At 41.1% G+C, this 71,280-nt stretch overlaps 3 protein-coding genes across 4 annotated transcripts; 2 read left to right on the plus strand and 1 right to left on the minus strand.

Moving 5' to 3' along the window:
- Window positions 1–583: 583 nt before the first annotated feature.
- On the plus strand, window positions 584–9,540 carry LOC136368602 (serine/threonine-protein kinase SBK2-like). The gene is made up of 4 exons (XM_066330967.1): window positions 584–622; window positions 7,537–7,732; window positions 8,458–8,660; window positions 8,915–9,540. Exons 2-4 carry the CDS (start codon window positions 7,546–7,548, stop codon window positions 9,467–9,469), a joined length of 945 nt encoding a protein of 314 aa, XP_066187064.1. The 5' UTR covers window positions 584–622; window positions 7,537–7,545; the 3' UTR covers window positions 9,470–9,540.
- Window positions 9,541–25,763: 16,223 nt separating this feature from the next.
- On the minus strand, window positions 25,764–33,849 carry CCT5 (chaperonin containing TCP1 subunit 5). The gene is made up of 11 exons (XM_066326513.1): window positions 33,695–33,849; window positions 32,711–32,771; window positions 32,453–32,617; window positions 31,731–31,929; window positions 30,778–30,970; window positions 29,746–29,895; window positions 29,296–29,415; window positions 28,697–28,882; window positions 27,519–27,656; window positions 26,969–27,149; window positions 25,764–26,048 (listed from the first exon to the last, which is right to left on the minus strand). Exons 1-11 carry the CDS (start codon window positions 33,797–33,799, stop codon window positions 25,921–25,923), a joined length of 1,626 nt encoding a protein of 541 aa, XP_066182610.1. The 5' UTR covers window positions 33,800–33,849; the 3' UTR covers window positions 25,764–25,920.
- A 675-nt stretch (window positions 33,850–34,524) lies between these two features.
- ATPSCKMT (ATP synthase c subunit lysine N-methyltransferase) lies at window positions 34,525–42,400 on the plus strand. Of its 2 annotated transcripts, XM_066326584.1 has the most exons (4): window positions 34,525–34,831; window positions 36,715–36,852; window positions 37,605–37,655; window positions 42,119–42,400. In XM_066326584.1, the coding sequence occupies exons 1-4, from the start codon at window positions 34,565–34,567 to the stop codon at window positions 42,314–42,316; spliced, it is 654 nt and encodes a 217-aa protein (XP_066182681.1). In that variant the 5' UTR covers window positions 34,525–34,564; the 3' UTR covers window positions 42,317–42,400. The 2 variants fall into 2 exon arrangements, with proteins under 2 accessions (XP_066182681.1, XP_066182688.1); XM_066326591.1 differs by lacking the exon at window positions 37,605–37,655.
- Window positions 42,401–71,280: the final 28,880 nt, after the last annotated feature.

The following is a 71,280-nucleotide window of genomic DNA, read 5'->3' on the forward strand; positions in this document are numbered from 1 at the left end:
TTTCAGCTTCACCACAATGCTCTGCAGTACCAGTGTGTGTGAGGACTCTGACCCACTGGGGGTCAAGAAGGGTCCTTGAGCCAGCCATGGTTTGTGCCGGGTGTCTGCTGCTCACTGGCACGGGCACCCTTGGTAGCCAAGGACAAGCACTGGGCAGCCCATGGTCGTTCTGATCCCCTGCCATCAGGAACGGACTCCTACTTGGCACAGCCCTGGAGCGAGGACCTCGTTCCAGCCCGGGGAGCTGCCTTGCTCCTTCAGCTGTAATGACAACCCAAGCTGCAGCAAAGAGCTGAACAAGGTGGGTCTGCCAGTGGGTCCCCGGGGGTTTATAATGCTAGAGCAGAAACAATCTCACCCCGACTCCTGAAACGCATCCCCCTCCTATAAGAGGGGAGGCGGATAGTCCTTTCCTCCCCCCTTTCCCCCTCTTTTCCCCCCTCCCGGAGGTCACCTTCAGCGGGAGGCAGCGTGCCCCCAGGCCCAGAGCCATGGGGACGGGGCGGAGCGTCACGCTCACCGCGGAGCGCTGGCAGCCCCCTGCGCCTGCTGGCGCAGCCTGAGCCCGGCGGCTGCGGCGAGGGGAGCGCGGCGGGCTGGCTGTCCTGCGCTGCTGGAGAAGGTGAGAGGCTTAGTGCCGGCCGAGAGTGGGAACTTACAGCGGTGGCAGGATGAAAGACACTGGACGGGCATGTAGGAAGGTTCCCACCCTTCTCAAACTGGTTTTGGAGACTCGAGCGTGGTGTGCCGGCACAATGCGGAGTGCACCCACTTCCCCCAGCGGGTTGATGGCGAGCTCGTTGGTGGCTTTGCCCAGGAAGGTCGCTTGTGTCCACTTGTGTTGGGTGGGTTGGCTGGGAGAAAGGTGTGATGTGGCTTGGTCCCAGTGAGATTGCGGCCAGTTTCTGTCCGAGGAGGCTGCTGTGCTGCACTCTCGCAGAGGTTACGGGGCTCTCCGGGAGGCTGCTGGGTGCCTCTGCCCAGAACAGCAGAACGCACTTCTGCTGCCGGCACAGTCGTGCCACTCTGCAGCGAGATTAAGCACTAGCCCGCAGACCTGTTCTAGAAAGAAGCTCATAAATCTACCAGGAATAAGGCCACAAGCAAACATTGCGACAATCTGTTCTTATCCCTCGCTGTATTAAACGTGGTTTGCACCAGAGTGGACCTTTTCAGGGAAAAAAAAAAAGATGCTATTCTTGAACCAAAAATTACGAAGATGGAAGGATATTCTTCCATAATGTTTGGTGAGATTTTTGGGGGTAAAGATCTGTCATCACAGAATCTGGACCACAACAGAGGTCTGAAATGGCCTCACTTCAGTTTCATCTATTGGTTTTATCATAATGTTTTTTACCTGTGAGAGTCCTCTTTAGTGAAATTCCAGTACTCAGAAAGGTTTATGCAGATGATCAAGTAACTATCAAGTAGCTATTCTCCACTACTGTTTGATAAGCTATAAAGACAGCTTCACTGGAAGTTTCCCCTGTAATTTTCAGCCCTCTTGCCATTGTCATGACTTTCTCTTGTCCTTTTTCTGTCAAACTGGGGACACCAGCGGCAGCTTCCTAAACTGTGGGCTCACCAATATCTTTAAAAAGATAGGAGACATCCTGAAACTGGTTCTGTTGATCTATCAGCCTCCAGAAGTGTTCAGGAAATTTACCCAGGCTTTCTTTGTATCAAGATAGTTTTAACATTTCAAGAAACATTGTAAAAAGGTAGATAAAGAAGAATACAAAGCAGAGCAAACAGAAAAATAAATTTATCATAAAAGTACAAATTCCACTAGTGTGTGATACTCTCATTTGTAGTGCAGAAGCTGTTAACAGGTGGCCAGCTCTTCAGAAATACAGCTTCCCTAACTCAGCTGATTTTCGGAGATTAAATTTCAGACTATCTCATGGCATCTGTATGTAGGAACTTCTGCAGAAACTGGAGTTCACTGTAAGAGGCACATCGCCTCAGAACAGATCTCTTCTTTTGTTACAATCATCTCAGCCTACGTGAAGCTGAACAGCTGTCTATTTTTGTTGTTGTTGGTTTTTTTACAGTGAAGCTTACTTTCTTAATTTAGCATCTGGAAAATGTTAGTTTGCCTTTCATTGCTGATGTTTCCTGCATCTGATTCTTTCTGGGCATTCTCTTTAGCAGACTAAATGCAAAAGTGGAATCTGTAACATCAGTAACACTTGCTCTGTTACGCTCTTAGACTTGTATCTGCAACATTAAGATGTGCATCTATATCACTGTAGATTATTTCTACTGCAATTCTGTATCATCCAATGTCTTAAGGTCTGCAAAGTGAGGCTATACCAAACCTAAATTTCTGGATTTACATAGTGCCCATGAAGCAGCATGAAGAACCTAGATAACCCTTTTTGTACCATTTGCAAACATTTTCTGCATGATTTCAGTGTTTTCTTCTAGATCATTGACAAAGGTAAAAGTATTATAACAGAGTTGGGATTGAAAAAAAATTTGTAGGGTGAGAACAACAATAAAATATGGCATTTTCCACTATATACTGGGCTTTAAAAAAATTATTAAAAATGTGTGGCTACTTGATTAAGACCAATGCCAGGATGAATTTGTACAGATAACTTTTAGGAAACAACCAGTGAATGGGACATTTGTAGCAGGTGTTATATGAACCAATACCAGGATGAGAACTGCTTCAAACCAACAATTTAGAGATTGGTGGGAATTGCCTGCAGGTGGGGTCCTTACAGAGCCCCTAGGCAGAAGTGTGATAACAGCTGAGTGAAGTGATCTGAATTACTTGGTACACTAAATCCATTTGAGCAAAATATGCTTTACTAAACAGGGTGCAAAAATATTCAAGTAGAAACCAGGTAGGCAGCACCCATAAAGGAACATGAAGAAGCAGTTAATTTTTTCCCCAACATTCCCCAGTAATTTGGAAAACCTTTGGACTCATAATGAATGTATGAGGTAGTACAGCCCTATGTGTCATTCCTGCAAAAAGAGATCTTGAGGCCACAGCATGAGGCAGGGGGAATTCTAGCTAAATGTGTGACAGGAGGCATTCCCCTCAAGACAGTCAGGGTTTTAATGTGGGGGATGGGAGGAGAAAAATAATGAGGCTTTAGAAAAGAGAGCTGGACAAGTGGGCTGGACTATCTGAGAGCTTGGTTTGACAATCAGAAAGTTATTTGAAGGCATTGAACCAATAAGAAGACTGAGAGGTGTCTTGATCAGAGAACATAGAGATGCTTATTCTCAACTCAAAATGTGACCACATTTTGTGGCAGCATCACATCTGTTTTTCAACTAAGTGATGCAGCACAGTGTGACAGATGCTTTGTGAAGCCTAAGTAAAGTGTCAGTTAAATGCATAGCCTGAGCTTCAGCCTGACAGTTTTACACAACATAATTAATTGAAAATATGTTCTCATAGCCTTGGGTCATACCACTGACCACAGTGCATATAAACCCGGCAAGATTCTGGAGAAATTTAACAGGTATTAGAAAACTCTTTTCTCTATCTGAGAAACTTCAGCAGCAGGATAGCTAAGTTCAGATTAGGTTATCATATGAATATCTAAAAGCAAGAATGTTCACATTTATAATTGACCGATTGTCTTTGGATCAAGCCTGAATGACTTTTTGAAAGAGATGCCCCACATGCTGTTTGTTATTTGGTTTGTGTTAAGGCCCTGTAGAAGGTCAGACAAGAAAATGGACCCCACATGCCATATGCTCAAGGCCATTTTTAATAGAGTATCTTTGATATGAGAAGAGGCTGAAACAGCTGAAACTCTTCAGCTTGGAAAAGAGAAGGCTCAGAGGGGATCTTATTGGTGTATATAAATATCTCATGAGAGGGAATGAAGAAGAGGGAGCCAGACTCTTCCGAGCAATGACCATTGATGGGAGTCTCCATCTATGGAGATATTGAAGACCTGGCTGCACACCTTCCTAGACAACCTGCTTCAGTTGCTGCAGCTCGAGCAGGGGAATTGGATTAGATGATCCTTTCCAACCTAAACACCTCTGTGATTCTATCACCATAGCACTGTCTCTGGTACACAGAGATCACACTGTCTTTGGTTTTTGACATGTATGAAGTACTTTTCTGCACTAAATATATTAATCATTTTGGTTGAAGAACCAGGCTAACATTACCTGGACTAAGACGTGGTATTTCCATAGGCTAGAGACCCCTCAGCTTCTCAGGTGGTTCAGGAGTATCTTGTGGTGATGCAAAGGATGTGCGCTTTTTGCTGCTATAGTTAGAGATTATTTTGAGGAATTACAGTTTCTCACAGTCAGCAGCCTGGAAACAAGACCTCTAGCAGGGATGAAGAATGGAAAGGATAGAGGAGGAAAAGAACAGTTTTGAATAGGACTCTGCCTGCTGCCTTCAATACAGCACAGCCAAATGATGAATGCATCCTGGACAGGGCCCTGGTGACCTCCTCTTCAGTGCTTGTCAATCCGCAAAGGGGAAATGACACTTTAGAAGGTATCAGAAGTAGGTGCAGAGCACCCAGGCAAACTCTATTCAGCAGTGACCCAAATTTGATCCTCACTTACCTTCCTAGCTAATAGCAGTGGCATCTCAAAGAAAGACCTGACAACGTCAGCTATTTTCTCAAGTATGGACTTTGTCTTGTAATTAATGACTTCAAGGGCAGCAAGGGCCAAAGTCTGCAAACTGCTCTGGAGTGGCTGCAGCTGGGGCTCTCTTCACAAGGAGCCAACATCACAGGCCCTCAAGAAATTCTACCCATATCCTCTCCATGATCTGTTCTTCCAAGCTGGCTCATTCACTTTAATGTTCTACTCTGAACCTGGACCATTTGCCCTCCCATGCTATGGAGACCATGGATGGAAGTATGGATCTGTTCCACCTCTGTTGCAGTTGGCTTGAATTGTGAAGTGGAAGGATACAAGAATTTTTGGGGTTAGGGTTGTTCTATTTTGGTTTTGTTTTCTTGGTTTTTCTTTAAATTGCCAAAGCTTATGGACTGAATTATTTTGACTCCCTAAGGTGAACTGAGAACCAAGAATACGCAGAAAAGCACATCCTCCCACTCACAAAAGCAAGTTTTAGCATAGTAAATAGGGGAGAAGTAAAGAATCATATAAAATAGATTAATCATGTTCTAAGTAATTAAATGCAAATAAAAGATATTAATCAATAGATATTTTAAAAGTATCTAACTATTGAATAATACTTAAAGTTGATTTAAATTTTAAAGCAAGAAGATTTTAACCTTTGGGCTAAATATCAGTCACAAGTTGTCAGCTTACAAGGGAAGAAATTTTACCTAACTCAGGTTTGAGAATTTCAGTTATCTAAGAAGATGGTGAACAATTTTCTGTCAAGAACTTGTATCTGACCATAAATTTGATATAGGACAAACACTCTCTTGCAGAAAAGTTTTTTTGATTTTTTTTTCACAAAGACTGATACATTTTCTTCAAGCGTTCTTCAAATGACAAGCAGACATCTCTCCTGTTGTTCCACTCCACTCTTTAATGTGGCTTCAGCTTATCTAATATCAAATGGAGGTCTATGCCTTTCCCAGGTCTATTACAATTTAGGTTTTTTGTCTATATTCCACTTACATTTTTCTCTCTATAACACCTAAATGAGGAAGGTACCAGTTTGGAAATATTATTGGCGGGATGGATCCAGTTGTGGGTTCTGAGATGCCCTTGCTGTCTGGAATTTCACAAGCCTCGTTGGCTGAGCAGCAAACAGGAGGACTTCAAAGCAAAATCTTGAAAATACTTGTTCTTTCCAGCCTTCTATTTATCCCCTCCCATGCAACCACTTGTTCGTTGTTGTACTCTCTATGGGCTGTACTAAATTTGACTGCTGTTGACTCTCACACCAAATCAAAGCCTTTGCAGAAAACTAGGGCAAATTATTTGGCACTTCTGAATTGGATAAGATATAGAAATGCAGTCTAGGAGAGAGAGAAGAGAAGAGAAGAGAAGAGAAGAGAAGAGAAGAGAAGAGAAGAGAAGAGAAGAGAAGAGAAGAGAAGAGAAGAGAAGAGAAGAGAAGAGAAGAGAAGAGAAGAGAAGAGAAGAGAAGAGAAGAGAAAGAGAAGAGAGAAGAGAAGAGAAGAGAAGAGAAGAGAAGAGAAGAGAAGAGAAGAGAAGAGAAGAGAAGAGAAGAGAAGAGAAGAGAAGAGAAGAGAAGAGAAGAGAAGAGAAGAGAAGAGAAGAGAAGAGAAGAGAAGAGAAGAGGAACTTTCCCACCAACAGTCCTAGGCTCCTGTAGAAATCCAAGCTTGCTGTAGACTTCCCAGGTTCAAATAACTATTTTTTTCCAAATTTCTTTATTTTGAAAAATGACTGGATTTAGGAGCAGTGAGTTTCCTTTGCAGAAGAGAGATGTGGACATACTAGAACAAATCCAGGAAGTGGAAACAGTTAAGATATGGGAGTATTTCTCATTGGAGGGGAGGCTCACAGAGCTGAGACTTCATGAGCCTCAAGAAGAAAAGGCTTGAGGGGATCATATGAATACCTGCAAAAACAGACAACCAGGTGCATCACAGTATCAGATGATACTGAGTGACAGAACAAGAGGCAGTGGGCCTGAAACAGAATTTCTACTTAAGCATAAGTTAGAATCTTTTTTACCATAAAGGTGATTGAGCAGTGGAACAGGTAACCCACAGCAGCTGTAGAGTCTCTGTCCTTGTAGATATTTAAAACTGGGCTGGGCACAACTTTCTCTAGTTTACCCTCCTCTGTGCAGGACATTTCAATAAGTGGTCTCCAGAAGTACCTTCTGGCATTGACCATCCTGGTTCTGTGACCTTGCTCCTAGGCCAGGAGGAACACCTGGGCCCAAAGTGCCTTGTACAGAGCACAGGGAGGTAGACAGGGAGAGAGCGCTGCCACAGAGGCCTTAAAATGCTGCCTTGTGGCTGGCTGGGAAAAGTGAAAATCACTTCTCTGAAATGGGTCTGAAGCAGCTGGCTATAGCTCAAAATGCCATTGATGTCCTCGGTTACTTCCTGTGTAAGTTACTTGGCTCCACAGATGCATGACTTTTGGTCAGAAATGTCATCAGGCATGTGAGGTACTGAGCTCCCTTTGGCATCCTCAGGGCACTCTGCCTTTTGTCACGTGCTAGCTGTGCCTCTGCCTATGGGAGGGGCACAGCTACCTCAAGGACTTTCTCCAGTAAGCAGTAGAGGTGGAATTCTGAGTAGAGAAACGATGTCTCGCTGCAGTAAGCTAAGGAGAACAAGTGGAGGTGACTGAGTTACACTTGAAAATCTGGGGCTCTGCTAATATTTTGCCTGTTGTCTAATATTAGGCAAAAGGATTAGTGGGGTGGAGGAGGTTCCATGCACCTTGTCTGTGATGAGGGGCTTTGCCGAGATGAGCTGTATAAAAGTGCAAACTCGACTTTAACACAGCAGCAAGAATGTTCAGGCTGCAAGTGGCAGGAATATGCCCTGCCATGGCATTGTTTGTGATGGATGTCTGATCTGGCTTTCTCTGTGTGCTGTGATGTTCCTGACTCTGGTGTTTCTGCAGCACTCAGCGATGGCCGAGAGCTCAGCTGTGACTGCAGCAGCGTCAGAGAGAGCAGCACCAACCAAGCTGGAGGAGCTCCTGGAGATCACCGCTCAGAGCCTGGTGCGCGCCGAGGTGGCGGAGCACTATGAGGTTATCCGGGAGCTGGGCAGGGGCAAGTATGGCCATGTGATGCTAGTGACCCACAGGCAGAGAGGTAAGGAACTGGCTGTGCCCTGTGAGCTACTGTGCCTTGTCTCCTCTCCACTCAGCAGGGCTCGGGGCATGGGGTGGGCTGGTGGCACCTCAGGGCCAGGCATGAGGCATGGCAGGGAGGATTCCCAGAGTGACCAGCAGATGAGGACCTCCCCAGCCAGGAACAATCCCATTACATCCAGCCAGGGATGAAGTGATGCCAGGGGGCAGCCCAGAACATCTGGGAAGAATATAGTGGCAAAAAAGGTCCAAGGTCAAGCCAGGAAGTTAATCCACAAGTGAGGATCAGGAGAGTTCACAGATACGCACCAGCTGGCATGATATAGATGGAAACAGCAGTCCCACCACAGGGCTCATTCAAGGAGCGCCAAGCCTGAGCTGAAGTGTTGCCCTGAGGCCCATGGACAGAGGGTGTGAACAAAGGCTTGGCCATATGAGTGCCCTGACACTGCTTGTCCCCAGTAGTCCCAGCTCAGACTGATGGGCCCATGTATCCTGAATATCCCTACTCTGCCCAGGGCTCCTGTCCATGCCCAGGCCTCAAAACTCACACCAGCGGCAGTGCCTGTTCCCAGAGCTGGTGTCCACAGGGTATACCCAGACAAACTTTGGACTAGAGACCTACCTGCTGCTGTGACTGCCTAGATCTGTAGCTGCTCTGTCTTGCCTTGGTGTGCCTTGTTTAATTCCTTCCAGAGGAGTAAAACCCACTCTTCCCATCCCCAGGGACTCCTATGGCTCTCAAGCTGCTGCCCAAAGCCAGTACCAAGCTGCACACCTTCTTGTATGAGTATTGTGTAGCACTGTCCCTCGCCACCCACCCTGCCATCATCGGCATGTTTGGAATTGCCATTGAGTCCAGCCAGTACTATGGTTTCCTCTATGAAGCGGCGCTGCACAAAGACCTCATCTCTATCATCAAACCCCGCGTGAGTGTTGCTACAAGGCGATGGGGACTGGGCTGTGGCACCTGGCCCCTCTGAAGGCTGGCTGGGTCAGAGGGAGGGAGATGAAGGCAGTGGGCCGTGGGCTCCTCTGGGGTCTGCGGCGCTGGAGCAGCCTTGGGCTGGCAAAGGTGAGGAATGCGAAGGTGTTTCCCAGCGCAGGGCGCTCTGGTGAGAGCCCATCTGGCAGGGCTGCCGAGGCGCCCCGTGTGTGCCATCCCGCCGTCTCTCCCGCGCAGGACGGGATCCCCGAGGCGGCCGCCAAGCAGTGTGCCAGGCAGCTGGTGAGCGCTCTGGAGTTCATCCACAGCCGGGGGCTGGTGTACCGCGACATCAAGCCCGAGAACGTGCTGCTCTTCGATCCCGACTGCCGGCTCGTCAAACTCACGGACTTCGGGCTCACGCGGCCCAAGGGCACCAAGCTGAAGCTGGTGGCCGGGGTGATCCCCTACACCGCCCCCGAGCTGAGCAGCACTGCTGATGCCCAGGGGGTGCCCATCGACAGCAGCATGGACGCCTGGGCCTTCGGGGTGCTGCTTTTCTGCCTGCTGACCGGCTACTTCCCCTGGGAGCAGAGCCTGCCAGAGGACCCTTTCTTCGAGGACTTCGTGCAGTGGCAGGAGACGGGCCTAGAGAAGGACGTGCCCCGGCACTGGAGGCGGCTGACGGCCGAGGCCGCCGGCATGCTGCGGAGCCTGCTGGCTCTGGACCCCGCCCGGCGCGGCCCCGTCAGCGCCGTGCTGCGCTACGTCCACTGCCCTTGGCGGCTGCAGGAGGCTGCCCTCAAGTCCTAGAGCCCGCTCCCCACGGCAGGAGGGAAGGCGGGTCTCAGCCTGCAGGGGGCTTCAGGGTTTGGGCACCTGGGCGTGAGGGCCACTGCGCCTCAGAGAGCAGCTTCCCTGCAGCACTGTCCCTGCGGCCGCAGAGCCAAGCTCCTTCCCCAGGCGGCCGATGGCCCTCGCCCCGGGGCTCCGTGCTGCCCAGGGCCGCCTCCGTGTGGCGTGAAAACATCTTTCTCCTGGAAGTGACTGAGTGTGAAGCGTCCACTTGTTTCCTAGCCACAGGAACTCCAGGGAGCTATTTAGGCTGCAGCATCTGCCATGTCTCAACGTAGAGCAAAATGTGTACTTTTATGTTTCTGTATGTGGCTCGTTTTCCCTCTTAATAAATGCCTGTTGGGATGCACTTGCTGTTGGAAAGCAGGGCACTTGTCAGAACTCGCAGCTATCTCAGGACAAGGCAAGGGCCATCTCTGAATGCTGCCTGTGCTCGCTCCAGGACACCTGGACGGTGGCTTCAGCCTGGTGGGATGGAGGGGCTGGGGAGACCCAGCAGTGGCCATGGATGATGGCTGGGGAATGGTTATGGTGTTGAGGTTACCTCATGCCAGCCTAAACACATCTCTTCCCTTGTACTGCCTTCAGGTCCTAAGACAATGTCCTTCACCCTCTTTTAGATGCCTGGTTACTCCTCTAGAACACCTTCCTTTCCCCCTTTCCTGTCACTTCTTTAACCCTTCCCTAGACACGCACCTCTTTTAATTATATCCTCCTAGGTGCACATTTTGATCCTGAAAAGGAGTAGTGAAGAGGGAATTAGGGGTTAGTAACCCTTTTTACTTTTCTACTTGTTTTCAATCCCTAGGATTTTGCTGTTGATAATAATCCCTTCCTGCGCTTAACCTGGTCTTTTGCTGGAAACACTCATAGGTCGTTTTCAGGTCGTTTTTCACTCTCAGGGGCTTCATAACTTCTAAAAATGCAGTGTCCCAGGACTATACTTTCTATTGTCCCAGCTTTTTTTTTTTTTTTTTAATGTCAGACCCTTTCCTGCACTCACTCTTTCTTCTATGCTTCCCCAAACTCCAGTTCTTTTTTTCCAGCTTCTTCTCACCCACTGGCATTTTAGCATTACTTAACTTCTCTATTAATGCTACCCATTGTAGCATGCTGTATTGCTCACTCCTCTCTCAGCAACATTACCTCTGTACTCCTATTTTGTGCTGTTCTTGCTCCCTACATCACAGAGGCCTCGAGTCTTCCAACTCCCCAAACTACCTTACCAAACAGCATTATGCTCACATTGTCCAAGATACAGTTTTCTTCTGCTTACTTCCATCTCTTAGAATCTTTCATTACTTGAAATCAAAATAAATGCTGCTCAACTGCAGCCTGCTGAGATTTGGCTTTAATTACTCTTTAATTACTGTAGGAACAGCAGAGGAGTGTTAAGCTGCTAACGCAGTTCCTGTATTTAAGTGGAGAACCCTTAAGACCAATGAATCTAAAGGCCAGGTAGCTAGCAACTATCCAGTGAAGAACAATGGAAAATTTGTTACAGATGCTTGCTAATGGAGAATTACAGAACAGGAATGTGGCTTTTTGGAATGAGACATCCAATTTTATAATTAAATCTTGTTTTATACAGTAAATTCATAGTATTATGATACAGAATTTTTGTAAGGCATGACCTATTGATAAAAAGAGAATTATGGCATGTTGTATTGGTTCAGAAAATGCACTATGCAAATTCCATAAAGTATAGATTAAGTGGATTGAGAACTCTCAATAGGCAGAAGAAATACTTGTCTACTTGGAATGCTCTATTCTGTTTGGTTTCTGCAGGGATCAGTTAAATGAAAACTGGTTAACACTTCCAACTATTATTTTAAGGAAAACGCAAAACAGGTAAAACAGGTGACACAAGCATGAATATGGTGGTAGCAAGAGGAACAGGCTAATCAAAGAGATCTGGGTAACTTGATTAGTATCTTTAAAAAAATACATTTTCTTACAAGTAGGAGAAGCATAATTAGGTCGGAACACATAGGAATAAAAACCATCCTTACAAAAGGATCCCTAAAAACTTGCCAAGTCACAGAGGATACATAAGATTACATGCATTCTTATTGTGTTGTCCTGTTAAAAAAGGCAAACTGGCTCTTTGCATGGCTAAAGAGGTGCAGAGAGTAGGGATGGTCAAATCTTCAGCAAAAACAGCTAACAAGATTCCTGCTGGCCTAAAGACGAGTGTGGGAAGTAGGAGTGAGTGATCAGTATTTGATACCTCCTGGGTATGGTGCCACAATTACAGGCAAGCTGGGAAACTGGAGACAGCTCAGAAAATACTATGGTGGGACTGTGGTTTAAAGCTGTAAGAAAGCCTTAAAGAAACAAACAAGCTAAACCATCTAAAATAGGAAGACTGTATGGTGAATTGATTATGAGATAGAATACTGAGGAGAAAATACCACCTACTAATGACCTATTTTAATTTGAGAACGATCCAAGAGCAACCGTGAGAGGCTGAAGCCAAGCACTCCAGAAGTGAGGTTCTTGCCTACTGAAAGAAATCATCGTATGAGCAGAGGCTGAAAGAGTGGAGAATGTTCGGTGTAGAGAGAAGAGTCAGGGTGGATCTTATACCTCTTTATACTTCCAGGCACAAGTATAAATTGTGAGAGAGGAGGCGTTTAAACAAAAGAAAAATGGCTTTATGGTGATGGTGGCCAAACTTGGTAGCACTGGTTGTGTGTCTATGGCTTTGGAGACATTCAAAAGGTGATAGGAAAAGGCTCTGGTAAATTTTCATTAGCTATCTTTCTTTTGAGAAGGAAATTGGTGTGGGCAATCTTCATACATCCTGTCTGGTATCAACCATGCTGTGATTCCACAACATTTTTTATTTTGAAGACACTCTGTATTGTAGCTAAGGATGTTTGGGGCTCCCAAGTGTCTCTCCTTTGGAATTGCTCAGCATGGTCTCAGCAAAACTGAGTGACAAATGCAAAACCGGCTTGACAAGAAAGGATAAGCAAGATTTTAGGATTTATTCCAAATTAAAGTAAACCTGAACGGATGAAAGACTGATATCTTTGGGGACACAGATCAAGCTGCACTGTGCCATTAGGAACCCAGGCTGCTTTTTTGCAGGAGCCAATTATGCCAATGAGGATCAGGGATTCAGTGCTGCCTGACAAAGGCAATGTGACTGGCTAATGGCAGTGAGAAGTGGCAATTACCAGGATAGTTTCTCTGTCTCCTTTCTCTCTGTGGCTCTCACAGAGCCTAGAGACTTTGGTAGGAGGAGTTTCTGCTCCCAGAAAGTTGTGTGATGTATAGTGAAGTGGTGAAGTCAGCACTGTGACTGCATCATGCATGTGATGGTGGTGGGGACAGGGCTGCGATGAAGCAAACACAGATTTAAGCACAGTGGCAAAAAAGACATGCCCTGAGCCAAGTCCCCAACTCAGGCTTCTTTTCTCAGTAGCTTGTTCATAATTGCAGCTGGATTTCTTAAATCAATGAATAAACAGACCTGGCAAAGACCCAGGGGGTCTGGAAAAGGATCTGGTTGCTCCCATCACCCTCAGAGCAGCTGTTGGGAGAGGCTGAATGGAAGGGAGCTGTGTGCAAACACGCCAGCCCTTTGCACGCCCAGCCTCTGGCTGCAGGAGGGCTGGCCAAGTGCCCAGCACTGGAAAGGGCAACATCTCAGCTAATGTAGGCACGAGGGATGGGGTGGATCTGGTGTCATCCCCAAAGGGGCATCAGGTGACTCTGAAGAGGAGGGAAAAATGTGGTAATTTGCTCCTCTCTGGGGTGGAATGAAAGGATAAATCAGGCGATTGCCAAGCTCACCACACTATGTGAGTTCTGGCTGTAGGTCCAAGAAGTGTGAATCCAGGCCCTGGTGCCCTGCAACACAGTGCATGCATGGGCCAGGAGTATGGATCCCATGGCTTTTGTTGGGAGGTACTGTCTATATTTCTGGATCCCCTTGTGTACCTCACTATGGATTCTGTTTCCACTTCTGCAGTGTACTGTCCATATGGCTCCTGAGTATTTACACTCAGCAGGAATGTGATGCATATCAGAGACTGCAGGGTGTAGGGAAAGTATGGGCCAGCACTGCTGGAAGAAAGATAATGAGTTGAACCTGGATCTGTTAACTGAACAGATAGTTTGATTGCAACTCTTCTCCCTGTTAGGAAGTGGTGTTAGGAAGAAGTGAGAGTGAAAGCTGTTTGCCAGACAGACGTGAAAATTCTGGCTGATTTGAAAGTGATGACCCAAGTCGTGATAATGGATAAGCAATGCCTCAGATGAGTCATTTCAGACTTAAAATACTGAATGCTGAAGAGAGACTGTAGGCAAATTATTTGGGCTGACACAGGTCAGCAGCATCCCCAACATAGAGACTGTGTTGCGATGCTGGCTGGACTCAGGACAAAAGGCAGGGTAGGACCAAATTGCATAGTGGAGTCAATGTCATCTCCTCTTTCTACAGGAAGTAAAACGGAAGTCAGTCTATTGGAAGCTGGAGCAGTGACTAAAGGCTGGGCAGAGACCCAGCCTTCAGGAATTTGGCAATTCTGGAATAATTTCGAGAAGCTTGCACATAACTTTCCTTCTGCTTTGCCAGCTCTAACACTATGTTACTCCCATCCCTTCCCACTTAAATTCCCTTAAGTATCATTACTATGACTGAATCAGTTTCTTAAGAAGGGTGGTATCCTCCAGCATTCCCTGAACAAGACCACATGCTGACCACTCTGTGTGACCCTTCCCACTCTGCACACAGGTGTCAGGTCTTGAGACTGCAAAAGGACTGAGCACCAGGTACAAAAAATGAGTGGGGGAAAGCATCTCAGGCCAGGGAATATGATAGGGCAGATGCAGGACTGCATGAGGTGTGAGCCTAACTCCTCCCACACTGCTTATTCTTGAAATTTGACTTTCACTTCAAAGACAAAGCAGGCCAGAGCTTTGTTAAAAACCATAAAATATGCCCCTGTTCTGAATAAGTCTCCTGAGCACAGGGATAGGAAGAGAAAGTAGCTAGAGAATAAAAATGGTGAAATCTGTTATCTTTAATTCTTTCTCATGTAGGCGCATGTTGGTAACAACTGCAACCCAGCTGATGTCTTCTAGAGCTGCCTGTAGCTGAGAGGCCATGAGAAATCATAAAATGCCATTGTCATGCCAAAGATTTGCAGGATTGAAAGTGACCAGAGTGTAAGATACCTGGTCTCTGCCATGGAATTTCAGCTTTTAGCCTTTTTTTACCTCTATCCTGCATCCGTGAGTGGAGATACAGAAACCAGAGAGAAATACCTTAGACAGGAAGATCAAAGGAACTGCCTTGGTGCTTTTCACATCCCATAGCTTGCACAGTACCTTGCTACCCATGCTGTAATTTTAGTTCCCCTTGTGCTATGCTCTGGGATCTGTGTTGCTGCTGACCACAAGAAGAGAAGTGACCACTAGTAAATCCCCTAATGGCTGGTATCAGCCAGCATCCTAGACTTCCCTAGTTAGGATGCACTGAGGTCTGACAGCCAGGCACAGCAGCCAATAATCTGGGCTTGCCCATATACAGGTCTGCCTGTTGCTGTGGTGCATTTGTTTTCTTTCCCCTGGGCTGACAGGCAGCTGGGCATGTTTGTAACCCCTGTGCCTTGGCTCAGCTTTGTGCAAGAGAGGGAGGAAAGGGGATTTGGCCTGGCCCAGGGTGGTGACAGAAGGCGGTCACGGCTGTCACACAGACTAATTGCACTTGTAACCCTCTTCGCTGTTTACAAGCTGCCCCCCACCAAGGACTCGTGTCTCTGGCTGGCACCATGGCTCAGGGTAGACTCACACTAGGCTCCAGCTTCCCTGGTAGCCACCTTCTGTGTGCTAACTCAGAGTGCAACTTCCACCTTTACTTTGCTGACATATTTCTTAGTGGATAGCCGGAAAAATGATTCATGACTGAACAGATTTATTTAAGTGAGGTGCTCAGGAGAAAACATATCTTCAGTGGTAAAACACTAGGTTTTAAGTGTGTACTTGACATCTAGATATACAGAGCTGGCTTCAAGCAAAGCAGTCATGTTACCATGATTAGAGGTGGTGCAGATGTCTTCAAACTGCTGCTTGAACAGTCCTGTGTCCTTGACCCCGGTGTTGCCCAGTGCCTGGCACAACTGGTTGTCTTGCCTTCTGCTGGTGGAGTTGGTGATGGAAGCAGAGCAAGGACAGAAATGTCCAGGCATTGATTGACATCTGCTGAATCTGCTCTTTCCAAATTCAGGTAGAGAAAAAGTGGCAGCTTTCACATCCCCTTGTTCTGTCACTAACAGTTGTTGCAGCTGACATTTGCCTTGAGATATTGTTTTATCTTTCTCTTCAGGACAGTAAATCTCACAGAGATTGCCAAATGCAGAGCTAACTCATGATTGTCTTCCCTAGGGGCATCCTGGACAGGCTTAACTCCTGACAATTCCTTCAGCAGAGCCTCTCTCTGACTTACCCTGCACCACTTTCTGCAGTTGCTTTATGACTTTTGGCTGCTGAGCCTTCTTGGAAGGAACCAAAACACATTTAATTGTTCCTACCTTTATGATTGATAAGCCCTTTGTTGCCTACAGGTCAGTTCCCTGAGGTGTGAATTTGTTTACCTGCCCAAAGCCGTGGAAGTGAGCAAGATGAGCAAATGGTAGACTTACATGCCTTTGAACTGGACAATACAGATTAAGTGCAGGAATTTTACAATACACCAGATTTATATGATAGATCAAACTACAGACAGATATATGCCTGTCCTAGTCCAGGACTCAGCATTGATACAGCCACACCTATTGTGGAGGCATGATAGGAATAGCTGTGCTATCCTCAGAGGTACAGATCATCCCAGGGGAGTGGTGAGAACTGCTCCATGGATATGAGGCTTTAGTAAAATTACAGTGCTCACACGGCTGGACTAACATCTCTTACACTGAAAGAAAGGAAGGGACCCTTTTCCTCCTCCAGTTTTGAGAAACTTCAGGGATTCTCCATCTGTGGTACAGTTTATTTTCTCTCCCTTTCTTGCGTTTTTTTTTCAATCTTTCTCACTCTTTCAGCCCTGTTTCTGGATCACTTGCTCATCCACTTTTTCCCCTTGCTGGGGCAATCTGGTGCAAAAGAAGTATCCCTTTATACCAAACCCTGGGAGACTTTATATTCTTGAGAAGCATCACAGGGCACTGTCTGTACATCTCAGTGGCTCTTTTTACTGATTTGGGAGAGGTGCCACTCATTTGGATCAGTTCACATCCTTGCACCACTGATCTGGGGACTGTAGCAAGAAGCAGCATGCACTCGTGTGCTCAGGTTCCCCTCTCTCACATCCATACTGCTCAGGGCATTTCAGAGAAGGCTGCAGTGCCCTTATCCCATCAGGACTGTTTATCCCTCAGCTGGAAATGTAAGAGGACACTTGCACAAAGAGCAACTGCTGTTTGGGTACTGCTGGTAGAGGGGTAGGAGGGGACTTCAGCAGGCAAGTTGGGTGGCTTCTATTCCCAGCACTGGAGGAGTGGGAATGAGGAGTGCAGAGGGAAGCTGGACCTCTTGGTGATCCTCTGCATGTCTTTGAAGGTATCCATTGCCAATCTCTGAGTTTACTGCTGCTGGGCTGCCCCAGGAACTGCTGAACTGATTGTGGTCTCTTCTGTACTGCTCCGTAATGGAAATCTGGGCATGAAGTGGGAGCCATGACAGGCAGTCATTCTGCCCCACCCCTGAGCAGCCTGCCACCCTCCCACTGGTTCCTGGCTACACTAGGGCATGTCAGGAATTGGATAGGGCTGCCAGAGACCTGGTGTAACAGGATGCCCCTGTCCTTTCCTTTCTTTCCGTGACAGGAGAGAGATGAGTTTATGGCATGTGGTGTGTGGGGGCTGCCAAGTGGCACTGGCAGAAGGAATGGTGGCACCTCTAGGGGGTAGCTTGCCACCACCACCATAAATCTGCTTCAATGAGTAGAAACCTTGCTGATAAGCAGTTTGTATACAAAGGAAAGTCTTGAGCTGCAACTTGGGTCACCCACCAGGCTGGAAACAATATTTTAGGAATCCTGACTTCAGGTCTCAATAATCATTAGACATGATCACTGTGGTCTGGAGTTAGGCAGAGAATTGCAAGTCCTGACCTTGACTGCTCATTTTCCTTTCCCCTTATTCCCTTCTTACCTCATGTAGGGGAAAATAAGGGCAATAATGTCTGTATGGACCCGGGTCTTGTTTCCTGTGTTTCCAGTTTTTGGCATGGCTACTCATTTTGCCAAGCTCTGATACAGATTTTATTGTTGCTGTTTAGTGGCTCTTGCTAGCAAGTAGAGGATGGCTGGGTACCATCCTTGTGTTAGAATTATGCAGGGGAGACTAACAAGTCAGGACCAATGCTCAGGTTGGATTAGGCTGGATTTTGCAACCCTGCTTCAGAATTTTCAGCTTCTTCTTAAGGTTTGAGAAAAATGGCATAGGGAAACTGCTATTTTTCCATAGAAAATAGAAAGAGAAATTAGAAACTCTTTGGTAGAGGAGAGGAACCTTTCCTTACCAAGAGCAAAACCAGAGCATTTGCAAAGCTGACTCACATTAAGTTGGATGCTGTTGGATACTGTTCCGCTCTTTTTTCCGCTCTTTTTTTCCAGCTCTTTATTCTGGAGTCTCATGGGATACTGGAAGAAATTTCCATGCTGTTCAGAAAGCTGTTGCTTTTCAAATCTCCCTCATGACTTCAGAGACAAATCTGGTCACCATTTTATTGACATAATTTTCTTGCAATTAGGAGGCAAGGGCTACTACCTGGCAGGCTGCAGGCAAGGGAAGAGCTTATGTAGACACATATTGCTTAGATTAGAGGAGTAAATCTCACCCTTCTATATAGCTTGTCAGGCAAGCACCAGCACATCTGTCATATCAGGGCAGTTACTAAAGCAGACAGTTTCTTACCTGTGTCATGGGGCTGGAAAGAAGCATTTAAAAGCAGAAAATCAGGCAATAAATATCTTGAGACAGATTTCACAGCCTCAGACAAGAAGAATTTATTGGATTTTCTTCACACTCACACATTTTCTTCCCTTATAGTGCTGTCACTAGAGTAGTGATATGGAAATAATTGAGAATAGTTGCTGAGAAAGGAGTTTATAGCCTTCTCAAACCTTCTCAATTTTCAGGCCTACAGTTTTCCCTCAAGATTTAGTTATGTTAGTATGCAGAGAGGATAAATGTACATGTTTACTGTAGGTGAGTAAATTGAACACTAGATAAATCCAGCATTAGATTAGGAGCTGGTAAACTGTGGTAGTATATAAACTGGGGAATGTGTAAATGATTTCCTTTCCTGCACGCCCTTTCTGTATTCCTCTTCCCTGATGGAGCACAGCCTGGATGTGCACTGTTGCTGGTCACTCCAGTCCTGACTTCCTCAGAAGTCCTGGCAAACAGAGCAGAAGCCAACAGGACCAAGTCTCTGATGTGGAAAGTCAGGACATCAGATCCACTAAATTCCCCTCTGTGTGCTCAACAGGGCTCCTGCTATATCATCTGTGACATTACTTAAACCCTCATAGGAGCTGGCCCAACTTGCTTTAATGACCTGGAGCAGAGTTTGCAGTTCAGATCTGGAAGAAAGGATTATATTCCCACTAACTACTGATAGTGTGTGGTCCTGTCCCCATTCTGCTTTATCTGCAGAGTAATTTCTCAGAGCAAGGTATGATGTGTTTTTGCATTACCTTAAAGGGACTGTTTCACTACAAGAATTCTCACTGCTACATCTCAGTGCCTTGGATGCTCACACTGCTGCATTGCAGTAGCTGAAGCTTCCAGTGCTGGGAGCATGCCAAGGATTCAAACACCCATGCCCACTATAACTCCTGCCTCAGGAATCCAGATTTGCCTGGGCCTTAGTAACATGACCTGTTTTCCACCAGCTCTAAAGTGCTCCCTCCAGAACTGAGTTTCGTCTTCTCTCATACTTAGCTTCAGCCAAGGAATGGAATCACTGCAACAGCCTCTGAACTTCTGCACTTCTACTCAAAAGCATTAATGCTCACTGCTCAGTTTGGAATAGGTACATCCTCTGTTCTCTGCTCTTCCTAAACAACCAGGAGCTAGATGTTACACACTTTCTGTATTAGCAAAAGAGAAGCAATTGCTGCAAACTTTCTTTGTCAAGAAAAAGCAGGCAAGGCTGTGATGACCTGTCCATCTCCTGGGACTTGTATGATCCCTCCATGAAATAGTGAGAGAGAGAGCTTGACCCAGATCCTGGGGAGTCAGAAATAGAACTCCCATGGGATTTGTAGCAGTAGCTTTTCTTAGGAGCAAATCAATGTAGCTAAAAAGCAAGGCAGCATAGCGAGCATTAGGAGGATGTACCATTGGAACCTTGTGCTGAAGTTACTCAGCTAAGGATGTTTCCTAAGTGGATTTTCAGTCATTTCAGTCCTTTCTTCTTCCCCACTGCTCACTGTACATCACCTTCTGCCCCCCTATGCTCACTCCCAATCACTAGCACCTGCACTCACTTAACCTTAACTATTAGTGCTGCCCTTAAATCAAAGGCAGCACTGGAAACTTGCCTTTCCCAGCCTTTGGCCTTCCTCCAATTACAGCAGATGCGTTAATGAGAAGACCTCATATCTAACTGTCTAGTCAAGGGACTTGCAAAATGCCAGCCAGCACAGTAGCTGGATGAGGAAAACAGAAACCAGCTAACGTCAGCTCAGAGCAAGACTCAAATTTAAAGAGCAGCAGAGAGCAGGGAGAATCCATGACCACTGAGGATGAGCACAACAAGATATGATTCAAGGGTCCTTGGAGAAGCATTGTTTTCATTGGAAAAGCTGAAGGTGGGGACCATCAGCTCCTGCCAGTGGGTTTTGGGTACATACACCTGGCAGCAGGCAGCTGGGGAGTGAGTGGTGCACACGTGGAGGAATGGTCAGGAGATTGCAGAGCACTTCTCACTTATGAGCTGGGTGATGAGAACAGTCAGTGAGTGATGAGTGCCAGCAGCTGGTAGAGAATTGCACCACGAGACAGTTCAGTTTAGAGAGTGAGAACTCAGCAATTTTAATGTTGGGCAGTTTTTTTTTTTTTTATGATACTTTGAGAAGTAGGTGCCACAAGGCACATAAATCAAATCTTGAAACTGAGACAGTGTGAGACCCTGATGTCCTGAGTTCAGAGCAGCAGAGGTGACACTAGATAGTTCCCTGTGTACATGGGCTATGTTTGTGCCAGCAGGGAAACCACCTCCTCATGATCTGGAGTGAAAAGATAAATTACTTTTTTTTTAGGAATCAGCCTACTTATGTATGTTTTAGAGAAACAGATGATTTTCTTCACATGGTATAAAAAGGAACCATACTGCATCAGAAATCACAAAATCTCTAAATTCAAACCAGATTTTAAAATATTTAAATTATACTTATTTTTCTTTTAAAACCAAATAATTTCAAATCAAGTGTGAATTCAAGGAAATCTTTTCAAGACCATTCATTATTTATTCAGCTAATCAAAACATTTAAAGAGGGAAAACAATGCTGCTTCAGTGGCATTTCTGTAAATTATAATGGGTTAAACTTTTTGTTGTTGAACTTGTACAAGATTGATCCAAATATAAAATTATTCTTTTTTTTTCTCACAGAAATTAGACTATGGCAGGATGTACTCTTTCCGTAACTTTGGACTGTGTTCCAGGAAAAGAGGTACATCTAAAAGTCTTAGGTGTACATCTTTAAAAGTCTTAGCTTCATAGTTTTGACAATTGCCTTGTGAGAATCAGAAACAATCTGCCAGTTCACCAGTCTTAGCCAGTTACTCCTTGTTCTTTACATCAGCTAGTTTTATGTATACCACAAAGTTTGAAGAGCTTGTCTCAACACAGTTATAATTCCACATTAGACCAACAGTTTAGCATAATCCAATATGCTGTCTCAAAAAATAATTATAAGAACAGGGCAAGCATATAGTCACAATTCCTCAAACACACTTTCCAGCTTTCAGCAGACTTTGATTTAGGAGGAGTCTGCAGATAGATGGAGACTTTAGTTGTAGCAGTTCTTAATAGATTTTTTTTCTCCCCCATGGATTTGAGAATGACACTACATATTGGGTCCAGAGAATGGAATAAGTTATTTTTGGCAGCACAGCTGGTTCATGCAGAGGATGAAGTTCCTCATTGCTGCTCCCTCTTTAGCCACTGCATTGGAATACTTTGAAGATGATACTGAAGAAGTCATTATCTTTTCTTGTCAAAAACCACTGCATCCCATTATGGGCCCTACTTCAAACAGAAAAACACACACCAAGTGTTTAAAATCCTGTGATACTCCACTGCTTGACTTTTCTGGGAGGGAGAGAGTGCTTCTGCTAATACCCCATCCTTCAGAGCTGATGTCTTTGGCAGTCCATGATAGCATTACTCATACTGACATATATTTTCGTAATTCTAATATATTTTTTTACATCCTTACTAAAGTTCCAAGTGCCCATTATTCCCTGTTGATGAAGTTATTTGATTGTGCTGATTTCCTTGAGGTTTCCATCTTTCTTTTGCTCACTCTACTTTTGCTTGAACAGACCTCTTTGCTTGTACACTGCAGGAGAGCCACCCATGCCAAAGAGTAATGGCTCCTTGAATGGCTGTCTGAATTTTTTTTCCAGACTTCTGGCCACTCTTCCAGAGCTCTTTGACTTCAATGTACCCAAAGAAAAAGCAGAGCAGGTTCAGTCACAGTGACCAGGGTCAGTGAAAAGTCGAGATCACCTGGCAAGTCCAGCTTGATAAGGCAAGACTGAGGACAAGCCAGAAAGTCAAACCAGCATCAGTATCGAGGCACAGGCATAGCTGAGATGTAGTTCAGGTTCAGCCCCCAGCATTTTCCCATGTTCAGTGAGCACTCAGGCACAGAGAGCTGGCAGAGACCTGTTTCTCTCAGTGTCTGTACTGCTGTGAGCCTGGAGCCTCACCACAACACAACTACTGGTCCCAAATAGCTCAGGGAGGAATTTCACAAGGAACAAAATTCTAGTGCATGTACACCAGACAGGTACAACAGAGCCCATGTCTTACAGAGAATGTACTACAGCTTTACTCCATTGTCATTTGAGTTCAGCAAAGTGTCTCTCCTGTGTCACAGAGATGAGTTGCTTATAAAGCAAACGCTGTCAGTCCATTTAATTAGCTATTTAACATGGTGAGAAATGTTCCCTGGCAGTGAGTTCCTGGGAAACCCTCCAAGACGTGACATGGAGAGGTACTTGTGTGCAGGGAGGACAAACAAGGCCAGACCCAAACCTCACAACTGAATGATTGCTTCTCAGATGATGATGAGTCCAGAGGGTGTAATAACCATCCCCGTGGCCTAGGTAAGAGCAGTTTCTAATACTGCAAGGCACAGTCCTGCCACAGAGGAGAGCAGCTACTGTGGTGCCCCCTTTCCTGTGCAGACTCTGCAGAAGGACCTCCAGCCTAGGTAGGTTCTGGAGCCACTCAGATTAGATTAGCTAAGTAGGTATCCCAATATCCAAATGCCTGGATATTATAGGGAGAACTAACAGACCTGCAGATAAGCAAGACCTGCTTGACTTGCTCCACTTAAGATCCTATCTGTAAACTGGTCACATTGGATCACTGGGATGGGAACTGTTCACATTATAAGGCATCTTTCCCCATGCAGTATGCAGAAATGGTAAAAAAGCAAGTTTTTTTCCTCAACAGAGGAAGAATGCATTTGTATTAAAAAGTGTCTGTAGAGAAACAAGAAAGTTGCTTCACTGCTCTGCTTAACCCTGTTCCTGAAAAAGAATCCACTCAGACTGTGGTGCATCTGAAGTTAGAAGCTCAGCCCTGAATGCATGGTCCCCCCAGCTGCTGCAGTCTGAGTGTGACCACAATGGAGCAAGAGAAGCCTGTGTGCTGTGCGGCGCTCTGGCACCCTTTCCTTGTGCCCCTGCAAAGACAAGTGTCAGCACAGAGGTGTGAGGTCAGGGGAAAGCAGCCCAGGCTTGGGAATGCAGCAGGAGAAACCCACAGACAAGGGTGGGAAAAGGCAGCTGGTTACAGGGGAACTAAAAGCAGCAGGACATACAGGCAGGGCCAGGTTAAGGGTCCTATGAGGATGTGAAAACTTGGATCTAAGAAGACACATGGAACTTAGTAATGAAATTATCTCAAGTAACTGAGCCCTTGAGGGGGAAGATGTAAAGATTCACGTCTTGCTGATGACATCTGTGTGCCATGTCAATGATGCAGGGAGACCTGCTGGCTGCCTCAGCTCACTTTAAAAAATCCAGATGCAGTCTGCTATGGCAGTGATGGGTGGATGTTGCCCTCCCGTGGTGAACCCTGCATTTCCCCAGGAGTCATGGAGCACTACATGAACAGTAGGGCTCATGGACCTCATTTCCAAACACAGCACCAGGCCAGGCTTTTAGTTCCCACTGGTTACAAATGCACCATGATTAATTTCAACATCAGTGTTTGCCTCCCTCAATCTTGTCGTTATTCATATGTTTCCTGTTTTGTTTGACCAGAGCCAGACAGCACACAAATTACCAATATGGATATTCCTACTGTTCTGTCAAAGCACAAATTTAATTACTCCCACTGTGAAAGTGTACCAGTTTGAGCTGCAGTTGTTTCCTTAATTTAATAGTTCCAGTTGCATGTTGCATGCTGTGATGAAAGCCATTTGTCCTCCAGCTGCCTCTATGCAGCATTGACAGTGCTAATGCCACACATTTGTTATGTTGAAGTATAACCCCCTGAAAAAATTAACAACTTCCATTTCTTACAATTTTATCAAAGTTCCATTACCAAGCTTCCGACTTCCATACTAAGATCTAGTTGAACATTAACGAATATTTATATAGAGAGAGCATAAAATGTTTATTTCCTCAAGCTGGATCAGCAATGCCATAATTTCAATTTTCAAAGTAATTTGTCCCGTGTTCCTAGGGGCTTCTGCATTAAGCAGTTTACAGTCAAAACCTGTATGTAACTACATGGGGCTTAGATGGCAAAGGGGGTTCAACCATGCCAGGGAATGGAAGATGAAAACCCAGTGAAATTGGAAGAGCTGTTTTCTCACTTCCTCTCACATGCACAACTTGACTATGAAAGGGGTACATTAGTACAAGTACACTGCTCCCTTTTAAATTCTAGCTACAGCTGTTTTCCTTTTGTATTAGCAAAGTAAGAGGTGGCTCTACATGAGCCCAGATATTTATGGGATTTTAGTTACACTCACACCCCTGAACAGATTGAAAATGCCAGAGCCTGGCAGCAGTAAAACTGATGAACTGTTGTTGTCCATTGAAGTGCATCTAAATGAAGCTAATCTGGGAAAAGGCAAAAGAGTAATGATGAAACACCCACTACTAATTTTTTATCAATGACAATAAAGATTTGCACTTATCTTTAAACAGTTCTAGAAATAAAACCAGTCCTGTAATTAGTCAACTTGTTGCTTTCCTACCCTTCTTCCTCGACCAACATTCACTGAAGGGTTTTGTTTGACTCAAGGTAGCCACAGGAAAAACCAGTCAGAACTTGACCTGCTAGCAAACAGTGGCAAGCAAAGAGCTTCCTCTGCCCTGTGTAACACAAGTAATGCCAAGTTGGTATTTGTAACACTTTCCTCACTTTTGAATTTTTTCAAAGAAATTGCATATTAGGTCTACCACTTGTTTCTTGCTGATAGTTTCACAGGCATGGCACCTTACTAATCAATTTTACTCCACCACTCTAAGATCATACTGGGGACCTTTTGAGTAAGTGCACTCAACTGTGGTACTATAGACAAAGTTCTGAAAAAAAACCCTCACTTGGCTGAATGTGTATACCCCTGGGAAAAAACCCTCCTTAAATCTTATAAATCAGGAAGAGGGCAACAAAAAAATAAAAAAATTGAAACAACTGGAAGCATAGAATACAGTTCCTTTAAATCTTCAGATGGAAGCTTCATGCTTAATATATTTAATATATGAGAATTACTGGAGGCTAAAATAATTAGTTAATATTTAATTAGTTAAATTTAGTGAAAATAACTAATTAAAATTATTTCTGCCTAGCTTCATCAAAGAGTGACAGACCTCTTTAAATGAGAATCTGTGGGTTTTCCCCATAAGGAACAATGGAAAATGACTTATTAAATTTTACTGCTGCATTATTTATGGTTTTTTCCCTATTCATTCAGGAAGTAAATTCTATGAATAGTAACACCTGTCTAAGAAAAGATCCAACAATACTTTTGAAACAAGTCTTGAAATCACCAGTGCTAAATTGTTTTATTTCCAACAACTAGCCATTACAGTATGTGAAACAAGAAGTGTCCAGAATAAATAGCTGAAGATGAAGCATCAGAATACTACCATCTTCACTACTGCTGTGGCCCCTTAATGTTTCCTGCTTTTTGACCTTCACTCTTCAGATTCTCCAGGCCTACGGATGTCATCTATCTTCAGGATCATCCTAACAACCTGAGTCGCCAGAGAAATCTGCTGTTTCTTACCAATCAAGGTTTCTATAACATGTTGCTGCTTCATATCTGCCAAAAGGAAGGAGAAGAATTAGACACCCTCATGAAATTTAGATGTTACACTTAACCTGTAAGTGCTAGTAAGTAGTAATAGTGAATTCCACATAATTTCAAAGAACATTTTGAAATTACTACTCTTGACCATTGTGGTTACAAACACAATTTGTACAAACTAGAGTTCTACACCTGGGTTCTTACCAAGAGACATTAAGATATAACTCTTTCCCCAATAATGTTGTGTTTTCAAAAAGCAATGCAGAATGATGAAAAGCAAAATTTCCACACAGATATATTAAAAGCACCTTAAAGGCTGAGCAAATGCTAAAGAAGTGAAAGGTCAAATACCATCAAACAAGAACACCTAAAGAAGGGTTATGAATGTACATATTACAGTTTACCATGCTCTTTTCTGAAAAAACCAACAGAGTAAGTAAAAAGGTGAAAAGTGTAGATCAAGTTGAAAATAAGGTTTTATAAACTGGGTTCTTAGTCTTTGCATATTTGCTCCAGGTTTATATATGCAGACATATTGGTGTGAACATCACTGCCTACAAATATTTCCAGCCTTTTGTTTACTTCTTCACAAGTAAAACAACCGTTCTTAGGACTGCAGTGTAACCTGAATCACTTAAACTGCAGTATTTAAAGGACAGCCTACTTGCCTCAATCCAAGAGCAGCCTTCTTTCCTGTACTACAACATCAGTCAACATCCTCAACTAATCTTACCACCAAACAGAGTTTTTCAGACAATTACACATTTTCCCCCTGGTAGATATATTCTCCAAGCACATTCCTGTTTATTATGGCAAAGCACAAGAGTTGGAGTAAGTCAAGTGATGCACAGATTTAAAACAAACACAGTGAGCATTTTGAGCTTTTGAGAAAGAAACGCTTTAATGCTCCTCCTTCTCCACATTGCAGTTCTTACCGTTTGTTCCTTTCTGCAAACAGTCAATGCCCAGGGCAGGATTATTTTCTTTCACCTGCCTTGCTCGCACTTCAGTCATTGTCTGTATTGGATTCATACCACTGTTCTCTGAGAGGGCCATGGGAATTACCTCCAGGGCATCTGCAAAAGCTCTCACAGCATACTGTTCTAAAGATGGGCACTAGAAGAAAATAAATTCAAATTCATAAGCCATTAAGCTCCAATGTTAGTAAAAGCAGATTTTCATACTAAATATAAAATACATACACACAATAAGCAGATTTTATTTGGAATATAGTAACTAAACAAATACCCCTGAATGATAACAACTTGAAAATTTAAAAAAAATTAAACTCCTCCTAGCACAGAAGGAAAAAAGTACTGGTAATGACTTTTTACAGAGAAGGATAACACTGTACTGGTTATCAGGGAATTTCAGAAAGAGCATATTACAGAACTTTCTGGAAAATCTTTGAAGTCCTTCTGGAATCTCTTAAGGCAAGCTCAATCCTTCACACAATGAAGAAAATTTTAACAGTTCCTTTCTTACCTTATCTGCTGCCTCACTGACTGCCAAGGCACAAGATATTTCAGCTGCGCCACCACCGTACACAATGCGATTGTCCCGAACGAGATTCCGGATTACACACAAGGCGTCGTGGAGAGAGCGCTTTGCCTCTTCAATGATCTGGAATTACACAACAGCCCGGGTTTGACAGTACACACATCTCAAGGCTGTGAAGATGTAGTTCCTAATACAGATGTAGATACTGCAAATAAACTCCAAGATTTCTCATGGCTCCAATGCAGCTCTTACTATTGCTGTGTTACGCAACTTAAAAATAGTAAATGTTAGACATCCAATGGCAAAGAATAAAAATATGCACAAAAATATACTGTTAAAATATACTAATATATTTGTTAAACTTGTAATTTGAAATAACAAAAACTTACATGAAAATAACAAAAACCTACACGAAAAAGGTTCTCAATCTTGCATATTTACAAGACACAAAACATTGAACTTTAAATGCCAACATTATTGTCAGACTGCAGTTTCTGTCCACTTCTCACTTGAACAGAAGTAGAAGGTTTAACAAAAATGCCAATCTTTAAAGCAGTATTTCTGGTTTTTTAAAAGAACACTTCGGACTAGAGTATGCTCTTTTTTCCCCAAGGTTTTTCATTTAAAGTAGGACTTGGCCTATAATAAATATAATTTAGCACTAATAGTGCAACCAAAACCCAGTTTAAGTACGTAAGTATTTAAAGTGGTCTCAGTTCAGGGGAAGTGGGGGATATAGGGTGTGGGGATATACAGTTTGCAGTAGTTTGGGGGTTTTATTTGAAATTATTTTAACTGGACTAAATCAGAAGTGATACAACTAGGTCTACAATAAAAACTAATCTTTCAAAGATGCTAATATGTCTTTACCCATAAAACTGACCCTCTCATAAGAAAAAAAAATTAGGAGCCTCCACAGGTAAAATTGTTTCTAAATTTATGAACTATATGGTTTAACAGAGAGAAATATGAAGTCTTCATTTAAAAACATAGGATGTAAATCTAACAAGTTATTTCTGACATACAGTCCTGACTGCCTAAAAGCCCCTTACTATTTGCCCACACCCCCAAGGAAGATGTAGACAAAGTGGAGAAGAGCGCACTAATAAGCTTTACAAAGAAGGTAGACATTCTGCAACTATGCATCAAAGCAAGCCTCTCACCATTTTATTTCCTCCCCTGATGAAAATGGTCACAGCTCTGGAGTTCTGACACTGCTCGATGAGCAGCATCCTGTCCTTGGTGGTTCCGAAGGAGATCTCTCGGACGACGCCGGCAAAGCCGAGTTTCTCTGCCGTGAGCTCGCAGAAGCGCGGCACGATGCGCCCGCCCGTCGCGATGGCGATTAACTGCAGTGAAACAGCCACCAGTTATTGTAACAGGAGCTTCCCATGGTGGTTTTCACAACAAGAAACTAGCGGAAAATAATCTGCCAAATGCCTACTCCAAAATGTTATCTTCCCATTACTTTGAAGTACTTCAGCCAATGTTTTGTTTCTGCAAACAGCAGGACTAAAGCAGAAACTTTCCTAGACACCTAAAACTTTCATTAAGTAATATAATTACTGGAAAAATATGTGCCAATTGTATATCATAATCCTCTTCATGGTAAGTTTTTCTCAGAACCTCCCAGTGATTTTTCTCCAATACCCATCCCCATACACAATTTACAGTGATACCCAGGAAGCCTGAACTTCGAGCTGGTACATCCAATTACTTCATAAATGTTTTAACAACTGGTACAAAGCCCAGTTTTACTTACTTCTATTTCAGGTCCACCAACCCAACGAACAGCAGGCAGCTCATTCTGGAGCAGCAAGTGATTTGCCTCATCATCAAAACCCCACTGGCAAATGGCAAGGTTTGCACCAGTGTCTTTTATCTGAAAGCAACACAAATCATCAACCTTCTGACTGGAATTAACAAAGGAATGAAAAACACTCTTCATGGTTTTAATTCTCCCAATTTTCTCAAAAGACAATTCCCAAGAATAACTAACTCTCTGGCATACGTAGAGATCAGAATATATTTTAAACCAAGTTGTTATCTCTTTCTTACATTAACTTTGATTCAGAGCATTACAACTGCTTGTATGTTGCTTCCCACCAGAATTAACAGCTCATTTACAGGAAAAAAAAAAATCAATGCACTATGCTGGTTTTTTCTAAAGGCTATGAAAGACAAAGCAAACAGAAATAATCCTAAAGGCTACCTGCTTCACCATCTCTTCAAACTTCTCTTTTTCATATTTCTGCAGTGCCTTGTAATCATCCACAGATGTGACATCAAGCTTATGTTTGGTTTTAGGCTTAGGTGGCTCAAATGGACATGTAAGGATTGCAATTTTAGCATCTTTTAGCTCCTAGGCAATTAAAAAAAAAGAAAAAAAAAAAAGATTTGTGACCTTTTAACATCTTTTTCTTGTATTTGCAAAACATACAGACAAATTTTTATAAACACAAACTTAGGAGGAAATGCGAAGATCATTTGACTTATTCTAAAGTTAACTAAGTAATTCTGTCGATAGTCTCAATAAACCACTTAGAACAAATTCCACAGCTCTAAGACACTGTTTAGGCCCTTAACAATCTTTACTAGTCATGCCTTTTTATGGTTTAATGTTTAAAAAAACAAAAGAAAAATTCAATTAAACCATCCCTATCCACTGTGACCACTGAGAATACTACTCATCTTTCTAACAACTTTTCAACTATTACATGGCTGATATTTTCCACCAGTCTTCCTTTTTAGAGGATAAACACTACAATAAAAAAAATATGTTAGAACAGAAGATTTTTTCAAGTCCACTGCCCAAAGACTTGGAGATCTTACCTACACCAAACGTAAAACAAGGGCAGATTCTGGAGTGTTCCAAACACATGACTGGACAACATGGCAATTCATAAAGGTTAGGAATCTTGACACTGCATTGCACTAAGCATATCAAACATATCACACACCAGGAATAATTATTTCTACATAACATAGAACTCTGCACCTGTCCTCACTTAGCAGTACAGTAATTCCTCCCTTCCACCACAATTTCTCAATATTCTTGTAAATTCTAACTTAATCTGTTCCAGTATGAAAGATTTCATGCTCCTTGACCCTTCCTCTGTTGATATAAGGGTGAAAAGCCAAGCCAAACCACAAGACTGTGTAAATACTTAATAAATGCTAGGGCAACATTTCAGGTAGGCTAAAAATTCTTATTCAAGCCATCATACACAAGGACATCACTTACTTTAGGCATCTGTGGATGACTGAAATCTTTATCCACAATCACTCCTTTAACCAACTGTGTATCTTCCAGTCTACCACCCACTTTGCCTTGCACTTTGATCAGCTCAAAATCAACATCTTTACGTTCCATGTCTGCTACTGTCAGTACAGCATTCACAGCAATCTCTGCCATTTGCCTGTGACAGCGGTTCACTCTAGGTTTGAAAAAAATAAAATCAAGTTGTACTCCATTTCCACAATTTGGAATAAAAAGGTCTATCAATCAATTTTAAACAGCAAGAAGTACTGGTATAGCAATCAACTTCTGCACACTGTATGAAAAGAGTGGGTCCTGATTGTTTGTTCACAGAAATAAAGGTGCTGCCTATGGCAGAAAACAGAATGCACAATATGTTTTGTGCAGGGAACCTCTGTCAATGGAGTCTCAACACAGATTTGGAACAAGTCGGGAGAACTAAACTACTTAAGAGCATTCAAGAAACAGAAACCACTCGTAAGACAACTCTGCAAAGGAAGCCTTTCCAGTGTCTGAATTTCTGTACTACACACAGAACCCATAAAGGGAAATGAACTTATGGAACCATCCTAGGTTAAAAGTTTTTTAGTGGGAAAAAAGCCTTAAAGATGACATATTATTATTTTTAACAGATTTACATTACTTTTGGAACCAAGGATGCAGAAACCTGTAACTAAAAAGTTAGAATGAAATCCATACTGCAGCTGTTTAACTTCATTGAATTGACCCTTTGGAGACAAAGGATTCACAAATTCTTGTTCTGAAGCAGGAGTCCATTGAGGAATTAGCCAAAACAAGATACTGAAGAGTCTTCAGCAGCCCTCCAGTAACACAAACAATTCAATAATCCATCAAAACACCATAATTTCTCCTTTCCACACAGAGGGTTTTCAATGGAAGGGTAAATATTCATTCAATATTCAGTTTTTGTGACTTACACTTTAGATCCTAGAGTTGTCTTTGCTGTCTGGATCAGAGGCTCAATGTTTTGTGGATCAACTGGGAAGCTGTCACTGATTTTGTCCAGATGCTCAATAGCAATGCGTGCTGCCTGCTCATAACCATCTGCTATTCTGATGGGGTGAATGCCTCGGTCCAGCAACTGCTCTGCCTGTTCCAGTAATGCCCCAGCCAGAACTATTTAGAAGAAAAAAAAAAGGGAAGTTTTACTTTTGATTGAATCATAATTTAAAGTTCATTATCAACAGATTTAAAAGCACACTTTCTGATTTTTCTGCAACATTTTAAGAGTTCAAGGTTTCCTAAATAACAAAAAAACAAAACAAAACAAAACACAAAAAACCCCCCAAAAAACCCAAAAAAAACATAACAAAAAAAACCACATCATGTTAACAACAAAATGAATTACAGGCATCGAGACAGGACAAGGAGATTACAGAAGAAAGCTATGCAGAAAAAATTTGAAAGTATCAAGGGAAGTCTCAGCACTACCTTAAAATGTAACCAAACTTTGAAAAGACACAAAAGACTTCTTCATAATTAGAAAACTTCTAAAACAAGAACTGACAGGAATATTGCAACAATAAATACTTCAAAGAAGTGCTACAGAAAAGCTACTATTATTTCTCACATTTTTAATAGCTGAAGCAGCTCAATTTTAAATATCAAAAAGAAAGCTAAATTTAAAATACTTTCTTACCAACGACTCCAGTAGTTCCATCACCAATCTCATCATCTTGAGATTTAGCCAGCTCCACCATAAGTTTGGCTATCTGGTGATCCACATCCATCATATTCAAGATGGTAGCACCATCATTTGTCACAGTCACCTCACCATCCTTGTCCACCATCATTTTATCCAAGCCTAAAAAACATATGTTCAAAGGATGAAGAAAAAATCTGAAAATGCCCCCCCAAAATTACTAAGAGAGAACCACTAAAAGTTCATCATTGTTACCGTTGGGTCCAAGGGATGTTCTCAGAGTACTTGCTACAGCCTTTGCTGCCATTATGTGAGACTGTAAAACAAACGATAATAAAGACAGAAGTTAAACTGTTATCATGCATTCTAAAATCACAAAATTAAGCTAAGGAAAACACAGCAAATAGCGCAAATGCCGTGATTTAACTACCAACAATTATGATTGAAAAAGAATCAGTATGTATGTATCGGTTTTATGACAGAAACATCTCCTATGCCTTTTCTTGTGTAGCTCGTACTAGCTCTGCTAAAGCGTGTAAAAGCAGAGCAGACAAATGACAGCCCTAACGCTCAAAGCAGGGAGAGCAATGCTAAAAGAGAAGTCAGTGCAATCATTACAAGATAGTCTGGCTTGGAAGCGACTTCAAGATCATCCAGGTCCCATCCCCTGTCAGGGGCAGAACACCTTCCACAAGAACAGGTTGCTCAGTGCCCCATTCAACCTCCCCCTGAGCACTGCCAGGAATGCGGCATCCACAACCTCTCTGTTGCAGCGTCTGCTCCCTTCTCCCGTCGGGATCTGTACCACCCGCCCTCAGCCGCGGCCCTCCTTCGGCGGCCGAGCTCCAGGCGGCGGTCTAAGGGAGGGGGCAGCGGGGGCCTGGGCAGGACCCACGGCGAGGGGCGCGCTGCAGCCACGGGGCTGATGGCCCCAAAGCCCCGCAGCTCCGGGGCGGGTCCACGGCACGGAGACTCCATGGACGCCGTGCCGCGGATTCCCAGCCCCGGGGCGATGTCTTCTTTCTTTCTCCATCTTTGCCTCGCTTACGGGCCTAGCCCAGGCTCCATCCGCCCTGCGCCTCGGGCGGGGCTGGCGCTGAGCGCGGCAGCGCCTCGCCCCAGAGGCTCCATGCTCCCGGCCCTCGCGGCGGCACGGCACGGCACGGCACCAGCATGGCGCGGCGCGGCCCAGCCAGAGCGGGCCCGCGGGTGGCGCCGGCAGCCGCCTCACTCGCTCACCTTGAGCGCCTCCAGCCCCATGAGGCGCGTCTTGCGCTCCTGGTCCTTAAGGATGAGGAAGGGCCGCCCATACTCGTCAAACGCCAGAGTCCCCATGGCCGACATGGCTGCACCGCCTGCTCCGACCGCCGCTGCCCGCCCGCACCACCCGGAAGTCGCCGCGCCCGCCGCGCCGCCGCGCGCCGCCCCGCGCCTGCGCAGCCGCCACACCCGCGCCTTATTTCGCGGGCGGGACCTTTGTGGCGCCCGGAGCGGAGCCTTCTGGAAGGCGCTGGGAGGGAGGATGTACTGAACGGGGCGGAATACGGGTGCCGGGAGAGGCGGCAGCGGGCTGCGCCGGGTGACGTGAGGGCGGAGGAGGGAAGACAGACACACGGTGGAAAAAGCGTGCGCGGCGCTTCTCTCCAGAGAGGTTTCGGTCCCCCACCCCTTCATGGTGAAGTGGTACTGCCCTTCCCTATAAACGTTGCAGGCCGAGCACAACCCGGGGTTGTGCGCTGCCGAGTTGAGGTGTGTGGTGGGGGATGTCCCTGTGTCTCAGGGCAAAGTCCCTCCGGCAAGGAGCAGCAGTACTCCTGGACGTGTCCCCGTGGCGGCTCCCGGCGGTCGGTGGCGGGGTCCCCGCCTGCGCCGCCCTTGAGCTGTGTCGGGGCGCGCTGCTGCCCGCCCGCCTGTGGAGGGCCGGGGGTTTCAGTGCAAACCGCATTCCTGCCCCTCGTGCCTCAGCTTTTCAGCAGCTGTAGCATTTCCCTGGGACCGGCTGAAGGGTTACATGGTGTTTTTTCCCCTCTCTAACATCCTAGCTCTCTACTGCAAGATACTGGTTTGTCTCAAGTGAGCGAGAACTCTCCCAGTCCGTCCCCGGGCGCGATGTCCCAGGCGCTGGCGAAGGAGATCCCGCAGGAGCAGAGCGAGGGCGGCTCCCGGAGGAGCGGCTGGGGGCTGCTGGTCACGGCCGGCGTGGGAGGCGCCTTGGTGGCCCTCTATGCTGTGGCCACCCCCTTCGTCACCCCGGCCCTGAGGAAGGTGTGCCTGCCCTTCGTTCCTGCCACCGCCGTGCAGATCCAGAATGTGCTCAAAATGTTGGAAAACAGAAGTGGCTCCCTAGTTGACATTGGCAGCGGGGATGGCCGCATTGTAAGTTATGGATGCTGCCTTTTAGATCACCTCTTTACAAAGTGCCAAAGTGCTGGGGCTGCGTTTCCTTACGCTTAAAAATGTCTTGTCTTTGGCATCCCGTGGTGGTTGTGTCTGAATCTTATGAAAACGATCAAAAATGAGAAAGGTTTTCATTCAGTTTTCATGAGTAATAAATAGTTTTTGCTGCAGCCCTTACCGGTAGCTTGACCAAGGTAGTGGACAAAATGTCATGGTGGTGACTGGAGGGAATCACAGTGCATTCACTTGAAAAGATGCAATCAGAGTCTTGGTACTGATTGACAAAGAGCTGTGATTTCACAAAGGTGTGTAGCTGCAGCAAGTGAGGCTGTGGGATGCTTAATGTATAAAGGTGATTGAGCAATGGATTATAAAAATGAAAATGCTAGTGTAGTTAGAACTGTAGTCTTCACACCTTTGTGCAATGCTGGTTTCCCCAGTTCGAAATCCTGGTGAAACTAGAATAAACACCAAGAGAAATTGTGAGAATCATGAAAGAAAAAGTGATGCTGTGTTTCCAAGGTGTTGCTTGAGCCCAAATTTGTGAAAGTGGCGAGGATATAGTGGAGAATGGTGTGGCTTGGTTTTTCTCTTGCTGCTGTGATGTTTTGTGTGTTTTTTGATACCTGTCTGCATCAAGTCAGATTTAGCAACATGGTGGTGGGTTTTGGTGGAGACATGCAAGTTATTGAATGCTACTTTTGTCCATGTTTTATGTGAATGAGTCAACTATTTGTCCATGTAAAAAATTATTATTTGGAACCCAAATCTGTGAAAATTGCTTGAATTGTGCCTGGGTAGGAAAAGGACCAAAAAACTTAGTCATGAGATAACTGCAGTTTCTGATGCCCTCTGTTAATCGTTCTGGCTGCTGATTCTCATCAGAGGTATCTAATTTCAATAGGTTCTGTGTCATTAATTCTGATATATTATATAGATGCCTGAATGGGGACTGAAGACTATTTGGAAAGCTGGGTACCTAAAATTGAATGCTAGCTGCTTCCTTGATGCATCTGTCTTGAAAAAAGTCTGTTCAGATGCTTTTAATTATTTAGCACTTTCTCAGGTGTAATCAGTGGATAAGTATGAAGCTATTTACCACATTTCCAAGTGTGGTAAAAACATCAGGTTTTTTTGGTGAATTTACAAGTGCTCTGTGTGTAATGGAAGATGCATTATTTTAACAATGTGAAATATACAGTCCAGGTAAGGTTGTTTGAGAAGTTCTGTTAAGAAATGTGTACTTCCTGATTTCACCTTGCTTGTTTTGTAAGTGACAGTTCATCAGGCAATTCCTAACTAGAAGTTGGCAGTAACCTCTTAAATTATGTCTTAAACTTTTATTCTAGAAACCAGTGCAATTTTTTATATTTTAAAAATGTAGATCAACAGATTACTTTCAGACTTTTTCTATTGTCATTTTGGCTCTGATTCAGGTGCTGCTCAAGTGCCTACCCCTCACTGCTTTTCAAATAAGTGTCTTAATTTTGAGTGTTTTTGCTTGTGAGTTTCACTGTTCTGTCTGTGATCAGTGTTGGTACTCTTTAATTCCAAGACAGTGTCATGAATGGGTTAAATTAGACTTTTATGTAAATCACAGATGTACTGCAAGCTCACAGCTTTGCTCTGTCAATGTTTGTTTTCATTTTGTTTCTCTGACTATATTTCAGTTGGACTAGTAATAATAGTAAAATGTAGTTTTGTGTTTTTGTTCACTATACAGCTAGTCTGCTGGGCATTAAAACCAGGGTGACTTAGAAAAGTGCTTTCCTTTGATTTATATTTTAAATGAAAATATGTGTTCCTGTTTAGGTGAATAGACTTTTATGTTTCTAAGTGAAGATTTATTTCCTTCCTTGTAGGTGATAGCAGCTGCAAAAAAGGGATTCCAGGCTGTTGGTTATGAATTAAATCCCTGGCTAGTCTGGTACTCCAGATATCGTGCCTGGAGAGACGGGGTACATCAGAACACCAAATTTTATATTTCAGACTTATGGAAGGTAGGTAGTGAATTACGTAAGAATGAATCTGAGATGATTGAGAAATTTTATAAGTTTGCAAATACTTTCCTGAAAGACCTGAAATGCTGTCTGACCACAAGGTGCTATAATGGGCTTTGAGCAAAGTACTTGTGCTGGGTATCTAGTTTCTATGGGCTCAGTATGCTGTTCTGCTGCTTTTGTACTTTATTGAAGTGTTTCCATTACCAACAGAGGCTCCTTGAGCAAGCCTGGGTCAGCTTGAATTGATGAATTATGTGGGAGGGTTTTTTTTGGCTGTGGGGGTGTTTGTGTTCAGAGAGGAACATAGGAGAACTTCATGGCACTGAGTGGAAGAACTCAGTCATTAGAATGCCTAGAAAGTTTTTATAGCTAGCTAACATTTAAGAAAAGAAGGGGCAAACTTAAAGCATACATGATTTTATCATATACAGGAGCTGTGAAGATAACCCTTTAGTTATTAGTAAAGTCATGTAGATATTTTCTAAATTAAAGCCTTCTCTGCTTCTAGAATAGCTATTCCATATTCTTGGCCAGACAGTAGAAGTTTTTTTGCTGTTTGGCAGTATAAAGTTTTCTTTATGTGGAAATTTTTGTGATGAAAAGTTGGTAAGGGATCTCTTTACGTATTTTTGGTCTAAATCCCTGTTGAAAGAAGTACAGCTAGGGGGATTAGGAGAAAAGAATGGTGAGAATTTCTCTTAACTATAAATGCCATTTTTGTTAAGATTTGTTCTCAATTTTTCTTTTAGGTTTCTTTTTCCGATTATAGAAATGTTGTTGTTTTTGGAGTACCTCAAATGGTAAGCTTACTATTTATTTTTAATTTTTATTATATTATTCTATTTTCTTTATTATGCTGTTTAATTATTTGTTACAATGCTTGATTATTTTAATGTCAAGGCGTTCAGTGTTAATACGTTAATCTGCAAAATTAATCAACCTGCAGATGGTCAAAGCTACTCAGTAATAACCATAGAATTATAGAATCTTAAGGGTTGGAAGGGACCTTGAACATTATCAAGTCCCAATCCCCCTGTGCATGGAATACTCCCACTGGACCAGGTTGCTCAAGGCCTTACCCAGCCTGGCTTTGAGCACTGCCTGGGTTGGGGCATCCAGAACCTCCTTGGGCAGCCTGTTCCAGTGTCTCACCACTCTCATGTAAGGAATTTCTTCCTAATGTCTACCCTAAATTTCCCCTTTCAATTTTTATCCATTCTCCCTTGTCCTATCTCTACAGTTCCTGATGAAGAGAGCCTCTCCAGCTTCCCTGTAGGCTCCCTTCTGATACTGGAAGGTTGCTATGAGCTGTGCATGCAACTTTCTCTTCTCTAGTTCGAACTCCCTGCCATGAGCAGGGACACTTTTGACTAGACCCGGTTCCTCAGAGTTCCATCCAACCTAATTTGAACAATTCCGTGGCCAGGACATCCACAACTTCTCTGGGCGACCTGTTCCATTGCCTCACCACCCTCAAGTGAAGAATTTCTTCCTAGTACCCAAAGTAAACCTACTCTCTTGCAGTTTGAAGCCCTCCCCCCTTGTCCTGTTGCTACATGTGCTTGTAGAAGGTCCCTCTCCTTTTTGGAGGCTCCCTTCAGGTACTAGGAGGCTGCACTTGGGTCCCCCTGAAGCCTTCTCTTTTCCAGGCTGAACAAACCCAATTCTGTCAGCCTGTGCTTCTGTCTTTCTTGTTCCTTTGCTAAGGCAGATGTGAAATGAAGTGAGTGAAGAGCCTTATGTGATTCCATACCATACAGCATACATTGAAAACATTTCTGCAGCAGTAACAGGAGGCATAATAAACCTTCCTATTCTGTACTTTTTTGTTTGCTTGTTTGTTTTTTCAACGGCACCAGAAGTAAATCTCTACTTCAGATTCCAGTTGTAATCCGTATTGGAAACTGAAGTGGATATGGGCGGGGTATTAGTGAGCACCGTGATGTTCTCATGCTGCCAGCCCTGGGTGTTACGTGCTCCCTTGCCTGAGTTCCGGCAGGGGGCACTGGAAATGTTTGGATTGTCGGTCAGGAATTCTGCCGTTGCACCGAGGGGAAAAGTGCTGGTGAGGAAAGCTGGCTCAGTAAACTAGAAAGAAACGAATGCCCTGGGAAAACGTGAGTAAACCCAGCAGATACACTGAATTAACTTTTAAATGTAATAAAACGGGATGCATTAGTAACAGCTGTGATAGAAAGAGTAGCTATAGGGCTTGGAATAACTTTTGTAGATCCAGTAAATAATAGGTTAAATTCTTTGAGCAAAAGTACTGTCATAAATGCAACAGATGCAAACATATGAACCTCTGTGTTTTCTGAGCATTTGCTGGCTTATGATCCCCTTTGAATTTAATTTGGAAGTTGTTTATGCTTAGCTTCCTGAATGACTAAATTAATTTTCTAGAAACCTTAATGCATTTCTTATTTTTTACTGAGGAACAATAGCGCTCTTCAGGTTTTTTAATAATGCTGGCCTGATTTGATGCTTTCACACAGTGATTTTATTTCATATCCAAGATTAGCTTTAAAAAGCTGAATTTATTGATCTTTGGGGAGGACTATGACCTCTCTTGTTCTTGCAAGCATCTGGGGGGAAGGTGTGTTTGTTTCCAAGTTATTGCAGAGAGAGACTTACTTGTTCAGGGTAGGGTGATGGAAGTCTTGCCAGGTGTTCATGTTTGCAGCTCCTGTGTATTTTAACTGATTATATACTGTACAAAAAGTTTACTAAACTATGTATCTATGTTGACACACAAAAAAATTCCCCCAAACCCTGGCTTCACATAAAATACGGTATGATTGTAACACCTAATGCAACTGATATATTTAGCTTAAAAACTAGTTTGATTGGTTCAAGGATATAATTCTTTTTGGCTAAACTTGGCTGAGCTATTAATGGTGTTTTCTAATTTGTGCTAATATGGACATGCAATGTCACTAATTTTCATAATTACTGCAAAAAATTAGTCTAGGTCTATATTTATATTTTCTGTAACAAAATTTTTTCTGAGTGTTTAAGGCAGCAAAAGTGCTTAAAAGCATTTGCAGAGTGGATGAAATCTGATCCCTAAAAATATTTGAAGGTAATTCTTTGGTATATTAGATCTATGACTGTAATTTTCCTAAAATATTGCATTGTTAGTTTAAATGTGTCTATTTTAGGATATTACATCAAAGGCACACCCTCCATGTATGTGATAGTGGAAGCTCTTTGCAGCCCTTGGAAATACCTTTTCTTTAGTCAGTCTTACTTTCTAATAATGTTCTTTGGGGTTTCTTTTCTTTTATCCTTTTTGTGAAATTTTTATGTATTTTTGTCTTTGTGACTTAAATTCAGCTGTATTTTTAACTAACTACTGCCCTTTTAATTTTTAAATATGAATATTAATTATAAATTAATTATATTAATTATAAATATTAAACATTACACCATGATTACCAAAGTAAATAGTGTTTTACATGTCACAGCCTGTGGAGTTTGCTGTTAAAATTACTCATTCAGATAGATACAATATATAAGAATAAAAGGAACTCCAAATGGCTGTGCACTGCTGATCTGCTTAAACATACCATCAAACTTTTCCAAAGAACAGACATGGCTAAATCTGTTAGGTTTCTTTTTTTTTTTTTTTTTTCCCTAGAACATAATCATTATCTGTGATGGAAAAGAAATTTATTTTAAGTCTACATATGTTAATTTATTTCTCAGTTAATCCATGGCAGAATTTGCAAAGTGCTCATGAGAAAAAGAGCATCTGACTGGTCAGGGTGTTGCTCTGTTCTAGAAAAGTAGTGATATTTGCCCTGACTTTCATATCTTCTCAGTTTCTGTGAATGGAGGAAAGCTGGACTGTAGGTGTTCAGCCAAGGAGAGTTGCACAGTGGTATGTGACATGGTTCCCCTCAACATCCTGCTCTCTAAACTGGGGAGAGATTGATTTGGTGGATGGACTGTTCAGTGGATAAGGAATTGTCTGGATAGCTGCATTCAGAGGGTAATGGTCAATGTCTCGATGTCCACATGAAGATCAGTTATAATTGGTGTCCTTCAGGGGTCTGTATTAGGAGCAGTCCTGGTTAATATCCTCATCAATGGCATGAAACAGTGGGATTGAGTGCACTCTCAGAAAGGTTTGCAGATGACACCAAGCTGAGTGGTGCAGTTGACATGCCTGAAGGACAGGATGCCATCCAGAGGGACCTGGACAAGAAGTGGGCCCATGGGAATATTATGAGCTTCAACAAGACCAAGTGCAGGGTGCTGTACCTGGGTCAGGGTAATCCCAGGTACCAGCACAGGCTAGGGGATGAACAGATCCACAGCAGCCATGCTTGGGGGTACTGATGGCTGAGAGGCTGGACATGATCCAGCAATAAGCACTCACAGCCCAAAATATGCACTCAGAGCCCAAACAAGTCCTGGGCTGCATCCAAAGCAGTGTGGCCAGCAGGGGAGGGAGGGGATTCTGCCCCCCTACTCCGCTCTGGTGGGACCCCACTTGGAGTGATGCATCCAGCTCTGGGCACCCCAGCACACAACAGATGTAGACCTGTTGGAGTGGGTTCAGAGGAGCTCCTTTCCTACGAAAACAGGCTGAGAGAATTTGGGTTATTCAGCCTGGAGAAGACTTCACTCTGGGGAGACCTTACTGTGGCCTTTTAGTACTTGAAGCGGGCTTGTAAACAAGAGGGGGACAGACATTTTAGTAGGGCCAGGACAAGGGGTAATAGTTTTAAACTAAAAGAGGGCAGATTCATGTTAGATGTAAGTAAGAAAAATTTTATTAATAGGGTGGTGGAACACTGGAATGGGTTGCCTGGAGAGGCAGTAGATGGGGACTGGATGGGCCTCTGAGCTTCCTGATCTAGTTGAAGATATCCCAGCCCATAGCAGGGGTGTTCAACTAGATTACTTTTAAAAATCTCTTACAATGCAAGCCATTCCATAATTCTACATTCTGTTTCATGGAATGCTGCTGAAGGGATTCACATGCATATGTTAATGGAGTGTGGATTTGACTAAGCTCAATTTCAATTATTTAATGCAACAGTATTTTACCATAGAGTGACAGCAGAATGTTTGCTTTGGGTTGTTGTCTGTGTGATGTTTTGAGTGTCCCAGGATCAGTCTTGGGGTTAGACTAAATTCTGAGCAGTGATGATCTTTGAGTATCACATAGCTCATGAACCTTGGGATGTCATAAATAGCATAAGGGAATGCTCCTTTTTACTGTTTGTGAGAGGTTTTTCTTGTAACTCAACAGATGCCACAGCTGGAGAAGAAGCTGGAAGAAGAACTTGAATGTAATGCCAGAATCATTGCCTGTCGCTTTCCTTTCCCTTGCTGGATTCCAGATCATACTACTGGAGAGGGAATAGACACTGTGTGGGCCTACGATTTGAAACATTCTAGAGGATGTGAAACAAAAAGTGTGGAAAATACACCAGAGACAGAATCTTGAATATCTAATTTGGTTTCTTACAGAAATTTTTAGCTTTGACTGGACCTGTTGAAAATAAGATTAATGTGGAGAGCCCTGGCATATGAAGATACGTATTCACTATAAGAACTGAAGTACAGTGGTTGTCTGAAAGCACACAAAGGTTTCTGAAAGGTGTAGTTAAATGGCTTAATACGGTGTCCTGGTTAAACCCCATCTAGCAGCGAAGTACCACAAAGTATCACTCCAGTCCCCAGACTCCCCATGTAGGATGGGAAAGAAAACTGAAAAAAGGGTGATACCTGTGACCATGGATTGAGATAGAAATAGTTTAATAATTGAAATCAGTTTACTAATAATAAGAACAACAAGAGAGGAGTAAAACCCAAGAAAGACAAGTAATGCACAATATCCTTGCTCACCACCCACTGATGGATGCCCACCCCATCCCAGAGCAGTGACTGGTCCCTCCTTGCCAATTCTCCCCAGTTTATATACTGGACATGATGTTCTGTGGTGTGGAATATCCCTTTGGCCAGTCCTGGCTGTGCTTCCTTCTGGCTTCTTGCACACGTCCTTGTTGGCAGAGCATGAGAAACTAAAAAGTCCTTGGCTTGGAGTAAGCACTGCTTAGCATCAACTGAAACCATCAGTGTGTTATCAGCATTAGTCTTTTCTAAATCCAAACCACAGTGCTATACCAGCTAATAGGAAGAAAATTAACTCCCAGCTGAAAGCAGAATATGTAGTTAGTTAAAATTATGAAAAAGTTTTTATAGAAGTGGAAAGTGGTTTAAAACAAAACCTCTTTATAGAAGTGGAAAACTTCAGTGTGGGAAAGGGGTTAGGACACCTTTCACTACAGTTAAGGGGAATATATGTGTAAGTTCAAAAGCTCAAATTTGTAAACTTAATATATATGTTCTTTCTGACCCTACAGAGCACTTGGTATTGGTGTTGGAATGGTGTTCAAGCGGCTCCTCAAATGATCTGTATTTCCACAATGTCTAAATTATGTATGCCAAATACATACACAGATGCTGCAGACACAAAACTGATCCAGATGGAGTATGATGATGACACTGATCTTTCACACTGCGGCCTCGAATGTGTACTTTTAAAAGCTGAGTATGACAAAATGGGCTGTCGTGGTTTGGAAAGATCGGGTCTGCCAGGGAAAGCTGGAGCTTCCCTTGGAATGGAGAATGTAAAGCCCCTCTCTCTGAATAATAATTTTGAAATTAAGGGGCTTTCAGGCAAAGATATGGGAATAGGAATAACAGTTCTTTACTAGACATATTAAAAATAGAAATGTGGTAGTACAGAAAAAGGAAACAAACAAAAGAGAAAGCACTGACAGAGTAAGCATACAGCTTGACACCCTGTTGGTAAGGGTGTTGGGAACAGTCCCATTAAGTCCTCCTGGAGTGAGAGATGTGGTTCTGTTGGAGCAGAGATGATCCTGTAGAAGGGCGTAGTTTTCCTCTGAAGGTTCAGTGGTAGTGAGATGGGTCCAGTCTTCCTCTGGATTCCAGTGAAAAACAGACTGTCCTGGTGTTCTGAATCTCAGGTTTTATCCAGCTAGGAATAGTTGGCTCCTCCCTCTGGGTGGAGCATCTCACAATGGGATGATGTATTTTTTCAATCATGCAGTGAGACTCAATGGCCCATTAACAGAAGATATCCCCTGGAGGGAGGATGCGTTATGGAAGAGATAAAGAACACTGCCCCACAGCTGGCCCATTAACAGAAGGCACCTGCCCCCTCCTCCCCAGAGCCACAAGGAATGAGCCATACAAGGGAAAAGCACCTCCCCAGCTGGTTTCAACAGATGGTAACAGAACACGTACTTTTGGTTACATTTTGCATTGCACCCAAGACGTGGGCATATACAACAAGTTGTTTGTTCATTAACACAAGTGCTACCTCTGATTATATGAATGTATTTTTATTTAACTTGTGTTCTGTTTTAGCATCAGCTGGAAAATAAACTCCAAGTAAGCCCACACCCCTTCTCCTTTGCCTCTTTCAGTAGGGGAGGGGCAAAAGCAGAAATCATGGGTTGGGGCAGCAGTTTACTGAAAGCACAAAGCAAGAACAAGACATGGCACAGTAACATTAATAGTAAAAGGATACAAAAAGAAGGTATATTATTGACAAAAATGGGTGTTTGCCACTGGGAACAAGAATCATGGTGTATGCTTCCCATAGATCGTGTCTGTGGGGTTTCCTCAGGCAAAGGCAGCGTGGTGGCTGGGCAGACAAAATGTCCAGCTCCCTGTGGAGGACCAGGGCTTTCCTTTGGAAATTGTGCCCTCCACTGGTTGTGTGCATGGCGTAGAATAACAGCCTGGTCACAGCACTAAACTCTGGCCTCTCTCTGCAACCAGACAAACAAGACTGCAGAAGGATGCTCTTATTGAGGTGCTATTGCTGTTGCAGGTGATCGTAATTTTTTTCTAATTTTCTAATTTAGGAAGGGCTTCAAGTAATTTACTTCTCAGTGAAGTGGCACCATTTCTGTGTTCTCAAACTTTGGATAAAGATACAGATGAGAGTTGCTCACTAGAATACTTGAAGGCTGTGTCTGATTCCATAGCTAGTTCTGGCTAGTTTGGCTAAATCTGATTAAACTTCATTTAATTTATAGTGAGATGAGAAGGAAGGTTTTCAATCAGACTTATTTTTCCATTTATTTTTCCATACCATCTGATGAGCTCTCGGAAATTCCCGGTATTGCTGTGTGGCTTTTCCTTGTAAGTGAAGAAAGTTCTCCCTGTCCTTTTGCTGATACTTGTTTGCAGTGGGGTACTGTTACTCCATTGATGTTTTTATTTCCTGCTATAGTTACAGTACTTTTCTGTTGTATAATGGTCTGCTTACTCATTCTTTTTTTCTGGTTGTCAGGTAAAGTTTTACTGTTTTCACCCATTAGCAGTTAGTCAAAGTTCATGGTCAGCCTCCCCTGGGCCCAGTTAACATACAGCCTGTTTGTTAAGCAGTAACTATGTAAGTTGTCAGATCTTTGCATATGTTACTTATAGAATGAAGCTAAAACAAGCTGGGCGATTGTCACCCGACTTTAAGGCAGTCTTTACCACAACTAAAATTAGCTCAGTCCAAGAGAAGTGCTGAGACCCTTCGATTTGAGGTAAAAAAAAGTCTGACATTTTATCAAGTGCTGGGGAAGCAAATTTGGCTGTTCTGTAGAATCTGACTTAAGAAGTTGTGTGCTGTTTGGGATATGTATTTGTAATGATGCCTATACCCATGCTTTTTGGCTTTGATATGAGGGGACAGGAAGAAGTTAAAATATAAACCTACACTGAAGATTTGAAATGGAGCATGGTTTTGTCCTGAAAATGTACACAAAGCAGGAGAAGAAAGGGGCAAATAAAAGTGTGCAAAGGAAAGGTGATTTCGGCCTTGCATGGCAGGGCACAACTGTGAACACCGAGGCTGTGTGTACTGAAGAGCACCAGTGCCTGTTAAACAGTCTGACAGCCTTTTGCCGTAAAAATGCATAAGGCATCTTGTAAAACTGCACTAAATTCTTTCTACAATGATTTAAATGTTACAATCATTACACAGAGATAAAGTGACAGGACAGGGATAGAGTGGCTTATCTAAAATGCCGGAATTTAATATCCCAAGGCCATAAAACTGGAACCGCAGACAAAGTAAATCTGAAATTATTTTTAATGAAAAGAGACTAACAAAGAGGAAATTAGCTAATTAAGCAAAGTTCTTCCCTAAATGATCATGAAGGAAAAGAGGAGGCAAAATATTTTGATCCATTGGATTGTATGTGACTCATCTGCAGTGCGGTGCTTTGACCCAGGTTTCTACAATCTGCTTTCACTGAATTTATTTTGTAGGGAATGAAGCAGTTATTTACTTTTCTCCTGTATTTGACTATGTATTTTTCTATTGCATTAACCTTTGCCTGTTAAAAGGTAAAACTGATTTTCTCATTCTTGCCTGAAGTAAAGGTTTTGGGATATGCACTTCCTAGTCACCACCTATTGCACCAGGAATACTTTTTGAGAAGGGCACAATAGAATTAATGATATGATGACCTGAGCTTTAGGAGCACTAAGTGCTGTCCTCCAGGCAAGGAGAGATTTATGATTATTTTAAAGTAAAGCAGAGGGCTGTTTCTTGCTCTGCCTATTTTCTTTTAGGGGCCTACTACTGAATTAGGCAGTAGTCTGAAGGTCTGGGATTCCTTATCATATAAGGAAATGTGCTGTATTTCCTGTTTCCATGGCTTAAGTGTGCAATGGAAAGCAAAGTGTTCTAATTTACACAGGAGGAGTGGGAAATAATTTTGTTGAGATATGCTTTTCTGTCATTTGCTATGTTCATTTGATAGTTTTCAAGATTAAATACTTAACTGTGACTTCAGTTATCACTGTGTGGATTATTATGTTGATACACTTTCAATTGCTAAGGTAATGTGTTAAAATTTTGTTGATATGATACTTCAGAATAATAAAAAAAAATTCTTCTGATAAACAGGAAAAGAATTACCATAATCAAATTATAGTGTAGGTCTGAAGCCAAAAGGAAGAAACATTCAAGCTACACATGCTGTTCAGTACCAAAGTAATTTAGATACACAGAAAAACTTACAGTTTATCTTTGTTTGTATCTTCTAGTAGAATCACTTGCCTTTTGAGAGTTGTGTTATTTTTTCCTTGCCCTGCCAGATTTTAGCAAAAAAAAGGTGTTACATTACTGAATGACTAATGCTTTCCTTAAATAGTGTAGGATTTAATTTGTTTGCAAATAGTAAAGCTCAGGGTCATACTTACAAAAGTTTTTTTTGTTCTCCCCCCCCCCCCTTTTTTTTTTTTTTTTGTCGTGAGACACATTGTGTCCTACAGATTTTGTGATGCAAGGTGAATTGAACAAATGCAGCATCTTAGTACTGCAATTCTATTTTTGTAGTTTTCCATTTCCGTTTTGCAGAAATTGGCTTTGTAGAGAGAAGGAGGAGGGTATGGCTGCAAGACAGCCACGTGGTAGGCGTAAAATGCACAGTCACTACAGCCACACAGCAGTGTCAACCAAACTTGACTAGATTTGTTTAAGAAATGTGCACATATTTTGTGGATTTTAGGAATTTCTGTATTTCTGGGCATATTGAAATTCTTGGTTTATCCTCTGGTCTGATTATATGTTCCTACTTAATGTAGTACTGCTCCAAGGAAATCCTCGGTCTCTGAGCTGCTGTTTCTGACTCCTGAGTTGTAGCCAGGTAAGAAGATACAGAATCCAGGTTCAAATAAAGCACCACACAAGCCATTTGAGTGAATACAGTCTGTGGAAAAAGAGTTCCAAACCCCAGGCTTTGTGGAAGTCTTTCACCTTTCATGAAGGACACAGCTCAGAAAGCAGCAGAGATCTTCCGAATTCTGCATAATTTAACAATGACTTGAGCTTTGCTTTTCTCATGTGAGTGTTCTTCAAGAAGTTTGACCACTGTAAAACCATTTTAAGATCTGTAGGAGAAGTAAGCGAAAGCAGCATTTTGGTTACCATTTATATTTGGAGTTAAGAGGGCAAAGGAGAGAGGGGATCTTACAGGCCAAGGAGGGCAATAGATTTTGATCTATTTCAAAAGCAGTTTGGCAGACTTGGATCATCTGTGTGTGCTTCTCACTGCATCAGAGAATCCATGCTGTGACTGGGTTATGATGAGCACCCACTCAGAAATGGGTTCATGTCTGATGCCATTTCTCTCAGATGAACACTAATTATCCATAGATTGCCTCATACTTCCACAGTTCCACTTTTCACTGTAGCCTTTATTCAAGAAAGGACATGAGTCCTTCAAATTCATAGTTGAATTTTGGATTGTCCTGTGCAGGGCCAGGAGTTGGATTTCAATGATTCTTGTGAGTCTGTTCCAGCATAGGATATTCAGTGATTCTGTGGTTGAAGAGGGCAGCCTAATATTAGATTTAATGCCAGTAAATTCTGCTGTGAGTGAATTGTTTTTCTTTTACATTTGCCAAGATTGCAGTTCTGTAGTTTTAAAATATAGCGTCAACTTTCTTTTCAGAAACAATACACGTTTCTTCTAGAAAATTTCTTGATAGGACAGTGTGGCATCTCTGTTTAACTTAAAAATCACCCTTGAGCAAGATTACTGAAAATACTCATTCAGCAGTTTTTTTCTTTGCATGATAATCTTTCTGTTAATCCTTGTATGCTTTACTGATGGAGACATACATGGATAACTACCATTTTCCTCCCTTTCTTTTCCTGAATTCTCCCTTGTACTTAAGTGTTTGCTTTGATTTTTCATATTGCCTTTTTATAATTTACCTGGCCTAATAAATGAATCAGTCTTCAAATTTCCTTTGCAGGAAGACTAAACATGTTAAGGAATGTTCTTTTTCTCTCTAACATTTTAACATGTATTGAACTAACCTTGATTTATTTAGCAGTCTATGCTGACATAGCATGGCTTTTGTTTCCAGTATATGAAAGAAAAACACATCCACACCAATGGTATTTAGACTGAAAAATAGCCTTGGTCTACAATAATTCTGGCTATTTAGTAGTTTTAAGTACCTAATTTCACATTTTTATTGTATTTCATCACATGGCAAATGAATGCAGGCCTTTTATCCCTTTGGTAGTTCTTTGGATTTGGGTTATTTGTTCAGGTGTGACTTTTGCTGATTTCTTTTCCTTAGTATAATGTTGGTATTTCTATTAGAGGCTTTGGTTAAAATGTCACATGGATGTTTTTTCTGCAAGTTGGTGTGGAGAGCTGGAACGATCACTGTGATATACTCATATGAACTGCTGGCATTGGTAAAAATTATGTGAAACCTGCTTACCAGTACAGGGATATTTTTCAGCTTACTGTGTATGGTGTGGTTTTTAAAAGTAAAGGGGGTCCTTGAAGTTCATATAAAACTTGTGGCACAGAGAGGTCTTTGCAAGGTCAGAAGCAGCAAATTATGGGCTTTCAACCGGAGGTTTGTGGCTACCTTCTGGGGAATCCACAAAAATTAATTTAAAAAGTAGATCTACTATCAGCAGGTTTCTATTTGCTACCCGTGGTTGTGTTTTTCCAATGGAAAATTTTAATGTGTCTGAAATGATCATGTGAGAATCCCTGAACCAAAAATATGCATTTATGTAAGATACTAGCTAAGTGAAAATGAGCTTAAGTGAGGAAAGATTTGTTTTCTTCTTTCTGTTGTTGCTTACCTGGATTGTTGAGCTTTGAACCTCTGCAGTGTACAAGGTTCTCTGTCTCTTCTGATGAGCATGTAATTTCCTATTCTGCTATATGACAGCAGCCTCATGGTTTTGCACATTCCCATTGCATTTTAATAATTCTGGCTTTTCAGGTATTCATATATTTTGGTTTAGGATCTGCTTAAACATTAAAATTGCATCTTCAAAACACCTGATCAACTGCTACTGAAGCCTGTCTAAAAGGCCAACAGAGCCTGTGAAACTCCTTAATGCTGTAATGTCAGCACCTGTCCATGCAGAAGCTTTGGTTCAGAGAGGCAGAAATTGTGTCTCTCTTGCATATGCTTGCTTGATTCTTGACATTTTTTGAAAATGTTGGTGTGAGGAGAAGACACAAAAGGAGTTATCAGGAGGAGGATCAGTGTGAGCTCTGTGAGACAAAAATGGGAGTGGTGAGTGATACAGCCAAAATCTGAACCTTCTCTGTCAGCCCTTAAGGTTTGATGCTTTTTTTTTTTTTTTTAATTTTCCCTGAATTTTTTGTAGCTCTTCTTGAAAGTATACTTCTTTTTCTTTCCTTCCTATTCTTTTTTTCAAGTTTTTCAGAGTGTACACGAATCAAAGTAATGTATATGTCCAATTGTGCTATTCTCTAAATTGTGCACAGGAACCCTCATGATCTGTGTTCATGTATATTTTATTGCTGCTTCCTTCTTTTCAGTACACAGAAACCAGACTTACACTCTGAATACCTTTATATCAATACATAAATAAGCTTTGTGGTTGTGATCAATACCAATTAAGTTTATTTGCAAGCACAGGTCTCACACTGAAGCAATTCTAAAAGGAGTTTGAGGAGGAATGGGACAAATAGTAGTCATCATGGGAGAATACTAGCGTTACTTATAATACTACAGCTGGTGAGCATCTTGAAGTGTTTATTCTGTAAATAAATAGATAAACAATTCCTATAATTTTTTTACCCTTTCCTCCACCCCACAAATGAAAAAAACCCAAAAAAACAAACAAACAAAAAACCCCAAAAAATAACAGCCCTTTTGAATGAAAACTTTCCTGAATTTAAATGGAAACTACCTTTATCATCCTTACAAATTAAATATAAGGAAACAGCTTTTAATGTGAAAAAATGTTGTTAGATTCAGCAGCTGGCTCTTATTTTGCAGAGTGCATTAAATATAACGTAGGTCAGATCCGGAGTGACTTAACAAATGGTTTATGTTACTTAGAAAAAGTTACTGCTTCTTGTGAGTCTCCTGGATGCACACTCTGAATTAGGTTGTTTGCTTATTCTAATAAAAACACTGATCAAATAACACTCTTCTCAGGATTATTTGCCTACTGCAGGAAAATTAAGTAGTCTAAGCATTTTCCATGCACAGAAAACCTGGATGCTGGATCCATCATGGAGTTTTATCTATAGCTGTTTTCCTCATGTTTGTCTGTACTTTGAGAGACTGTGAACAATCAGATGATTGGAGTGGGGACATTTTTCCATACTTGGGTCATACTTGCATATGTAAGGAGAAATCAGATGTTGGAGCATGCCTTTAATCTCTTTCAGAATGTGTGATCAATAGTGATCCATTTTCTAGTATTGTTTTAGTCTGAATGGTAAAATTTTCATTTCCACTGGCATAAAACCAGATACTGCTTATAGTTCATCTTTCTATTCTGTCATATGCCTGAAGAATCTATGTTGGCAATACAACAACATTTGAAATGTGTATTTCCGTTTCTGTGCAAAATACCCAGGAGCTGTTTTATTGTCCTTGAGCACCTTTATTACTGTGGTGAGACAGTGTTTCCATGTTGGATATGCAGGTCATTCACTGTCTGAGCTTGTAAGTACCAGTGTTGTGAATGCTGCTGCTTTCTTTTTGGGGTGCTCCAAGCAACACTGAACCCAGGACACTGGAGCTCAAGCTCCAAGCAGATAATCCAATAAAAGTATTGAACTTTGCTTTGTAGTTATTGTTGTTAGGTCCTCCCTGATCACTACACCTCATCCGTCCTGCCCCCCTCCATGAATAAGCAGCCCCTCACCCCAACCTCATCCATCAGAATGTGTTTGTTTGCTGTTCACCTGCTGGTACAAATTACCACATTCTTTCCAGTTTTATCTAGGCCATGGGCCTACTGAGACCTGCTCAGTTGATGTTTTGATGTAAGTAGGCTCAGTTTTAGCTTCAGCTGTCTCAGTCAAGGGTCTGCCTAAGAAATCCTCAAAGTCTTTGAAGGCACTGAAATGAGTGAGCTCAGGGTGCTAAAGATTTCCTGAAGTTTGCTGTCTAAGAAAGATGGAAAAAAAGCACCAATGTTTTTCACAGGCTTTTATAAAGGCTATTTTAGGGCCGCTGAATTTTCTCCCTCCGCCAGTTTAAGAACTCTGCTAAGCAATAGAGAAATTCACTTACTTTAATGTCTGACTAATAGTGGTAGAAAATTGTTCTTTAATTTTTTTTCAGCTGGAATCTTTCATCTTTAGTACAAACTTAAGAGCAAGGCTCTTGAACGGAGGGACTTCCCTTTTTCTTTGGAAAAATCTCTCAGCAACACAAAGATCCTATAGCAGTAGAGATGAGAAGGCTTTCTCTTTAATTCCTGTTGCTGATATAGATTGTCAGGACACACAGTTAGGAACATCTTGATTTCCACTATTTTATATAATTACTTATGCCTTTAGGTTAGTCCAAGGGGTTGATACTGGGTCTAGTATGTAGTCTTGGAGTAGCAGAACTTCGTCTATTTGCCTTTAGGGGGATTGTTGAAAACCAAGTTTTGGTCCTCACAGTAGCATAATTTCTTTTACATGTCAGTAAAAATATCATAAAGTATTGATATAATGAAAATATAATAATAACCTTCTGATACTAATACTCTGGGAATAGACTAAGCTAAATGCTACTGAATGGAGATTTCTAGGTTGGAGAAAGAAATTTCTAGGTTTCCCTTCAGTAAGTATGTGTTAAGCCTATTAACTTTAGGGAATTTATTTGCATGTATTTAAAAGAAATAAAAGTAGATGTAGAAGATAGCAGTTGGAATGGTAGTTATTTGTTTGCATTCAGCCCTGAAGTAAAATGCAGTGTTTATACAGCAGTATTCATTTTCAAGCTAGTACTGAATAATAAATCTGGAAACACTTTTTTTACTATTGGCGCATCTTATCTTCACCCTTTACAACTGCAAAAACGGTAGCAAAAAGCTAATTTGTTCAAGATCACGAAAGCAATTGGTGGCAATGCTGTGATTAAAATGAAGCCGGCAACTGCATGCCCGTGTGTGCAGCTGGAAGAATGTGTTTTATAAATTGTTGCTCCTGAGGGTGGCAGTACCTGTGCGCTTTCACAAGTGATGGAGCTGGAGATGGAAAGGGCAGATGCTCACTTATGCCACATCGTGCTTTCTTACTGCTTACCAACTGTAAGACATAGCACCTACAGTGGTTGTCTCTGTCAGATTCATGATCGTGGCTTTGTTTCTTTGGTTTTTATTAGCTCTTGCTAGATTTGATGTCTTATAGTTATTGCTTTTAACTGCATTTGGATCCTCCTGTCATTGTTTAGACACATGACTTCACAGCTAAACTTATTATTTGTATTAAAGTGTACGACTTTGTGTTTTGTACTACATCCTGGTCTATTTTTGGGCAAAACTTGAACTGGTTCTCTGTTTTGATGATTCTATCTTTTGTGACAGAAAAGTTCCAGGCTTAAATCTGTTGTTAATGGGAGTATTAAACATAAATTGTCTCCAATCCAGCATGGGTGTTGTCACTTTTGTTTATCACTGTTTTACCTGCCTTATAATTTTTATTAAACCTTTGTGCATGAGCCATATCTTAATTCCCTGAGTACACTTCACTATACGTAAATGAAACTTGATTTTTATGAAGATATTAGATCTGGCCTATGTTAATAAGCCTACATTTTCTTCCTACTCATTCTTATTTCTATATTTTTTCATGGGTACAAATGAGATGATCTGAGAGAAGAACTATTTTCCTTAGGTCTTTAATAACTTTATGCTTTGTGAATGTGGCTTGTGAAATAGAATGAAAAAGTTTTGTGTTGGTGTCACTCATCAACAGCTCTTGCTGCTGTAACTTTCTGTCATGACAATCCCAGACTTATTTTTACCTGACGTAAGTATCAGTTTTAAGTACAGTTACTATCTTGATCTTCTGGTTCAGAAGCAATCAGCTTAAACATCACGAAAACAGCACTTAAAGACAGCTGCTGACATCTTGCATGGAATCTGGCTAGATTATTTGCTTTGTCTGATTTTTCTAAAATAAGAGATAAAAATTTGACACAATTTCTAAATACGAACAAGCTTGAGACAGAATACCTTCTTTACCATTCTCAGGGAAATGTGTAGTGAGTGATGCATGAACAAATACACTACCTCTACCATGGCAATCAAATACTTTGTCTGTTAGTTAAGTCAACATAGTCAAAGTTTGTTAGTGCAGAAACAGTGCAGTAAACAGCATTGCTGGTTTCTGCATCTGATCACTGAATCCCAAAAGGAATCACAAAATCACATTAGTCATGCCAAATGAAAAAAGCAATTCAGAATGGGTATATAAAAAAGGCTGCTTGAGACTGTTTTCTACACAGTAACATGAAATATTTGGTTGGGGTTTTTTTCCCCTAATTGAAAGATCACTGGCAACTCTTCCCCTGCCCTGAGACTGAAAGACTTTCCTCTACATCACCTTATGCAGAATACTACTTTTGTTCAATATGTTAATAGATGTAATTAATACCACTAGAATTCCATTAAATAGGAAAAGTTGCTGGGGAGAACAGTAGTTAGTGGCAATTAGGTGATGTTATCCAGCCATAGTAACACTCAAGTGTTCAGCCTGTACTTCTATCATGCTACATTGGTACAGCTAGAGCCCTAAGATTGAATAAAAATCAATATGCTTTTTCAGCCAGGGCCAAGAGTGGAATGGGCAATGCAAAAAAGCCAACTGAATTGAGAAACACTAAATCTTCCCTGAAGACCAAGAACCTTCTATGGTAGCTGCTTTCAAAATGTTTATTGAAAGGTGATAGAGAAGAATCATATGATCGTCTTTCTGGCCTCCTGGATCTACCTTCGGCACATGGAATAAACACTTGCTGGAAATTGATTTGGGGCTGGAAGCCTTCTGCCTCTCTGCTGAGCCAGCCGGTAACATGTGTGGATGTGTGAGCTTGATTGCTGCCTGAATTCTTCTCAAGCAGTTTCTCCTTATTTAAAGTGTTTTCCTTGTTACAGAGTTGTTCCAGCATCTATTTTATATATATGCTTTAGGGAGTATCTTTTCTGAAGACTGCTTTAATAGTAAATGATTATTCTGATAAAAACTGTTTGAAAAAAAAAGTGTCCTACAGTTTGCAGTAAAAAAAGCTAGAGCAGCTGAAAGCCTCAGTCCAGTGCATATCCAAAAACAGGAGAACCCAATTGCTCACACAAGGGTTTTCACATGGGCATCTGCCTCTTCTGGAAGGATCAAGTTCTTTTAACTGCTGTCTCCTGCTATTATCTGAAACAAGCTGGGTGTGTGTCAGCAGGCCAAGTCCAAACAGGAGATGTGGTTACAAATACTGCAAGACAGGATGAGAAGGCTCAGCCTTCTCTGAAGTCCATGCAGCAAAATTGGCTTAGCAATGTCTCAGTGGATTCAGAGCCTTTTTCTTGCTATTGGCTAGACACTTTTAGCTGGCAGCGTTCTTGTGACTTACAGAAGAGACTTAGCTTTCTATCTCCTGAAATAAATCTAGGTGGAGAGAGTCAAAGTATTAATTAGCCTTTCCTAGTGATAAATCCCCCTGAAGTGTCATTGGTCTGGACCTACTACTCTTTCATATTTGCTGGCTTTTAGCTGATTGAACAGCTCCTTGTCCTTTGGCCTGCTGAAATTGAAGCTGATCTCAATACTAAGGTTGAAGATGAGTGCTGTGACTAGGGATTTCCATGATCCCATGCAGCTATGCTGAATCCTACTGAGCTGTAGTGAAGTCCTCAAATTACTCTGTCAGGATTCAATGAAACTGTAACAAATTGAGAATCCCACATCTTCAGCGAGAGCTGAAGGACATCTCTCGCAGAAAGATCCTAACCAAGGTTGAAGCAATTTCTCTGCCACCAGAGGAGGAATCTTCTTTCACCACTTCTGTCCTCTATGTTCACTGTATTTTCAGCAGCTCAGGGCTGTCCATGCATTTTCGTGGTATAGAAGGGATATGAGAACTTCTCCATCCTAGAGAGGCTTTGCTCCAGCATTTCCCAGCTGAGGAACTGGTCTGCTTGCTGTCCCCCCTCATGTTTAGGAAACTTCCCTGTCTGATCGTCCAGGAATCACACTGTCAGTCACTTCACATCTCATGGGGACTGAGGTCCCTTTTCTACTGCACACCCCACTTCCACATAGTCAGACCAGGTTTCCTTTTCTGCTCGGCCCCAGGTTTCCCTCAGCAGTCTCAGATGTCCAGATCCTTCAAATAGCCTAATCCGAGTAGGGACCCAGAACACAGAGCTACTGTAACAGTGTGTCTTTTTCGGAGTGTAGCTACAGCCTAATTATGTCTCAAGCAGCCTCTCCAGTGGAGAAACTGCTTGAGAAGAATTCAGGCAGCAATCAAGCTCACACATCCACACATGTTACCAGCTGGCTCAGCAGAGAGGCAGAAGGCTTCCAGCCCCAAATCAATTTCCAGTGTTTATTCCATGTGCCGAAGGTGGATCCAGGAGGCCAGAAAGACGATCATATGATTTTTCTCAGTTGTATAGTGTCTCAGGTCTGTGGGCGGTACAAGGGGCAGGGCAGGGTGCAAGTGACTGTGGGGAAGACAGAAACTGGACACCAGGCCCTATAGTAAATGGGGAAACAGAGAAAGGGGATACCATAGGGGAGTAATGGACTTGAGAAATCCAAGGAGAAGATTGCATGTTTGCAAGGAACCATGGGGGAGAAGCCTTTGTTACACCTGGGAAGGATATATTTAATCTTCGCTTTTCCAGGGCAAGGCAGTTGGAAATTCCTTTAAGAGCAAAAGAGACTCCACAAGCTACCTGCACTACTTTATTCCTCAAAACTTCACTCCCATGGTGGACGAGGAATGCAGGCAAAGGTCGCTGCCAACATTGCGCATGCGACCAAATGTGACCAAATGACCAATGCGACAAAAACCTGGCTTTGTCCAGGTCTCAGGTTTTAATGATGCCATTGGGGATGAGGACAAACCTCTTCCCAAGGATATCTACAGAGCTGCACAAGCTGCTTGTTCAGGCTGTGTGAGGAGATTCACAGGACTACTCAGGATTCAGGAATATCCTGAGCTGGAAGGGGCCCACAAGAATCATCAAGTCTAGCTTCCAACTGAATGGTCCGTGCAAGGATCAAACCCACAGCCATGGCATTATTAGCACCATGCTCTAACCAAGCCTGTTCATTTTCTGCCTGTTATCACTTTAGGCAACACTAAGGCTTTGTTTTCTGTCATAGTAAATCTTTCTTTTTTGATTTAAGTGACAAACAAGAGACAGATAAATGTGTTACTGTCCAGTAAAGTGTCACTTTGGATCATGCCCTAAATCCATATAGCTCTGACTACCAAATGCATGGTGTGTTGTATGTTTAAACTGGAAAAGTTATCTTTATCTTCTGATCTTATGGTATGAATAAAATAATTGATATAAAAACTTATATATGGAACATTATGAAAAGCTTCTTAATATGCAATCCTCTATGATGTATTTTATTTTGCAGTCTCTTGCAATGTATAACTCAGTAATGCATTCTATTGTAGCACAGTGAAAACTTGTAATACCATGTTCATATATTTATTGTAGTCCACTATATTTCAAATATGTGGATTTTTTCTTTCCCTTTTGAAATACTTTATTTTTCTAATGTCTTTTGAGATGACGAAGACTAAAACTTGACAAAACTACTACAGTGTTACAGCTGAAAACATTGTAATTTGTGGTAATTAACTGAAAAGTCTGTGCTACTTCATCTTTAAAATTGTGTTATTATCAAATATCTAATTGGTCTTTTTTAAGGCAAGAGAATGATGATTTTTTTTTTTGCGTATGCTTAATCAGTAGCTGGAACTAGGCTGCCTGTTTGTTATTTGCACAAGTTTGCATCTTACATTCATACTAAGAAGTATTTAATATTTCATATAATTTACTTGAAACTTTCAATTGTTAGTCATCAATTCCTTTCCACAAATTGAGTTCAAAATCTATGATTGAAAGACACTCAAAACCATGATGTTGCTTTATGAAGATGGATGTTATTTGAAAATTAATAAACCCTGATGCTAAAGAGAAGAGAGCTTGAGGTAAAAATTGAAAGAATGAGAAGTATGTTAAGATTGCAAATTGCAGTTATTGTAGTACTGAAGTGACTCTGTGAAGCAAACAGAATTTTGGAGTGCAGTAAATGTGCTAGTCACATCAATGTAAATGATAAGAATACAAAAGTAGAATAATACCAAGAAGGTTATAATTTGAAAATGAATCTTGCATCTCACTTCCTGTGTACTGTAGTGCTTGCTTTTTCTTATGAAGTGTTCCGTTGTAAATCCATTTGTAGCATAACTATTTTCACTTAATTTGCTCATCCTGACAATGACTTTCTCGTTGAGTGTTTGCACATCATGAAAAAGCAAAGAGGATTTGTTTACAGAGTCATACTTTTTTCTGTAATTATTGATAAAAGTCTGCAGTTGCAAGGTTTTCAAGCAGTTACACTTTTTGGATTGTTTTTCTTTAAATGGAAAGCCAGTAAGTGTAAATGTATTTCTAAAATAGAAGTATTCATGCAGTCTATCCCCTCATGTTTTAGTCTTCTGGTAAATAGCTTTCTCCAAAATGCAATGTGGAGGAAACTTTAGCCTTAACAGCAATGATCTGAGGTTATTTATACATATACTTGCAAAAAGTTGATTTCAACTGTTGTCTGCTCAGTTGCATTTTTTGTAGTTTATTTTCCATGAAATTGTCAAACCACATTGACATCAAACAATTTACTGTGTTCAAATATGATACATAAGAAAAGATCTCTGTTTTGGTGTTGGTGCAGGGAAACAAAGGAGTGTTATTTCTGAAGAGCAATTTCAGCAAGGTGATTTTTCTGTCTAATGTTAAGTTGTCCTGTAAGCACAACAATTGGAGAGAGTTGTTGATTTTCTCTCCGCAGAAAAATCAATGGATCAAACTTTAAAAATGGTAAAGTTTAAATATCAGCTTCCACATGAGATTCCTTTAAATTTTTGTCAAGTTACTTTTTATACTTTTTTGAAAAGTATGTTCAGTTCTAAGAAAGTGAATGGGCAATAACCATAAAAAAAAAAAAAAGGATGGCATTATAATGAAGACAAAAATAAGAACTTTAAGGCTTTTTCCCTGGAATGATGGAAGCTTATCACAATATCTTCTAAATAATGCAAACTTTATAACAACAGCTGTTGTTTTCTTAGTATGCTTGAGGATAATCTTTGATACAACCAGAAATTAAAGTTTTTAGTTGTATTTTGGAGATATGAGCTTAGCCAGTGAGAGATATCATCTGTTTTTAACAAAATGGATGTCTGTCAGAAGACAGTTGTGTCTGTGTTACTGCTCTATACTTTAAAGCAATCATCAGGACATTTGAAACATGTTTAGTCTTTAGAGAAGAAAAAAGCATGTAAGTAAATAAAGAAATAACTCTGTGAGGTTATTGGAAAAGTGAATAGAGATCATCATCTCAACTCAGTAAACTGCCAATAAGGTGTATGAATACTGAGTTTGCGTTTATTTTATTTTATTAGTTTAGTTTATTTTAAAAGAGGAAGATAGAAGATTACCTTATGTAACTGCAGGCAGGTGAATGCGCTTCAAATAAATCAATAATATTCAGTTGATCACTATGTCTGGCAATTTTTAGTCTGAGAGTATAGTAATTAATTAAAATATATAATTACTCTTCATATGTCTTGAGTTTAATTATGTAAGCATGGATAAAATTGTACTGAAGTTCTTAGATGCATTATATTTTAAAGGCCTAAATTTCAGCTCCAAAAAGCATAACGGCAAATGCTTAACTACTTGCATATGTTTTTGTATTTCATTTTTTAAAACTTATGTTTGAAATAGTTCTATAAAAGTCCAATGTTTTTCATATGCACTGATGAATTTATTTTACTTGAGCCTTTGTTAGGATGGTTGGCACTTCTTTGGACATTGTAAACTGTAGTGGTACTTGCAGAAAAGGGAGCGGAACACAAAGGTTATCGAACATTAAGCATCCTCTTCAGGAGCCATAAGCATTAAAGGGGATTTTACAGTAGCTGTAAACTCTCCATGGTACCTTCTGACTGCTGTAAAAAGTCTGGATAGCACATATCCAACATGAATTACAGGTATTTCTTTGGCAACTATTGGTTTGTGGCATAAGTTCTGTCAGTCTCCTCTGTGAAAGCCTCTTGCTTTGATCATTTAAAAATCTACTCCGAAGTTTCTGCTGCCCACTCTGATACTGTTGTGCTACTGTGGGATATGTGGGGAGCACACAGCCTGTGACATGTAGGTTTGAAAACAGGGAAACTTTGGGACACTGGGCTTAAGTGTAGGACTAAATGGCCTGGCAATTATATTTAGACAAATGTCTTCCTGTGTTGATTGTGATGTATGTTAAATGTTGTACTTGGCTTAATCTCACTTGCCACCAGGAGCTTTATGCTTTGTCATGTACTTAGAGAGGCTGGAAGTGATCCTCACCTTCTACTGAGAGCTATATATGAACTGCCTTGAAGGGGTGAGAGTACCCCCGCTCTCACTGACATCAACTGAAACTGTGAAAACCAATACTCAGTCTTAAATATAACATATTTTACAAATTTTACATGCCCAATGGAACCAGGTTCAGGATTAATTTGAATAGTCAAGTGGAAGCACTGACTTACCAAGCAAAACTTCAATTAAAACATGGGTATCTGGAAAAAAAGTCATTTGGGAAAGCAAAACCCATTGCCTCAATATAAGATTATTTCCTTAAATGTACAGAAGATAAATCCTGATCTGTTATCAGCAAAATTTAATGATAGACATCTTTACATAGTTCATGCATCAACAGTTTTTTGTCTAATTACTTTGACTTTTTTTTCTTAAGATGGATTTTCTAACACCATTTCATTGATGTTTTATTAAATTCCAGGTAATAGGAATTTAACTATGAACTTTCTGCCCTTCTGTTCTGTTCTTCTATGATTCTTCATTGTTTTCCTCCTTTACTGAGTTTGCCTTTTATTGAGTCTCCAGCTCTTCCTGTCAGTAACCAAGTGTCTTATGGCATTGCCGTGCATCTTGAGACAATGGCACAGCTACAGCCAGGCCAGGCCATGGCCATTTGCCAGGCCTTGAAGACAGTGGTAGGAATGTGTGCAATGTCCAGCAATGAATTAGTGAGCCAAGAGAAAAGATGGCCAAATGCATTTATATACATATGTATGTATGTATATATGTATGTTTTGGAGATACATTAGTCTGTTGTATGTAGTCTTCTGTCAAGAGAAATTGTTCAGACTTTAGCAGAAGCTTTAGCCCAGCTCAGCTCTTGGTTTTTTTCTGCTGAAGATTGTGATGGAAAGGGGAAAGGTTCTTGAAATTCTTTGCAGCTGAAAGTTGAGCTGTTGAAATGTTAAGTGAGATATTCCTCTTAAACCTAGAATGCTCTAATTGAGTTTTCCTTTTAAAGGTCTCTAGAAAGATTTACTAGTGGTGGTTAGCATGAGACAGAGCAGATGCACTCAACTCTTTGAACCACGGTTAACTGCCTAGGACCAGAGAATGACAGGATCTTGCTGGCATCCCTGATCATTGACTCCCATAGCATATCTATTTCAAGGTAATTAATACAACATTTTCCATTTAGTTTTCTGTCAGTGCAGTGCCTGAGGCTTCATTTGCCTTGCTGCTCAATGTTGAGAGCAGCTGCAGCCCAGCCAGCAGCTTTCTTGCAGCATTTTTCTCATCACTGTGGGACAGGAATGAGATTGCAGAAACCTCAGTATTTCTCAGCTCTTGAGAAAGGGTAAATTTATGCTAGGAAAGTAAACTAATTTTCCTGATTTAGCTTCCTTGTTTCCCCTATTCTTATTTTGCTTGCAACCAGCATTCAGCTGGAATGCAGAGAGACTTGTCTCTTGGTTTGTACTTTGCCTTTCCTGCAACCCTTTTTACTCCTGGGTTTTTATAGTATATTTATAGTATATAGTATATAGTATATTCCAGTAATTTCTATTCCTACTTGTTTCTTTGTTCTTTGCTTAGATTCTGAATCTTGGTCTTCCAAAATGCCTTGGTTTCCCCAAAACATTTAAGTTTTCATCTAAAAATCTCTCTTGAGTACTTCCCAGTCTTCTGTTTTCACTTACACCTATGTGTCTGTGGAGACCATTAAATGCTTCCCTCAGGTGTTTGTAGAGCTCATTTCTTCATCCTCTCTGTTTGCTTCAGACAATGACACTAGTAGAAATTTGGCTCATAAGTTCCTCTACATTTTAAAAGTCATGTCTGTGACACCCACACTTATAAGCCTAACCAGGAGTTGCCTTTGTCTGGCACCACAAACTAATTTCCGAGGAGCACAGCATGTTAGCATTGATGGTATAAATGGTAAGGTGAAGTGAAAATAATGTCTTTTATATCTCCAAAACGTCTAAGCTCCACAAAAGGTTATGTTTGGTCTGAGATTCATCACATGTGATTTCAGACTGGTGTCATATTTCTTTTAAAATTTCCACCAAATTGGTTCATCTTTCTTTTCTCTAAATAGTTGCATGAATATGGATACATGGGAAGAGTTAGAGAAGACATACATCAATTTTTTGTGTTCAGGAAATTAAATGAATTGTTTGGAAAGATTAAAAGGTTTGTGATTTGAGCAGGGGAAGATAGAGTTACTGTATCATCACATTGTATTCTGTGAAAACAATGTCTTTTGGTAATGGCTTATCGCTCTTATGCAATAATGTATTTTTGGCATGAAACAAAGGAAACATGCATAGCTTTCCAATTAGGCTAATGCATAGAATCCCAGCATATTTTTGCATTAAAAAATAATATTATTTGAATATTATACTACCTTCCTGATTTCCCATAATTCTTCTATTTCTAAAGAGACAGTTCTGATAGGTCATATAAATTTATCAAGCTGATTGTGCACTGAATAATTGCTCTGCCTATTTCAATAAGATGCTTCTTTGAACCATCTTTCTGTTGTATGTCTCTATATTGGATTGAATTTAGTGTGTTGAGGGTCAAGCCAAACAAGGCATATACTTAATTATGTTTGCCTCAACAGTTTAGATGCAGAAGGTAGCCTTTGTGCTGTGCAGCATGGTGTGCCAGCTGATGGATCAGAAGAGTAAATATCAAACTATCATGCAGGTATCAGAATGCAAACCAGTAGCTGTGATGAATGTGCTTTCTGGCATTTGCTGATTAATTTAGCTTGTAGTAGTAATAGTAGATTTGATTGGCTTGCAGTTCATAGCTGTAGGTAACTTCATAAAAGTAAACTTCTTGTATAAGAGAATCGGAAGGTGGTGAAGACTGAAGAAAATGTAATTTCTAAAAAAATCCCATGAACATTTTACAAATCACAGTTAGACCCGATGGGCAGACACTGAACTTTTGATATTGTCCCTGTGGGGGAAATGTGATGGATGGGATCATAACTTACACTATTTTACGTAACTCCTTAGAAACCTCCTTACCTATCTAACTCCTTAGAAATCTCTGTTATTCCAGCTATTGAGATTCATCAAGAGCCCTGAAATGGGTAAAGTGCTCTCTGTAATAAATATAACAACATAAGCAAAGCTTTTTTTTTTTTTTTTTTTTTTTTTTTAAAAAAAAAAAAAAGAACAAGAACCAAAAAACAAACCCCAACCTTCGTTTCAGTAGTGTTTTTCCAAGGTAAGCTTGTGTTGATTAAAGCTAAATTACAATTCAAACCTTTATTAATCATTAAGCATAAGCAATCCAGCCAGTACCAATATTAGTGGCATTTATATAGCTTTGTATAATGGGCTTTTCTGCTTATTTGGCTAAAAATTTCCGCTGACAACTTTGCATGGATATTTGTGTTTACAGCCGATAATTACATTTTAGTAAGTGTGTGGGGGGAAAAAAATGTAGGCTTCTGTAATTCCTGGTATGGGATCTTGCATTCACAAGGTCAGTTAATGCTTTTGACATACTTTTCCTTTTCTCTTGGAAAAGAACATAAAGGTGTTTTATGACACCAGGGTGCTCTGAACTCAATTTCCTATTCTGTAAAGTTTTAAGTGCACCCACTTGCCTGTTCTTCTGTTGGCTAACATAACAAATGGATGTGTTAGTTGTTTGTGCTGAATTATCAGCCATAAATTTAACAGCACTGAATGGCACTGCTGGTGCTGTAAAATTAGCAGTGGAATACAAAATAAAAATTAAATTCCGTGTGAGGAGATCATGGCTATGTAAACCCTGCACTGCCCTCATGCCCCAGTATCTCTGCAAGCTGGAGAAGTTATCCTTTTGTGTTCTGTGCTACATTTGCAAGGTTCTGTGCGCAGCCATTAAGCTCAGCATCCTTTAGAGTGACACAACAGGACAAAACATGACCCAGCTGCTGCTGATTGGCATTAATGGTGGTTCTGTGTCTGCTGATTTACCTTCAGAAAACTGTTGCATCACTTCCTAGTGACCCATATGTGTTATTATTTTTGATCACTACTCAGTTGTGTTGAACTTTAAAAAATATCGGGTGCACAGATAAATAGTCTCACAGCTGAAATATTATTCCACTCTAATTATTGTCTTGAATGCAAATATTAGGAAGGTGTAATACTTTATGCATTAAGGGAACAGAAAGCCTGATTATGTTAGATATGAACCTTTACATAGCCCAATGTTTCTCATGTAGAAAGATTTTGGACATTGTTAGCTTATTCAGTAAAATGTTTCTTTTTCTTTTGAGTTAACTCAAGCTTCTTCTGAGCTATCTGGAGAGACCATTACTCTGATGAGCAATCTAGGGAACTTACTAATATGCTGATATGAAAAGGGGAGAATATGGTGGAAAGGGAAGATCAAGGTCTATGCAGCCCCCCCAAGTTTTACTTCATGACAATAAAGTACTGCTTCAATTTTTTTCTAGTAGAAACAAACAAAAAACCAAAAGACCCCAGCTTGTATGTGGATGAGTTTTATTGCAGTATTAGCCTTATTTTCCAGCTTTGGGGAGATAAATACAATTCTGTGCTGAAGGTAGAATGCAAACCCATGCATTAAGGCAGATATAGCAAATTCTCCTGAGCCTGTACACTTTCACATGAAGTCAGTGGGTCCCTGAGAAAGCTAAAGAAGACCTAGCACATGGTTCATGGGCAGGGAATAGGAATGATTTTCACTTCACTGTAATGGTAGGGCTGGACATGCTGTAGCCAAACAGTTTATTTGTGTTTGGTCATTGATTTCTTGTACAATGGGAAATGCACTAAAAAGTCCCTTTATTCCTTTTTATTTCAAAATTTCCTCTTTTCCTCTCATGTAAGTAAAAGGCAACAGTTCTATATCAAAGTATTTTTTCAACTGCATAATTAATTCTTTTTCTTGAGATATGAGTAGAAAATGGATGTAAGGTAAACTTTAATTCTTTATCTTTCTGGGCTGAAGATGGCTAAGAATATTCTCTTGATCAGGTATTTTAAAATGCTGTGATAGTGTGTATGGCTTATATTGGTGTAGATCTATATTAAGAACCCTGTCACATGTTCTTGAACAAATTTCCATTTCTTACATTGTTTTCAGCAGGAGCTAGACATCTAAGGCACTGAGATCCTAGTCCTGTGTAAGTATAAGTGTCTGACTTATATACTGGTGCTCCTCTTGTTGATTATTTCATTGACTGTGCTTGTCCTTATCCAGGAAAAATCTAATCCTTTGCCAGGAAAAATCTAGAGATATAACGAAAGATATTTGGAAAATGCTAAAATGTAAATTATAGTAATGAAGAAAGCTATTTTGAGATGTTACACACTTTTATTTTGGAAATCTCATTTTTGCCTGTTTGCAAAAGTCTAATCTTCTATGTGGGTAACATATCAAATAAATTTGAGATTTAGGGGTTTCTTTTAACAGAGAATTTTTTTTTGTTGTTGTTACTTTTATTTTTTTCCTTGAAGACCTGTGAAAATGTGTTTAAATAGATTACAAGATGACAGCAAATTATGACCTTTCCTGGAGCATTAATTCTGGACAAAACATCAGATTTACTTTGATGAAATGAATTTCTTCACAATATGTAGAACATAATAAAAATAACATGAAGTATTATTTATATGAACTCACGTTTTCAGATTTATAATTACCTGTATGAATATGTTTTTAAATATCCTGAGAAAATATTAGCAGCAAATAAGTTCAAGAACTTCTAGACTTAACAAGAGGGGTTTTTTTGTTAATTTCCCCTCCCTATTCTTGGAGATCCCACACAGTTTTTAAAAGGCTTGACTTACTTAAAGAACTGATGATTCATTTTTCTACAAGGAATCTGGAAATGGCATTGATTCATTGATCCTTGGCTGAAACCTCCACTCTTCAAATAGTAAAACCTTGGGTTTTCATTACTTTAGTATTAAGGTCTCCTTATTATCTGAATTCAAAAGCCTGAATCAAACCACACTCATATGAATGTGATTCATTTGCTTGTTCCATGCTACCACAGGGTTTCATGCTATCAGAAAGACCCTTTTGTTGAATAGGAAACAGACAAATCTCATATAATCTGAAGAAGGAAAATGAGATAAGAAAAACCTCTTTCTCTCCAAAATCAACATCAAACTCTTGAAGAAACTTCTAACAGGGAAAGGATTTAGAGTAATGTTGCATTCTTTTTGTTCACTTGCTGAATTAGGCATTTAGGGAAGGTACTATTCACTCTGAAGGAACTTTTTTGGACATCTCCATTTCTCTTGTGTTCTGAGCTCAAGTTACCATTTCTAACTGCAGTTTTTCTTTTCCTATGAGTCCAAGTTTCTTCTTTGCTCAAAAATGCTAAAGTTTGGTTAATTTGTGAATTGCTGCTGAGGTGGAAGTTTGGGTTGGGATGTATTAGTCAAACTATATGGGAAAAAACCCCAGAGATTTTCTTTCCTCTCTTCTGGTTTTTTAAAGCTGACCAAACTCCTCTGAGGCTACAAAGGTAGTCCCAGACACTTCCTTTGCAAAAAGGAGATAAAAGCAAATCATACATCTTTTCTCTCAGGCTGCTCAGTACAACTTTCAAGAGGTGGTTTCACATCTGAATAAAGTATAAGAATCTCCTGGAGACTGGAGAATGAAGTTAGGAGAGGACTGGTAAAGAAAGAGATACATAGATCTAATCTATACTGACTTTACTGGCAAAGTCCACTGGCTGTTGATGCAGTTCATCCTTGCCAAGAGATTATTTTCCCACATTGCTCAAATAGCTCAGTTACTTGTCTAAATACACTATTAAACATTGTCTGTCTGGACTGTAAAGCAGAGGGGCTTTGGGGTGCTGCTCCTCCTTTCCAACTTCTTTGGGTCTACATGCTTGGTTTTCTTCATTTGGAACTTGGAAGGGAGAGGAGAGAAGGGCCAGATAATTGTACTTGTGTCACAGTTTAACATGGAATTAAGGGCACAGTAATTGCATCCTCACTATGAGTGATAGTCTGTATTTCCCTTCAGGACTTTGGCATATGAATATTTGAGTACTTTCACCCTGATGTTATGCCAAAAACTTTCACCAGTACAGTAAACATAGTTTTGAGTCCTGAGCATGGAAGTGGATAACTAATGCCTTACTGGCAGATGGAAAAAGAATAATATTAGAAAAGTATATTTGGACCAGGGACTAAATGATCTAACACTGCCATATGTTATTTGACAAACGATAAATCCTCTCACTAGAAATGAAACCCAAAAACTTGATAAATGAGCACCTGCTTTTTGAATTTGTTACTCAGACAGAACCGTACCTTTGTCCATAGAGTAACAGACAATAACAAGGAATACTATTAAAATAGGCATTTTCTTAACTAGTTGTGAGATCTAAGATCAGGGGTTTTTTGTTGTTGTGGGAAAAGGTAAAGCAACCAATCAAACAATCACGCAGAAAAACTTGCATATAGGCACACCTTTCTTTAAACAGCCTGTGATTGTGACCCAATTACTAAAATGCCATGCGCTCTATTTAAAATCAGGAATTTTCAACTGGATGGTTTTCAGCTGTCTTCCATAGCTATTATTGCCACATAACTTTCCTAGTGTGCTGTTTCCACATGCTTACTTATGCAGGCAGAAAGTTCAGTGAAACCCTGAGCAACTTTGCTAAGTATAGGAAACTGAGGGCGTAGGTCAGAAAATGTCTATTTGAGTAATAAAAATGTGCTCAAGATATGCACTTTCTTGGATGAGTGCATTTTATTCCTCTCTGATAACTCCATAGTGAAAGAATAAAAAATAAAAAAGGCATTTTTCATTCAGGGGATTCAGTTACAAATATTTTGAAAGTTTTTCCTGAATAGGTTGCGTAAATTTTCCTAATTTTGTAGGACTTAATTTTTTCCTGGAGAAACTCTCTTGGAGGGTCACGTCTTTGAGAGTCACTTTGATTTCTCCTCTTTGCTTAAGTGTTCAGTCATTGCAGTTTGAGCTTTTGCCAAAGGGGATGAAAGGTTTATATTCTTTAAGATGTGCTGTGCAGGTGTTTAAGGCATGACCGGCTTAACCAAAAAAAGTAAGAGCTAGATTTCAAACATTTTAGTCTTGCAAGCAAAGAAGGAAGTGTAGTTCACAGTTGAGAACTGAGTTTTCTGAAACAAGCAAGCAAGCAGGTTTGGACTACTCTATCAGTATGATCACAGGAATGCTTACCCCTGCAGCACATTGTTTTGTTTCCCTTTGCATATTAATTCCTTGCTCCCTGCCATGTCTTCCTGTAATTATTTTTCATGGCAATTCTGAACATGAAGACAGCATTTCTTTGGAAAACTAAAATCAAACTGAATATTCTTTTTGGTTCTTGGCTATTGGAATATTTAAAATTTTTCATTTTAAACAGATACATTGCTGTTTGTTTTTTTTCTTAACTCACAGGATTTGTGTTTAGCAAACCCGGCTCTCATTTCTATAATTTAATTTTTATCAGGCCAAGTGCATCTTTCATGTTGGAAAATACTTTCATCTTGAGATTTAAAAACTTTTCCATATTTCAGCACATTATTTTCATAGCACTAGATGCAATTCTTCCTTTTTTTAAGTGTTTTTATCATAGCTGTCACTGGCAACAGAAACCATGGTTGTTAATCAGTTGCTGTGTGGTAAGTAGCTGGAGTAGGCATATGATTTAGGCATTAGTAACTCAAGCAAATGTGATAAATGAACTGTTGATCTCAAAATCTTTATTGGCAAATGTACAAGTTTTAATTGAGATGGGGTGAGTAGGAGCACATAAAATGTGCGTTACTGTGAAAGCTCAATCTGAACTTGAAACTAAACTCAATGGTTTCTAATATTCCAAAAATATTTCTCATTCCTATGCCCTTTTATATTTTTTCCCTGTGATATAAAGCTTGCTAAGCTCTAGGACAGCAGAGGTGCAGTGTAAGTAGTAAAAAACTAGGAAATATAGAAATGAAAATTAGTTCAGCGTTAGGATAATGTTGAAGTACAAACCTTAAAATTTTCAGCAAACAGAAGCAAATTTTCTGCACTGATAGTTACATCTGAATGGCCAGAATAATAATAATAATAAAAAATATATAGCAAACCCTCCATATCTCATCTAGTTCCTCATTTAATGAATAATTCAAATATTCTCCTGAAGAGACAATTTCTAAAACTAAGTTTCTTACTGTAGAATGAATTTCACAACTATCACAGAGATGCAGTGAAAAGAATATGCTAAGAGATGAAATAAACTGTCTTCATTTTTCAGAGCATGAAGCAAGGTTAAAAGAGATTTAATCCTAAAAATTGTCACATTCTCTAATTCTGTATGTTCTTTTAAATGCCCAGAGTACTTTGAATTATTTAATTTTTTCTTCTTATAAAAATGTACTTCCTGGTGTCTTTGGATGTACCTTTTTGCATGATCGCATTTTTGTAAATCTGGATCTCAGCAAATGGATTTACAGAATGTCCAGTGATCAGCTGTGAGTTTAGGTTGCTGAAGAGAGCTCCAGGACTGAGGAGATAAAGACCAAATCAGTCAGGTCTTTGAGGAAGGCACTGAACTGCCTTAGCCATGTGACCGTCCTTTTGTCTCCTGCAGTCCTGGGACTCATTTGGTGCAAACATTCCTAAGTGCATTAACCAAGGGTGTAGTTATCCTACAGACAGAAGCCTATTGCAGTGGGTGACTACAAGCAGAAAAATCTTACCATCTTGTGCATGGAAGAAGTCAGGTTTACTCTGGAATGAGGGAAAGGTGCAGAAAAACTGAATGATACCTTGTTAGAGTTGAATGCAAGAGTGGGAAGAGCAGAAGCTGTTAGAGATTGAAGCATGGAATTGATGAGATGCAGCATTGAAATAGTCTGAAGTTTGGTGATATTTTATATAGAAGTGAAAAGGGATGTTTAAGCAAAGTATAGCCACCTACTTGCTGTTTAGCCTGTCTTCTTCTGATCTTATTTCTTAAAAGAAAACAATTTTTAGTTTCATTCTACATTAATGTGAAGTGCACTGCCCAGGTGTCCTGAGTTTTAGACCAGAGTTCTATCTGGTGGAGCACAGTTGGGAGCCACATACGGATGATTAGTTGCCCATCAACTAAACAGCATTTGGGCTGGCAGCCCGGTAATGCTGTGCTGTTATTCCAGGCTTAATTATCAGTTTGACATAATGCTAGTAAATGAGTGTAAACTTCTAAAAAAATAAGAGATTTTGCTGCATAATACACTTTATTTTTCTCTGTTAGCTAATTCAAAGCAAATTGTAACACAGACACTTGGTGTACAGAGACAGTTCCAGATCACAATTAATGTACTATCTCATACATGCTTTTTGAGTAACAGTAAAATTGAGAGCCTGTAATCATTACAGAAGTACACTCTGTTCAAAATTCAGATGAAGAGACAGATTAGCACTGTCACTTCATTGATTAGCACTCTCATTTGTTTAACTTTCAATGCTGAAATGCAATAAATGAGATAATATAAAGCTAATAGTGCATTGTAGTTGCTGTAGTTCTGGTGTCTGACTTTATGCTGTTACACAGCAACACTCTGATACCCAAGAAATTCTGCAGTGTAATACAAATGCTACAAATTCGTCTGAGTTCATTGTTTCTTCTTATGGCTAGGCTTTTAAAAATGAATGCTAAAACGTTTCGGCAAGAATTTCCCCAGTAATTGGTATATTGTGTTTCTGTTTAAGTGCAGGTTACTAAAGTATTCCTCTAAAGAGAACACTGTCAATCTCTTCTGACGTGTACATGAATTTATCGAAGTTGACATTAGGGAAAATATCCTATCACTCAACTCTCTCTGAGTGCCGTGGTATGCTTTGAGTTTGCAATATATCTGTCTTGAAAAAAACAACTCCCCTTCATTCTGCATTTTCAGTGTACTCAACTGCACATATAGCACCTATATGAACAGCCTTAAAAACAATGCTTGAATTCTCCTTTACAAAGGCATTGAGAGCATTAGCTTGACCTCCCTGGGACCTTT

Source organism: Sylvia atricapilla, chromosome 1 (genome assembly GCF_009819655.1).
Source record: "Sylvia atricapilla isolate bSylAtr1 chromosome 1, bSylAtr1.pri, whole genome shotgun sequence".
Lineage (NCBI taxonomy): Eukaryota > Metazoa > Chordata > Aves > Passeriformes > Sylviidae > Sylvia > Sylvia atricapilla.

Coding starts and splice junctions, on each gene's coding strand:
- LOC136368602 (XM_066330967.1), top strand. CDS start 7,546: ATGGCCGAGAGCTCAGCTGTGACTGCAGCAGCGTCAGAGAGAGCAGCA. Junction 7,733..8,457: donor AGTGACCCACAGGCAGAGAG/GTAAGGAACTGG, acceptor TCCCATCCCCAG/GGACTCCTATGGCTCTCAAG. Junction 8,661..8,914: donor TCTCTATCATCAAACCCCGC/GTGAGTGTTGCT, acceptor TCTCCCGCGCAG/GACGGGATCCCCGAGGCGGC.
- CCT5 (XM_066326513.1), bottom strand. CDS start 33,799: ATGTCGGCCATGGGGACTCTGGCGTTTGACGAGTATGGGCGGCCCTTC. Junction 32,772..33,694: donor TGGGGCTGGAGGCGCTCAAG/GTGAGCGAGTGA, acceptor TTTGTTTTACAG/TCTCACATAATGGCAGCAAA. Junction 30,971..31,730: donor ACAACTCTAGGATCTAAAGT/GTAAGTCACAAA, acceptor TTTCAAACCTAG/AGTGAACCGCTGTCACAGGC.
- ATPSCKMT (XM_066326584.1), top strand. CDS start 34,565: ATGTCCCAGGCGCTGGCGAAGGAGATCCCGCAGGAGCAGAGCGAGGGC. Junction 34,832..36,714: donor GCAGCGGGGATGGCCGCATT/GTAAGTTATGGA, acceptor CCTTCCTTGTAG/GTGATAGCAGCTGCAAAAAA. Junction 36,853..37,604: donor ATATTTCAGACTTATGGAAG/GTAGGTAGTGAA, acceptor TTTTTCTTTTAG/GTTTCTTTTTCCGATTATAG.